This window comes from Falco biarmicus, chromosome 12 (assembly GCF_023638135.1).
Source record: "Falco biarmicus isolate bFalBia1 chromosome 12, bFalBia1.pri, whole genome shotgun sequence".
NCBI classification, from domain to species: domain Eukaryota; kingdom Metazoa; phylum Chordata; class Aves; order Falconiformes; family Falconidae; genus Falco; species Falco biarmicus.
The window spans coordinates 14,783,609-14,844,823 of record NC_079299.1 but is presented as its reverse complement, the minus strand read 5'-3'; the positions used below and the strand labels follow the sequence as shown (position 1 = coordinate 14,844,823).

Below are 61,215 nucleotides of genomic sequence, written 5' to 3'. Positions count from 1 at the left end.
GGGGGTTTTTTCCTTACCATATTGAGGAGGAAATAATTTAGTGTGTCTGTGGAAGACACCATAGCAGAATTTCAGGAAAAAAAATGGGTGGGAGGTGCATGGTTGTTTGACAACTAGAATATTAATAGCTTTGAGGAGGTCTGAAAATAGACTACAGTACTGTTTGCTTTGTCTTGTGGTTTGAGATTGACTTCAGTTTTTTTGGTGTGTGTTTTTTTGTTTGGATTTTTTTAAAAATTATTTTAATATCACTGAGTACAATTGATTTCTAACATACTGAGATGCTTGGGAGGGGTGGGAATCAAGCAACTTAATGCAATCTATGCAAATAATGCCTATTTTTTTAAAAAAACATTATCCTATATGAAACTTCGTTCATCAAGACTACTCAGTTTTTCTGTGATAAAGCCTGTTGAGCAACATATTACACAACATTTAGGAATTTAATGCTCCTATTACTGTCAAAGCACAGATATCAAGCTATATCAGTCAGCTTGAAAAGCGTATGAATGACTGACACAACCTACCTTCCTGCTGCTTCTCTTCTTCCTTTAGACACACACAAATTCTTTTTCAAACCAACAAGCTTATCCAGAATATATTTATAAGGATGAACTCTGCCAGGCTATGGTTAATCACATACAGTGCTAGGGATATCTTTTGAAGGTATCCTCAGCACTGTGACAGAAGTATTTGTCACTCAAACTATTTATAATTTTAGGAGTTTGGAGGGCAGACAGATGTTTATTTTTTTTAATATGAAATGGCAGATCTTCCTTTGTACAAAAGAAATTGGCTATGTCTGTATGGAGATGCCAGGCAGATTTGGAGCACCCTGTTTTCGGGAAATGCCATGTTTCCACCCCAGACACACTGCTACTCACTCGATTAGCCTTTCTGTCTCAAAGATGAATTTGTAGCTCCATAGCAGTCAGCTCGTTGTCTGCTGGGCCGTGAGTTTATGTGGACAGTTGGGAGAGGTCAGTGCAGGGTAACTCAAGAAATGTGAAGCTGTTGGCTACGTAGCACCTGCATTAGAAGATTTTTAAGGGCTTCCAAATGGAATAAACCTGTGAGCTCTAGTTTTAACCACAGGTTGGGGTTTTTTGCTTGTCTGTTTGTTTGTTGTCTTTGGGTTTTTTTTCAGATGGAATGCAAAACTATACTAAGGCCAGTCAGCCTTTGAGAAATGAAGACTGATAAGCATCACAGTTTTCTTATTTTACTAACACCTCAAGCAATTAGTTTTGAAGGACTTTTTGACAAAGTTTACATGCAGGTCATCTTTCCTTCCTATTCCTTGTTACGTATGCTGAATTATTCTTAACTGTGTTTCTGGGAATTGCAGGCAATGTATAGACACAACGCCTTCAGCAGGCATGCGAGGAATGTTATGAGGGTAGCAAGCTTCCCGTTTCTCTGGTCACTCCGGAGATTTATGTGCCGGTATAATGAGAATGAATGATGAGCTGTTGTTCATTGACAGAGACCTTATGGGTCTGTCTATGCACAGGAGGGTTTAGAAGCTGATAACCTTTGTGCTTCAGGTTTTGTTTTGAATAGACAGAAGAGGACACAATAGTTATTGGTAGATGTAAAACTGGACAGTTAAACTGAAGGGTATTAGCCAAGCTCTGGCAGCAAAGCTGAAAATCTGAGATATTTGTACAGTTGGAAACAGAGTTGGGGTATTTTCATATTTCAGCACCCAGTATTGACTTTTATAGAGTCAGGAGGTACTCCTGCCTAGAATTTCAGTCTCTCCTATTTTTTAGGTCTCTCTGAGACCATGTGATGTATCACGGCTTTGGTCTGAGCACTGGCCAAGTATAAATGGAGTGGCATGTTTTGAACTCTGAAACTGAAAAGTCTCTAGGTCACTCTAAAGTTGCCTAGAGACAAGGCATGTTAAAGTGGGGGTTTTTTTTGCCATTCAAGAGCAAGATAAAGTGTCCATAGACAGAACCACTATTACTACTATATAAGTTATTCACTTCAACACCTTTCTCATATCATATCAAGTTAATGACCATTTTGTGTGTCTGGTATACATCCAGAACCCCTGTTGTAAAGTCAAGGTTGCATGAGATGTCCCAGTTTGCATTAGTAAATGCTATAGCACATTATATTATTTTGACAAGTATCATAAAACTACATAAACAGAAACCATACTTTTAAAGATATTTTTTTTTTAAGGATATGAAGTACAGATTAAATAATGAACTTGATTTTCAGATATGCTACACACACATACACCCAGCCTCCATATCCTAAATAGTAAATTCTTGGAACATAAAAGCCTGAGATTTTTGGCTTTTATACACCTAAAATATAGCCATCTTTAGCAGAAAACTAAGTATCTTGTCTACTGAAAACACATTAATTCCAGAAGAAACCTCTGTCTTCTCTGGTATTTATCATTTCATAATATTCATTTTCTTAAAACTTTTGGTTGTCTCAAACATTCCAGCAGCTCTGCATTATAAGCTCTTGAGGCTGATTTAAAATTTCATTATGCATTTTTGCAGTGTGATAAGAACTCAAGCCAGGACTTAAGGGCTTATGTCCTATTCAGACACTACCCATGTGCAAAAACATTTTTCTCAAACATACAGGAAAGAACAGGGTGCTCTTATACACACGCCCAGAAGATAATTGGAAATCACTGTGCTTTGTTTTTCAAAAGTAAGAACCATAAAAAAACCCCTTCCTGGAATGACACGAAGCATGCACATTTTCTCATTGAAAGGCATTAGCTTAGCATTTTTATGCATACCTATGTTGTTGGAATGGCATTTGGAAGCGCTCCTTAACAATGTTCACATCTCCACCCTTGTATCTGTGCTGGCTGTAGCGGAGACAGTTATTTATCCCTGCGTCGTTGTATAGCAGCTGGGGGAAGCTGGACGCATACAGTGCACCTGGCTTAGCACTGGCAGCCAGGCCAGATAGTGGCAGCGCTGGGCAGAGTCTTACGTACGCTGTGCCAAGCCGTGGCCGTGGATGCTTGGTGAAGCCGGGGTCTGATGGAGAGAGGAAGCAGAAGGACCGGCCAGGACAGCCCCGTTCTCCTGTGTGGTGCAACCAGGGGAGAAGAAAGGGGACAAAATTGCTCTCTTGAGAGCTCCATCTTTCCTAGGTGTGGGCCTGTGCCTCAAGTATTTCATTCAGCCCTGAACTTGTAATGGAAAATCTTGTGTGATTACAGCTTAATATACCATAGTCTGTATTTATGGCTGAGTTGGCTTCACTTAACAGTACCTTTAGAGATCACTGCTTGCAAAACGTGCACCACTAGCCAAAGCATGCCTTTTATCAAGATGGGTTAGGAATATCCACTGCTTCCCTACAGGCATGTTGCTACCTGTAGCTGAATTTAATAATACTACATTATTGTAGTGTGGTTTATACTGGCTTTTTTCTTCATTCTTTTGAATCTATTTATTTACTTAATTTTCCTACCATCAAGAAAAAAATCCCCGCCTATGAATACTTGCAAAAGCAGGGTCAGATGGTGAGACTGGACTGAAAGAAGATATTTAGCTCCTAGGATGATGCTAAAACAGCCTGTGGGCTCAGCTATGCTACACAGCCAAGTACACTATGGCGATCCCTGAGCTAATGCCATCATCGGAAGCTCTGCTAGTGGCGTTGAGTTCTCCCTTGGCTAATTAAGAGGGGAGCCTCTCAGCATACATAAGTAGCTCCATTCCTGCAGCATCCTCAGGGGCAGGGCTAATTAGCGTGGGTGCTTTGCTATACAGACACTGCTATATTGCCTCTGGGATCTAAGCTAGCATCTGTGCATGGCATTGCAATGTACCATGTAGACAAGCCAGTTTCCCCAAAGCTACCTCAGGATCTCTAACCACCTTTTGCTGTGTAGACTTGCCTGGTGCATTAATGAGACCCCAAAAGCTTATGCAGAGAGAACGATAGCAACTTGGGATGTGGCCAGTGGGTAACATTTTGGGAGACAGATGTTTTAGGGTGAGTCCCAGATGCATTTGCATTTACTTTACCTCTATGTCTACTTGTTACTTTTGGATTAAAGACAGTATTAGTATTAAAAGTAAGTACCAGCTACAGAGAGGTAAAAAAAATGGGCCTGTAGTGATGTGTATGAAGCCTGAACCTGCTACCTTGCAGCTTGCTGGTTTTTACTTTTAGTTTCTCGGCTAAACTTATAGCTACTAAAAGATAGTTATGACCTAACGAACTGAAGCATTTTAAAAGCATATTTCCCCATTGCTGTGGTCAAATAATAATGGTAATGAAGTATCCTTTACGGTTTTACAGACCCTGCTCTCTCTGATCTTGAAGTGCTTTGCAAGCATGAGTAAGCACAGCTTCACAGGAGTCCTGTGATGAGGCAACGCAATGTTGTAGGAGTAGCAAATCTGAGATGCAAAGACCAGCCAAAAGTAACTTGCATGTATTAGAAAAACAACACGTCCTGTCTGGTTTAACTTATTCTTGCACCGCGCTCCTCAGAATTTTCTTGTGCTGATGTTTTTCTTATTGGTGCTATTTTAACTCAGTGATATCAGGTGATTGCAGATTCAGTTTAGCTGGGCTGACCTGAAAATGTTGCATTGCACTGTACAAGAGCTGCAGAAAGGTGGCTTATTATTCACAAAGGGGCTGTACACTGTAGAGGACTGATAAACAAAAGATCCACTGTTTCTGTCTTCTACTTACAGTATCAGTCGCAACAGGCTGCACTGATACCTTCCCTGATAGCTCAGCCTTGCACAGAAAAACAGTGCCATTTGTGGCTGCGAATTCCAGCCTCTGCATGGAGTCCTCAGGGGCTCAGCACCTCCCAGGAACACGGTGGGAAACTTCCTGACAAATGGGAAAAATCCATCAGAGACTGCCTAATATGCCTCTTAATCTTGCTTCACTTTATTCTCATCATTCTAACAGCCCCAAAGTTACATAGCATACAGCTATCCAGTTTTCTATCCTTCCCACAAGGGCAGCCTGTGGCTACACCTGCATTGTATCTGAACTGATCTTGGGAGTGGTCTGAAGCCTCCAGTGCTCATTATGTCTCTGCTGTGAGAGTTCAGGTTGCCTCTGAGTTCTGCCTCCTCTGACAAAGGATGGCGATGCCCATTTGTGAAAGACCTTTTCTTTACTGGGTGGACAGACCGGACACACAGCAGTGACCTGGTCAGGCGAGGGGAGGTGGCAGCTCTAGTCCCTTTGCAGCCACATACGCCTTTCAGCACTTTGAGGTGCACGGATCAGCCCTGAATGCATACCAGCAAATAAACCGTCTAGGCAATCCCTAAGTCCTTAAGCTCAGCCTCGAGGATGAACATTACCTGAAAGAGAGAGCAGAGGCAGCTTCTGCTTCTCTTACTTCCAACAGGGAGAAGTACTGTGAGTGATGCTGAGCCTTTGCAGCATTTCTCTGTCAATGAAGGCAGGAGAGGGGTCACTTGCGGCCAGTTCCACATCGACCTTCCAAAAACCACAACCTACCAAACCCTGCTGTGGTGCAAAAGGGGCCCATCTTCCCAACCTTACTGCTTTGGTCAGTTGTAGTTAGGCATAGGAGGTGAGCTTTCAAACAAGAGGTGAGTGAAACCTTCTAGTTAGAGCTCTTTACAATATCCTTTTCATAGAGGGGACTTCTGTTTTAACATGATCCCAAGCAGTTAAAAACTGGCATTGTTTACATGTATGGCTTCTGCTTCATTGAAATCCCAGAAACATTCCTGCTTGAGCTGTGTGAAAAAGAAATCTGGGATTAAAAAAAGGCCTCATGAGCAAAGAGGAACAAGAGACGACGAGATGTTTGCCTCAGCAAGACTTCCACAGAGAAGCCTCAACATGTGTGCAAGGTGAAAAAGAATAACAGGATGACTTAAGCGCTGGCTTGCGGAGGGCAAGGGAGGGTCCTTTTCATCACAGTCTGGCAGAGAAATGTATAGCTTCAGAAGAGGGAGGAAGTACAGATCCTTACTTCAGAAGTATAAATCCTTTTTTAATAAGTGACTGAAACTGTAGGAGATCCTAAAGAATGTCAGCTTTCCTGACCCTCGTATCATTAACTCTTCCCCTGCCTGATGGAATGCTGCTATTGCTTTCACTTTCCTGCTTTAGTCACTCCTGCGCATTTTGGGGAGAGTGAGTGAGCAGTGTTACCTTACACAAAGAAGTCTCCAAAAGGTCAAAAATCACTGCCAAGACCTGCACCAGAAATAGCTGGAAGCCAGGGCAGTTGCGGAGTTCCCAATGGCCACGTGATTCTGTGGGATCCATAGGGTAGAGCTACTGGTTTTAAAGGAAAAGGCACCTATATTCTTACTGAAGGTGATTTTTTTTTTTTTTCTTTTCCTGAGGCTTAGGTTCCAGTAACAGATTTATCTTGCTTGTCTTGAGCAATGCATGTAGTCGCCTAAGCCCTGTTTATAGTCAATGAGGCTAAATAAGCATATCCAGAGGACAATTCATCCCATTAGTATTAGTTAATTTGTGGAAGTGGGGGTAGTGGAAATAAGCGCCCCTGGGAATGGCCTGCCTGCTCCAGTTAACCACACAGGGAGGCCAGGCAAATTTCTGGGGCTGTTTTTTTGTCCATGGCAAAAGTTCGAGTAGTGCAGTGCTGCCTATGTTTTTGATTTGGCTGAAGCACAGAAGTACTGGACAATACATGAAAGAAGTTGTTACCTTGCTGTTCTCAGGCTGAAGCCCTGAGCATTAACCAGGCATCACAAAGTATAAGAGTCCACAACTCTGAATAAAGGATACAGATAAAAACAGTCATAATTTAAATTTGCTTGGGCTTGAACAATTGCTAGCAGGGTCTTAACACAAGACACGAAATCAGTATTCGCATGCCGGTTTTGATCTATTACTGTTGAAGTTGTGATCAGGTTTAGAAGCTATAATAATTTACAGAGAATATTTTATCCTTGAAAATGATTTTTCAGCACAGATAAATCACCTAGTGCCATAATGCAAATTTTTCCCCTCCTCTCCTTGTGTTCTATTCTAATATCTGCAATCCATCAGTTTAAACAAAACAAATGGGTTTTTATTTACCTTGTGCAACAAAAGTCAAAGCTAATTTTCATAGAAATACTTAATTTTAGTGTTGAGATAAGAGTGACCAACCCAGATTATGACAGTTTTATCAGTGCACTCTAACATATGACTTTTTGCAATGACACTCGCCCTGAATAAAAAGCAGGTATGCTACCAGAGATGAGAGATTTCCCAGCCTAATGCATCCCATATGATTCCGGTCTGGGCATACTGCATATCTGTGCAATCTGAGTGGGGCTTGCAACTGTGTCTTGCTCTCTGCTGCTGGGTCTCTGCTTCTTTTGTTGGAGCCAGTGGCCAGATGAGGTGCTCAGTACCCAGCAAGGCTGAGCCCACTGGGCTCCGGGATGGTGCAGAATTCTGCTGAGAAGAAAAAGACTCATGAGAACAACTCTGTGCTTTTCCATCGGTGGATTATGCTGCCGGTTTTAGCAAAACCGTCTTTAGCATGTGTGTGTGGAAAGGCAGACAGTCCTCTTTAAATGAATTTACATTGTGTAAAGCCAAATCCAGATCAGTGATTTCTCTCTCCCTTGTCTCTTTTCAGATTTACGGAGCGTCGCTGAGGGAAAAGTAAATACCTAAAGAAATCTGGGGTTTATGTGAAAGAGCAAATTTAAGTAGGAAGCAAGTTAACAGAAAGTTTCTTGCTGAAACTTGAAACTATACTGAAACATTAGGTCTAATGTCCCAGAGCTGTTTTCCTGCTGTTCTCTTCATGACCATATTTATGAATTTGCATGCGCCTAACGTGTATAACTCTGGCTTGGGTTGCATATTTTCGTTCAGGCTGCAAATCCTTGCTGTGCCCTCTCCCTGCTTCTCCCGCTTCCCTTGGCAGCAGAAAAATTAGGACATGTTTGTAAAGGTGCTGTTTTCTTCCATGGCCCATCTTGCTGGCTGAATGACTCATAAACCAAACATTGATAATATCAGCTGGCAGTTACTTAAACCTGAGGTTTCAGGTTAAGGAATAACAATGAATGCAAATCTAGCTGCTGGGAGACTGTTTGTAATGCACGTGCCTGTGCTAGATCTTGAAAATTTTTAAAGATTATTACCTCAAAGCCCTATAGCACAAAATTATAAGACACTATAGAGAGAGTCTATTCTAGGGTGTCTGCCTGTTTTGACGATGTGGAGGTGTACCTGCTTCTCAAGTACTCCCCAAAAGACTGCAACAGAGAGGACGCCTATCAAACGATATCGCTTATCATTTTCGTTGCAAACACCACTTGTTAGTAATAGAGGATTACTGGTCACTTGTGACTGCCTCATGCAGGATGAAGGTATTGTATGGTAGTTTAGAAAGACATTAGTGTTGTGGTAAGTACCAGTAATTAGTTAAGCTGTGCCTAGGAATGTTCCCATGTGGAGCATGGTCATCTCTGCCCATGACCCTGGAGACTGGGCATCTTGGAGACCATCCCAATAGGCAGGTAGCACACAGCCACCCATTCTGCGGGCTGAGAGATGTTGCTAACATGGGTGTGGGCTGTTTGCAGGACAGCTCTCAGAAATGGCCACAGGCAGATTTCATGGTCTTATTCTTTCAATGCAAAAATATCAACTATGAAGCTGTCAGAAATGTTTCTGTTTAGAAAATATCCTGCTTATTCTGTTAAGGGAAACAATGCCCACTTGCCTCTCAAACAGATTTTTGTCACTGTGGATGGGCAGGTGGCTTGAAATGTTTTTTGGCACCTCATTCTGTTCCACAGCTTCTCTCCTGTACTGCTGAAAGAAGTGCCCTTGCTGCTGCTGATTTACCAGTGGTCTTACTGGTAATAACTGATACAGACACCTGGGTGAGAAAACTCTCGCTAAGCCCAAGACTGAAGCAGGAAAACACCAGTGAATATACAAAGTAAGCCAGCAGCAGCCAGGAACAGCCTCAATTCTTATTCTTTCCTATAGCGGTAACAGAAAATGGAAGAGCTTCTGGGATACATCCTCACTCTTCCTCTTCTTACCTTTAGGTCAAGTGTTTCTGTTTCCAGCAGTTGTCTACCCCTCACCCCTTCCTTGCCCCAGAATTTTAAATATGCATATTTTTTCTAGGGAAACATGAGAGATTATAGCCTAGATTTTATTAATATAGGTAACAAGACTCTTATTTTAAATATTGAAATACCTTTCTTTGATATTTACTTTCTGCCTTGTGGGTTTTTTTCCTCCTAGAAAATCAATTCATAATACATTAATAATGCTACTTTGGACAAGCAAAAAGGAAAGACTTCATATGAAGTGAGATTCTGCTAGACAGTCTGGTAGGTGTTAACGATAGATGGACAACTGCATTCCTGTCACTCTTATAATGATTTTTGACTATTTTTTTTAAAAAAAAGAAGATTGAGTTGGTTTTTTTTTTTTTTTTTTTTTTTAATTTTGGAAATTCTAGTCAGAAGTGTTGGATGACATTGAGAAGAATGGCTGGGTCTTCTGTCTATAAGCCTTCTGGATTTGTGATTTGTTGGCCTATATCACTTGACAGAATTCATTTCCTTGTGTTAGTTATATTGCACTGAATTGTGTATTCATTCAGGAAGAGAGACTTTGATGACATCAATATGTATTAACTTTAGTATTTACTGGGGATATTAAATTAAACTACTTAAAATCCTAGAAACATTTGTGAACAAGGCATATAAACACTTTAAAACATCCCAGAACAATTTACAAATAGTTTAATTAGTGTTTAGAGTAGCTTACCTTTAGCACATTTAATAGCAAATTCAATGTTTGGAACCAAGATAATTAAGTGCCAAACTGGACACAGGAATTAATTTCAATCACCTAATCTCCCATTGTGGGTTCACAGTTCACCAGAAGACTCATGAAAGATTCATAATTCCCAGGAGTAAGAAATTATTAGAAAAAGCTGCAGATGGATATTGGAAATTGTAGGGCAAAATTTAAACTTCAGCAGGTCTTGTTTATACAAGTCCAGTTCAGCTGATTCAATTACAAACTGTTCATTCCTGTTGTGCGAGCATAAACTGAGATATGAAAGTGGAGTTATTTTTCTGAAACCCCATCCCACTGTACTTCACAGCTGTGTCTTTTTATCTTCCAGTGTGGTTTTAGACAACCATAAATAGCAACCATGCAGACCTCTATCTCTGGTTGCTAGTTGTGACCTAGCAAAGTCTGTAAAGTGGTGAAGAATCCTGTGTGCAGCTGAATCTCCTGAGTTCCTCCATCTTATCTACTTTATATTATATATTCACAGCATTTTGAGGTGTTTTTCCAGAACTGATCCTGCTAATGTCACCTTGCAGGAAAAAAAGCCACAACACTTGAAAGCAGACAAAGTCTTTCATGAAAGTTCACTGCACTTTCTTTGAAAACAAAATACTTTGGCTGTTTCTAAAACTTGTGAGGAAAACTTCTTCCCAAGGACTTCATAAATTTTGCAGTCCTCGGTCTTCATAATGATAGATAGAAGGGGGAAACACTTTAAAGACCTGGAGGTCATCAAATTTACTTATCCAAATAAAGATCAGTTGGTTGAGGTCATGTAACCATGCTAAAAGTGATAAGAATAAGGTGTTCAACCCAGGTGCTTTGAACAAGTTAAGTTATGCCTTCTTCCCCCTGCAGCATCAAATAGTTAACTGCAACTGTTGCTTCCTCTTCCAAAGTGTTTTGTTCTGGCTTTTTGCAGGGTGCAATACATAAGGCATTCTCTCTCAGTGGTGGGGAGGGAATTTTTGTGTAACCCATGTGTACTTCATAGGGGTTAAGGTTGTGTGCAAAGTTAGTTTCAGTCTGTTCTGTGAGACAGCGGCAGCAGCATAAAGCATAAGAAGTGTGATCATACTGGATTTTAGTGATGCTGAATAAACATGTCCAGATAAGAAAAGGATTTCCCCAAACTGGGACACTTTTTTCTCCAAGATTCGTAAAAGCGTAGTAATAGTTTTCTATTAATGAACAGCTTAGCATTCAAATACAGGAAAAGAGGAGGAGCAGTCAACATGCAGTGAGAGAGTTTGGTGGTTATGTCTGGCTTGAGAGATACTACGTGTTCTTGTAATTTCTAAACCAAAGGAAACTGCAGACATTCAGATAAACAACTGATGGCATCTAAAGTTTCATTAATTTTGTTGATTAATCTCTGTTTCTGTGCCTCTGTTGCAACTACCTTTGCATGATCTTCTAACATGTCTACTGTCTCCTTTTCAAGGGTTCCTTCTAAAAGAAATGCCCTTGAGAAGTGAGTCAGTAAAATGTTTACCAAAACATCCCTAAGTACCCACCATCTCATGGTGCATAAATACTATTGCTCAATGTATATGCAGTGTTACTGATGATAACTCGTTTTATTTCATTATCTCAAACATTTTTCTTCAGTTTTTGCAATTCCTTGGGAATTGGATTCTAAAACCTTCCTAGCAAGTTCCTAATGTGTTTTCTATGCAGTCAGTAATTAATGGTGGTGATATCTGAAGCAAAGCTTTCAAATTCTTTAGTGTTTTCTAATCATATCTAGTACTAAATTTTTCAGTTGTTTTTTTCCTGCAAGTAAGACACTGTCATTTCTTGCATTTACATGTCACGAGCCACACAGAGCTTGGGTTTGTTCACTAGCAAATAATATTGCCACAAGGACTGTTCCTTTTCGTTATTCCAGTTCTTGGATGGGAAGTCTTTCTGTGTGGCTTTGAGCCTCTTAAGTCAGTTTTGTTTTCTTTGTTGAAGGCCACTCCTGGAAGGCTTTCTGTTTGTTCTCCTGCCCTGGCTAGCAGGGCTGCTAAGACAGGGGTGTAGCTGTTCACATGTTTAATGGGCAAAAAAAGGTTCATTTTGAATAAAGCTAAATACCCTCAAAGACTGCTACTTCTCTGTGGAGCCAAAGTGTTAAGTGAGCAGTAGACTTTCCCCAGAAATGGTCAGGACTTCCAAGTTTATGGTAGGGCTATTGTGGTAATGTGGGACCAGATTCGCAGCATCCTCTGGACAGGCTCTTGCTGTCCCCAGTGGGACCAGCTCCTTTTTCTGCTCAGAGTGGATGTGAGGAGAAGGAAAGGGCATGGGATCAAGGAGAAAACAGGAGTGGAACAGCACATGACAAAACTGAACTTGGCCCAGTAACAGAAATCTGAATTAGAAGACTCTCCTAAACACTCTGCCAGTGTGGTTTACGTGGGTGAGAGCTCAGGTGCAGGCGCAGTGTCTGTTCTCTGCAAGGGGCTAGCCTACATTTGCCCATAATAGTTAAAATAGAAAGGGAAGCACGGCTTGCCCAAATAAGTGCTAGAAGGACTGTGAGAGTGAGGAGTCAGCTGGGCAAGGATGACCTGGATGAAAACAAGCTGGTTATTGACCTGGACATTTATACTGGGACACCAGTAAAGCAGAATGTTACATAGAACAATGAATACATCCAAAACCACAAGAAAAAGTGCGGTTTTAGTAAGAGAATACAACTGCATTATGTTTAGCAGATGTCAGACTATTTATTCTGCTACCTGCAAGATTTGCCACCAACATAAAATCTGAGAAGACATGAAAGGATGGTGCCAGTAAGTGCTCTTTTGAGGAAAGTAAGGCTAATACCGATTTATTTATCTCTTTTTAATGTAGCATCCAAAATGTATTGGGTCTCTTGCAAGATCTGAGACAAAAGAATAAATGCACTGCTTGAGCCTGAGAGATTAAAATGCTGTTGCTTCTGACCTTTTATCGCTCCTCAGTGTGCGTTTTACACCACTGAACACCAGGTTTTGACCAAATTCTGTTCATGTCAGTATGCCTTGAGTAAGGTTTCTCTAAGAATGTGCCTTGTCATATTCTCTTATAACTTTTAATGTTAGCTTTTAAGGTCAGCTTCAGTAACATTGCTTGACAAATGACAGGAATCAAGACCTTGTCCACCAATTTTTAAATATTCAGGTACCAACACTGAATTTTGACCATTGTTTCTGTCCTCTCATATCACGTACAGTAATGTCAAGTGACTGCATACCCTGTCTGCAAGTGCTCTAGTTTGCTCCTGATGGTTCTTCTAGACTGTGAAATGATTTATTAAGATATGTTCCATATCAGAGAGATTACAGATCAGAAGTAGTCTGATTAAAATATTTGGCAGACCATGTTTGCTTAAAGATATGTTAAGAGACTAAAAGAATGATCTAGAAAAAAAGAAGTCACTTTAATGAGTAAAATATTTTTCTTCTGAAGTGTTTCTAAGAACTTTTTTCTAAATTATCCATTTCACTTCTTCAAAGATTTAAAGAATTACATAAACTCCTGGATATTTTCCCTTGCAGCAAATCCCACAGTACTGCCAAATGAATTCCAAACAAATCCTTCCTGCTTTTCTATATCTCATTGTGTATCAAAGTGATAGCTGCTACCATGACATGATCCAGATCATTGCTTCAACCAGATAATTTGCTCCCTGGCCAGCTTGCTTCTGAGTTGTGCTGGCATGAAATAAAAACTGTAGCAAAGACGTATAATCTAGATGCAAATTACTCGTCTTTGAAAAATGATTAAAGTTACTAAAAACTTATTCTGTATAATTTTTCAGGTGTCACAAAGTCACAAACATGAAGACCACCTAAATTTATAAAGGGCTCTGAGTTATCTCAAGGTATTTACATGAGTGCAGCTAAACTTGGGTTGCCTACATTCAGTGCAATAAGCCTTGGAGTATGTGGTCACAATTTAAAAGACTTCTGCAGTTCTTCAAGGAGCCATGGCTTTGTCTATGTGTTATCAGGTGACTGATTAGGTAATATTTGTACACCTCTACAGAAAAATAACAGGTTTGTATGGAGAAGTATGTAAATATTAGGTATTACGGTTATTAATTATGTTTTCTCAACTGACATCTGTTAAATTGTTAAATTAATTGTTGAAAGTATTTAGCAGGCATTTCTGATCTATACTTGTAGTGTCCCCTCTTCCACAGTGTCTGAGGACCTCACGCTTCTTTAAAAGGTCTTGTGAAGCAGGAACCCCGTACCTGTTTAATGGGAAGGACTGATGATGGTGTGCTGAGACTTAACTCTTCACCCCACGTGAGCAAGCGTGCGTGCTGACCCTGGTGCAGCACCGTGAGGGGCAGGATGGCTGCCTGGAGCCGTCCTGAGGTCCCTGCACTCTGCCCCACCATGTAGCATGGCTGGGTGGTGGAGGAACTGCCTGTGGTCACATAGGGGGTCACTGGGTTTTCTAATGCTTGTGGGGAAGCTTTGGTCCATCCATCTTCCCTCCTAAGGCACTGCATGGAGTGAACCAAGAGTTAATCCGGGCATCCACCATGCCTGGGGTAGAGTCTGCCATGTCATGCCAGGAGTACAAAATGGGGTTTTGTTTGGGCTTGCAGCAAGGCTGGGACAGTGCAGGGCTTTGCGGGTTGCCTGCCCCCATCGGCTGAGAGGGGCAGGGGTGTCTGCTGGCTGGCATGCCTCCTTCCCAGCTGCTGGTGGCTTTCCAGGGAGTGACACTCTTGCCAGTGCCGTGCTGGGGCCCTGACCTTGTCCTGGGCTGGCTTCCTCAGGAAGGCAGAGCCGAGCTGCCTGCAGTCATGACACCTGCCTCCCGAAATGAGGCATTTCCCCTTCATCTCAACAGACCTTAGTTTAATTTGGGTGGCAAGGAGTTACAGATTATACCCTTTACTTAGTAATGCTTCTGTGACAGCTGTTTTGTCCAGCTATCATCATGATGTAAATGTTTTCACCCAAAGATCCTTGGATACCTACTGATATGGTACACTGTCTCATGTGTATGCTAATTCGCTATTTATATGACCAAGAAACTTGCTGAATTCATAATATATATTTTTTCCACTCTACTTTTGTTTCAGGGTAATGTTTAATCCACTACTCAAAACAGCTTTTCCATTCTCTTCACTATAATAAATTACTAAACTGAAAGAAATGGAACTAAGCTCCTTTTAGCTTAAATTTGCCGAGCTTTTGTTTTGAGGTTGAACAGCAAATCTTAGAAAGCTTGTTTTTCATTTGTCCTGAAACCTTGCCCCTCCTGCCTCCCCCTTTTCATGCCAATGAAAGGTAACCAGAGACAGCTGGGGGTTCTCTTTCTACCTCCTTTGAATGGGAGCGTCTTCTGAATGCCTCTTTCATGTACCTGCAAAGACCCCGCTCTTCTAACAGCTACGGCAGATTCTCAGAGGTTGACTAGGTTTTCATTGCCTGCATTTCTGGTCTGAAGCAGACTGAGAGAAATGAGTGTTAAGTAAACTCCGTGGCAGCCCTGCCAGCGTCAGCATTCCAGCCTGCAGCGTTGCTCTGGACCGGGACACCGCTGGCACAGGCTTTTGCACATCCAGCTGTCGGGGGTTGTTTTACTTGTTAGCAGTTGAAAAGAAGAGAGATGCGAGGCAAAGCAAAGAGTGGCAAGTCTAGTTTTTATGAGGCTGTTTATTCTTTCTATAACAAGTGTGTGGTGCCTTATTGATGTTGAATGGGAATTTAATACAGTGATAAAGTAAAACTGTAAACTTACCAAGTCTGTTTTCAGCTGCCTTTGTTCTGGATGTCTAAGCATCTGCAGAAAACATGTTCAACACAACTCAGATGCTTCTGTGAACTTATATGTGATCTTATTCAGTACCTTCAACATAGAACTGATCACCTTGCTGCAGCTGATTGAAGTAAATAGAAAATGAAGGTGTCTGTCTTTCCGTACCAGGCCTTTTGTGTGTGAAGTCGGTGCTCGCAGGCTTTTAAGTGAAAACAGGTTTCTTTCCAGTTTTCTATCATGAGCATTTTACAAATCTGCTGTTGTTTAAAGATCAAGATTTAGGAAACACTGATGTTTGATAATAGATGGATTTGGATCTGGTGTTTTTTTGTCAGGGCAAACTCCAAATGCCCAGCTAACAGTGGAAGTTACACGTGCAGGGATTGTGCATTCATAATGTGCGAATAACAACGACAGAGTATTGTCTGTTGCTGCAGGGAAAAGAACCTGAACTGCATGAATTAGGGCTTTGTTTTCCACAAACACCTAGGCATTGTGTAGACAGGAAAGTTTCCCCCTTCTACCGCAATAACCCTATTCCTTACCACACGTAGGCACTCTTATACCAGTTCAAGACCTTCCCAAGTAAAGACAGTTTTATTCAGGAATGAGAATGTGTGCTCAAGAAGTTATCTTGCAGTAAACATAGTGTAGGTTATGTAGATCCTTCCACCTTGCTCTCTTCTAGTTGCCTGCTCCATCAGTTAGAGAGGTTACTTCTCTCCCAGCTGCTCATTCAGTGCTGGGTGATGCCATTCCCTTAGCACTGCCATGTAACTGACTTGGATGATACTCCCCTTCCCGTTTCACTTCCATTGAGGGCATCTTGAGACATGTCAGCATCATCTAATTAAGGTACCTAACATGGATGTACTAATGATGGCCACAGCAGTGCAGTGGTGATGTTAGTGTTGACTTCTCAGCCTAATGTGTGTGATCTTATGAAGAAAATGGCAAGTAAAAAGGCTTGTGGCTGAATCACCAGTGCAGAAGGAACTGTATAAGTGGGAGTTGGGAAGAGTTATGAACACAGTGCATATATTGTTCTGCAGCAGCCCTGTGCCACCCGTGACCTGTGGCAGACATGATGGCAGACACCGCAGTGGAAGTGGGGCCAGGAATCTCCATTGTGCCCTGCTGCACCATGGCTTCTGGGACCCAGAGTCCAGCTGCATGCCAGTAGGATTCCGGATGCTCAGAAACATAAGCTAGAGTAGCTCACTCTAGCACTTTTCAGCATGACTTCCCACAGCATCTGAAGTCATATTTGCAACAACGTGTATGTAGAGCTGCTAGTCTTCAACTTGGTCCCAGCACAAAATTCACATGCTGACTTCAGAGTGACTGCTGATGAAGAATGCATCGACTTGTTGCAAATGGGATGCAAAACATCTTTAGAAGGACAACTGCTCTGTATGCTCAGAACCAGGCCCAACACACCTTAGATTTAAGAAGGTGGCTGTCCTAAGTTCTTGAAAATGAAGAATCCTTTCCCCTCTCTTTCCCCTTTTTTATTGTTGCAAGTATGTGTCACCATGTCATTAGGATTTCTTTTTTTACTTCTAATTGATGGTGGTGGTATTTGAATAGTAATTATTTTCAGTTCTGTATGTAGCTGTTTGTCAGTTTATTGAAACGAACTGCCATCCGGGCACCCTGATCAAAGCAAAAAGCATGAAATCCTACGTGTTGCACTTTTGAGAGCATCAACAATGAAGCTAACCTTTCACCCTTGACTTTCTTTTAACCCTAATTTTGAAAGACAGTGGCAAACAATCCAGCTAACTTTTAAAGTGAAAGAATATTTAAACTAGTTCGATTGTAATGCAGTGTCCTTTTCAAGTGAATGGAAGATCTCAGAGTAATGCATACAAATACAGAGGCTGGGTAAGTTCATTACTTTGGAGTTTCTTGTGTGGCAATAGCAGCGAAATGGTTAAAAGGTTGGCTTTAAAGTGGTCACAATTAGGCTTCAAAGTTAACACCCCACCCCACTGAGATGAATGGGAGTAGTTGACATTTCTTAGCGCTATTGTTTCAGTCTGGCTTGCTATAGCTTCTAAAATAAGACAACAGTACATCTGTTTACATTCTGCTTCCGCAAACCCAGATGGGCTAGAAACTTCATTGTTTTTTAAGTGGAAGCTTAGATTCTGGAGAATACAGCAATATCCACAGGGTATCTGTAGGAAGAAGAGCTGAAAGCCGCCTTAATCACAGACATCTCCCTCTTCCCTGTAAGCTTCTATTGTCCCAGGACAAATCCGTAAACCACTGGGGGGAAAAATAACGTATATTTGAAGTGGTTTTTACTTACTGTATGACATGCACACAATAACTTCTCAACAAGTCCCTAGCGTGCAAATTTTCATAAATGGATGTGGGGTTTGAACTTTTTCTCTTCTAGTAAGTAGTGTGCGATGTAACAGAAGGCAAGAGTCCTGCTTTTACTGACGGTGGTAGCTTCTCTTAACCTCTCCTAACAGAAAAACCTCCCATCTCTAGAGAAGCCAGAGTTTCACCCAGGAGTGTTTGAGATCAGGTGTTCCTTTCTGTGTTCACACAAGTAGAATCCTTTAACTAACCTCTGAGAGTGATAAAAGAGGAGTAAGTTTCTCGAGAGGTATGTCTTGCATATTTTCTGATACTTTAATAGGGCAGCTACGTTAACCGCAGTAAGATTGGAGCTGGAATGGATTAATAAAGGTGCAAGTAGGGCCAGAATTTGTAGCAGATGGTCTCTATTACCCCATGCCTCAGTTCATGTAGGGAGTACACAGTGTCTTCTCTGACTTTTGTTGAGGGGTCTGCACAGTGGCAAACTGCCCTCGGTAGCAGCCAGAACCCTATGAGAGCTTCTCTGATAAAGGCGGCCCATTAGATATGCTTAGGCTGTAGATTGAAACCAGCTGTGAATCTGTCGGAAAGATTTTCCTCATTGTGCTTTCATCAGGGTGGAAAGTTTGTGGCTTATTCTGCATATATATGTATTTTGGGCTTCATTGCTCTGACTTTGCAAATCCTAGGGTCTGCCAGTGATAAGAGCTCTCATGCATACAGGCTCCTTTTTTACTCTGGCACCCAGAGACCCTGCCTGCCTTTTGCCCGTGGACAGCACAGCTTGTGCTTCGGAAGCGACATTGTGGGCTCTCCCAAATGGTGTCTCCCAGATTTCCACCCCTGGTGAATCGTGTGGTGAAGGCAAGCATGCCATCTGTAGTTTGGGCTCGTGAAGCTTGTTTCCTGCCCAGCTTCAAGCAGCATATTCATCTGAGTATAAAATAAGGCAGCCCTGAGCCTAGACAGGTCTCCAGGCTGTCTGAGACAACCGTGGGCATTTCACAAGCGTAAGCCGTCTCCTCTCTTGTCCTTCTCTCCAGTTTCTGTGTTAAGTGGGGGAGTGCAGCAATCTGGTCTGTATGAAGAAAATACCTGAGAGAACCCAAGAGGAATATTTATTTTGAAAGTTTCTCTCATGAGTTTTATCTTTCTATTGGAAAAAAATCGCTTTAAAAATAAAAGAATATTAATTCATGCTGGAGAAAAGCAATTCCAATGTGATAGGACTCCTACAGCGTGCGGCAAGAACCACTCAATGCAGCTATAGGAGGAAGGGCATGTTACTTGATCAAAGGGTTAGAGAACAGCATCAAATATGCAGTTGTTATATTTGTTTCCACTTTCCATTTTCCTGGTCTGTTTCTGACTGGATTTCTACAGTATTATGTAGACATGAGTTATGTCTTATGCAACTTGTGGAAGAAAATATGTATCCTATTAGACTTTTCAAATATAGTCAAAATGACTTCTGCAGGACTACGTAGGTCAGCGGCAGAGCTTGGAAAAGAAGTTACGAGATGTGTTGGCCAGCTCTGTATATTTTAACTAGCAAAATGACTCAGTTCCCTGTATTATAATAACACGTGATAACTACATGTTCAGAAGCCTAATCTTTGTATGTTCCCCTAACATGGAGTTTCTTGAATAGACCTGAAGAAAATGTTACTATAGCTTCTCTACCACTTGTGCCCTAACCTGATTTTGGCCTCATATTCAAAGGTGATTTTGATTACAGAATTATCTTTTAGGGAATATGAAATACCAGGGATTCAAAGGGATAGATCTGCACAGGACAGGAATCTGTCATCACGATGACATTATAATGCAACTTCTGAAAAATTAACATGTTACAAGAAAAAACAAATCTTTAAATTTTTTTTAACTTGTGCTGTTTTATTTTTCTTTTAGAAAAGAAAATGTACCCTTCCATTTTTAGACTATTTAGTTTTGAGTAAATTCTGCATTTCCTTTTTGTGGTGTATTTTTTTAGCCAATTTATAGTTTGCATGCCTACTGCTCCCAGTCTCTTTACTTGTCTGAGCTTGCTTGCCAACTGGTATTTGCCACTAAGCAGCAGAATCCTAGCTCTGTTTGAGCAGCTTCCTTCGTTATGGCAGTCATTACCCCCTAGAAGAGGATAAGGGATGCAGATGATCACTTCTGTAGCTCTCATAAGAAATGCAATAGGAAAAAAGCCCAGCAAATTGAAACAAAAGTTTTCAGTTCATGAATACTAAAAATTTGAATTTCTACCCAAAATAACCCCAAAGTTTTATTTCTTATTGGAAAATATTTTTTTTAATTGAAAAGCAATTAATATTCACTTATTCACACCAGGTTAGGAAAAAAATATTGAACACCAAAGTATTTTATAGGATTAAACTCCCATCTTTTTTTTCAGCTCTAATTATGATAATGATGTACAAGGATTTTTTCTTTTTCTTTCTTTCTTTCTCTCCTTCCTTTTTCCAAGCTAGACAATGAAAATAATTTAATCTAACAGCTTTTACATGGTCTGTGGACCAGAGTTGGCTTGTAAAACTTCTTCTTTCAGTGCTTTTATTGTTCAGGAACTGATGCTTCCTGTTACTTCTGGCCATGCATTTTGATTTTGTGAAAGAGTATGCTTAGACAAAAGAATACTAATCAAGTATACACACCTTTTTTAAAGCTTCACATTCTCATTAAACCAAAAATTATGCCAGAACTGCAAAGGTAACAATTCCTCTGAAAGATGGAGTCAACTGGAAAAAGACGGGAACACCAGCAGTCAAGAAAAGGAATCTGGCATTTCGTCACTTCAGGTATTCACTAAGGAAGAGGAAGCAGCACAGGTAAAACAACACAGAGCGTTGCTCTGACTGCGTGTATGTTAAACTCGATGTCATAGGAGCTGTGGTTTTAGTTGCTCTTCAAGGAATGGAAGGTCAATGGGCTTCTGGTTCATGGCAGGGACTAAAAAACCAAGTAGTGATCAATTATGATTTAAATAAGTAATTGCGAGCTACATGATCTTAGCTGCTGCATCGTACTGAGGCTTTTTTTTCCATATTGCCTCTTGTGGTTTTATTGTTCTGATGCTTAATTTTTGTGTAGTTTGAAGGTTGTTGTGTACATGATTAGATTCACTCCCTACTGGGATACAGGCCAAGATTTTCAAAATGATGGCTTATTTTGTGTGCCTCCATTTTTTAGGGGTCCGAACCAGAGAAATTTTAGAGTAGGGCTCCTTGAAAGGAGTGCAGAGCATGCATCTTCTAAAACTCACTTGTCTGTGTGGTGTGTCAATATAGCATAGAAAAATGAAAGAGAGAAGGATGCCATCAAAATTCTTGTTCTCTCCTCATCGTTTCAGTGTCTGATCTTTGATACGCTGAATTGAGGCAAGCAGATTCGGGCATTGCTGGGCTGGAACGCAGAACGCATACCCTGCTGTGGTCCAGGTTAAAGGAAGCAAAGCTGAGCAGTGTGACAGCACCCTGACTGCACTTTTCTTCTGTAACGTCCTAACTGCTCTAGGGCTTGTTCTAAGATCTAGATGTTGTCTTCTGCTAAGATGGTGGTGAGATCAGTGTTGACTGTCATATGTGGAATAGATGTAATAGCTACAGAATATGTATTATAATGCATGTGTGACCTATGTATTCCATCTTTCTGTCCATTGTGTGGGTGAATCTAGTTAATGTAGGGGTAGCAAGTTTAAAAGGACAGCATGAGAGCATGGGTGCTGTCAGGATAGCTGGCTTAGAGTTAACTTTTCCCTCAAATTCTTTCTTGCTAATACAGAGCAGTACTGTTTGGGCTGCAGAAGAAACTTCACTTAAAGGAAATACTGGTATTGAATTAGAAAAAAACCCACAAAACCTCCTGGAAGCATTTCTATAGGTTTTAGCTTTTTGAATGCCTATTTTTGGGACTAGATGTCAGCTGACATAGCTCCTTTAAAAATGCACTTTGGATTCAAGGAAAGAAAATAAGGAAGTGTAAGCTGTGAAGTCTTAATTGTTAGAAGTGCAACAATAGCTTAAAAACAGGCTGCAAAGCCTGCTCTCACAGCTGGAGGAAGGGATACTTCATTAGTAGTTGCAAGGAATGGGTGGCTAGGGCCTGAAAGAGGCGATAAAAAGAAGCCTTGTAACACGAGACCATTGCCAACCCCCCTTACTGAACCATTGCTGCAAGAGCCTGCATCACAGAAGCATCAATACACGATGAACTCGATGGAACAGCCCCTGACTGATATCCCTCACTGACAGTTAAGGTGCACCTGTGCTGTGCTCCAGCTCTGCTGTGGTGGGTAGTTTGGCGGGCTGGAGGTGAGCACACGTGGCTCACTAGCAGCCTGTTTTGATGCTTGCAGTTTCTGGCTGGTAAGCCGCAGATGCTGGTTGTGGTGATTGGAGAGGGCACTTGCTGAATAATCATCACACTTTAGCATTTTGTAATCTGGTAAATCCCCCAAACATCCTTGCAACTGATAGCCAAACTGCTCTGCTAGTATGACCTCGGGCGAATAAACCTAAACACTAGTTTCCTGGGGGAGGTGGCAGAGGAGATCCCTCTCCACAGAGATTTAATGTAACTGCAATTCCCCTAAATAAAATGCCCGATTTAAGCACAACTGTGTGTTTTCTGTGCCCAGCGGCTGCCTGCATGGGAGGTAAGATGACTGCAAAATCCCCCTCGTTGCTCCAGCCCCAGCTGCAGGGCCTCTGTGATCCCAGACCTCCTGGGTGCCCAGCAGTGCAGTGTCCCAGTCAGACTGTGACTGGCTGTTTATGACAGATCCAGACTACCGCAGTTTTCCAGTTATTGCTTAATGTCAGTCCTTAGGTAACTGCCAATAACCCCCAGAAGTTGGGAAAGCCTTGGGAGCAGAAGGGCTGCAGTGCTAGGGAAGTTTTGATTTCATTTGAAAGCACAAATCCATAAAATCGCTTTAGTGCAGACTCCCCGTCTCATGCCGTGCTGACGCTGTGTGAGATCCGACATTGTTCTCCATTCTTTAATCACGAGAGCTCGGGGTGGGGTGGGGTGGGGGAGGGAGGGGAAATATAAGCAACAATCTGAGCCTGATTTTTACCATCGTACGAATTTAATCCAAGTTGCCTGTGCCAATCATAATCCCTCCTTTCAGGTTTGTCCTTTCCATGTGGGTCAATGGCAACTCAATGCCTGATGGATCAAATCCAGAAACTTGCTGAGACTGTCAGTATCCCTGGCAGTGTCACATGGTGCAGATGACAGTTATTTTGACTGTGTTACATGGTAAATGTATTCTTAGGGCCAGTCTTTGCTGTGGGCATGGCATCAGTGTGGCTTCCCCCCTTCTCTACTGCTCCCCTGGGTTGCTGGTATGTTGCACTGGCAGGAAGCATTATTTATCTTCACCTTAGTTTTAACCACGTTATTGGGTTGGTTTGTTTCTTGCTTTGTTTTCCTAATCCTTCTAGGAAAGGAAAGAATAAAATGTTTTCCTTTTTACCAGTGAGCTTAGCCAGCTTCACTGGAATTGATGGGAATCTCTGCTCCAGCTGCTCTGCAGCGAATGTGTTTTCTGAAATATTTTGTTTTCTTTCAGAATGCTGCACAAAGCAGGTATAACCTTTAATAGCTACTGTTTTTTTTGCAAGGGGAATTGACAAGGTAGGCATCTTCTTGTGGCTTTTCCTACACAACGTTTTTTCACCAAGCTTATTGCCCTCTCTGGGTAGCACCAGTAATAGGAGCAGTGGAGATGCCACGTTGCTCAGATTTGATTTAGGTGGTACAAGCAATTAGCTAGTTAGAAGACCATCCTTGGTTTTTCTGTGGTTTTAAGTGAAGTAAAAATGCAAATGTAGATGTTGCTTGTGGCACTGCTGAGAAGAGTTGGTGCTGCAAAGAAGGGAGAGGAATTACATTTCCATGAGGTGATTAGGATTTTGTCTGTGCAAACAAAATGTTTAAGGAGCTACCCTTTTATATATTATATAGGAACTTGTTGAGCCTAATCATAAAAAGAGGGTGGCTGCAACCACATTCATTAATAACTTCCAGGTTGAGAATCCATTACGGTACACTTTGTAGAACATGATCAGCTGGAAAGGCAAGGATAAATGCTCTTTGTTGCAATCACTGAAAAATGGTATATCCCTGGTTTTCTTATCAAAGCCATGCTGGCATGTGGCAGGAGAGGGAACACCACTCCTCATCCTGTCCAAAGGGGCATATATTTATTTCTGTTGGCACAGCCTGAAGTCTGGCTGGACTGTCTCCCTCTGCTCAGATGTGCCTCCGGTGTGAAAGGGTGCCCTCCCTTGCATACATCCTAACCATGAATGCTAAACTGTGGTTTGATTCCACGTTTCAGCTGCTCCATACTGAAATATGTCCATCAGAATTTCCAGCTTGGTCCCAGGGAGGCCTTCCTTACGGTTTTCTAAACGATGAACAGCTGATGTTAGAAATGCTGCTAGCCATGCATCTGATCCACAGAAAATATCATGTTAAAGGAAATAATTCTGCCTTCTTTGTTCTTTTTACTCGGTTTGAGTTTAAAGTGTGTTGAGCATCCTAGCTATACCAGAAAATGTTAATTGCTGCTCTACATTATTACTGTTAATTTCCAGGAGAGACATATCCTTTCAGGACCTACTCCATAGATGAGAAAAAAAAAAAAAAAAAAAAATAAAAGCCTGCACATGAGACTGAAACTGTAGCCCATTTTTTGGGAGGCCTCTTGCTGCCGTAGGAGAGGCATGGTGGTGATGTGCTTCTTGAAACAGCAAGACTTTTACTTCCAGTGACTGAGGCATGTTCCCAGTGTACAGGGGCCCACACCCTGATTTTTTTGAGGTCAGCAACTCTGAAAACAAGTTTGTGTCCCTGCCTTTCCTTTACTGGCCTTCTTACTTCTTTTAGGCGCCAGTTGCCTTTGTGTGTCTTTTTTATGGTTATAGTTACTAAAAATGTAGCTGGTTTGGGGTCCCCATCTAAATAGTTTGACTGAGAACCTATGGTACTTGCTGTTCTCCTCCTTCTTCAAGGCTAGACCACAGTGAATGAAAACTTGCAAGCAGTTTGTTTAATACACTATTACTTTTTTTGACATTTTTTTTCTCTTCTCCTTCTCAGCATTGCAACCCGTGCAGCTTCCTTGTACTTCTTTTCTTTAAACATTTTTCAGACTAAAAAATAATGTTGCTCCTTACTTGCACTTTGACCCCTTTGAAATGAAATCAGTTGAGTTTGCCTGTACTCAGGTGTTAGGATCTTAAGAGCTGCTTCTGCTTTTTTTCTGTGTCAGAAGCACTATAGCTGATTAAAATAGATTTGATCTTTTGTCTGATCCTCTAGATCAGCAGGTTAATTTGTGATGTTTGATCTACAGCGGTATCCGAAGTTGTAAGGTATCATTGCAGTCTGCTACTTCCTTAGGAAAAAATGTAATTACACTGGGTTTAGACAGGGTTTGTAAATTACAATGACTCATATAAAATATATCTGAAGTTAGTCAGTGCAGCTAGGCTATAGATTCCCTTCAGTTCTACAAAAATGGAGAAGATAGGAAGATACAAAGTATGAATGATTCTATCACTGTCTCCAAAGCCAGGACTAAACATGATGACAAAACCACAAATAGATATCTATATCTATATGAAACCATATGCACACACACACACACAAAATATATGTATATATGCAATTTTTTACATTTTTTCCATCAGCTCTGGCCTCAGTTCATTAAGTTACTGATATGCATGCCTTATACTACATATCTACACACCTGATGGACATGAATTTGTGGTCCAAATGACAAGATTTACCCCATATAAATGCCTACAGTGTGGCAATTTAAGTTCATTCCTCTGCTGTCCTAGTGAGTGGTAGCTGCTTTAGGAAGCCCTCTAAGCTTTCCATAACCAGACGTGCCACTAGTAATCTTTCCAAAATGGGATGTCAATGGAGCTGCAGCTGGTTAAAGGGCTACACAGGGCAAAAAGTGCTATTAGTGGCTAATAAAGGCTAATTCTTTTGCAAGCAAAATTAGCTCGCTTCACTAGCTTGTTATGACTTGAAGTGTCTGGCCATTGAACTATGCATCTGGCTCATTTGTTGCTCTCAAAGAGATCACGTCCTGACTGACAGCTGTACCGGACTGGAAAAAAGTCCCCCAAATGAGTGAGAACAAGAGTACTACAGTTTGTGTGACTTTAGGACAGTAGCAATCCATGCAAACAGAGATGAACCCAACAAAGAATGCGTGTGATATATGTCGTGGCTCAGGGCACTAATTTTCCTTAAATAACTGGTTTCTAATACAGAACTTTGTTGCCCACAGATGCTGCCTCCCACTCATATTATACAGGACTACCTAAAAGACACAGATGTCCAGTAGCTGGTTACAGCAACCCTAAATAATCACTAGAAGCCTAGTTTCCAGCGCATCCCAGATCTTCTTGCGATGCTCTAAAGTGATTTAAGCTGTACTAGAGTAGCCTAAGTTCTGTGGATGTATATTTATTTTTACTCACTGATGTTTTGGGGTAAATGCCACATCACAGTGTTTTTATTATCAAGTTCCTGTTCCTGCACAACGCAGCTGTACCTATTCTAAACTCCTTCATCAAAGGGAACTATTTCCTTTTTTTTCTTAATCTCAGATCAGTTTACCAAGAGAAGTTGTCCCTGACTTCCTTAAGCTTGCCCTGTATAAAAGCTTTTTTAAAAGTCTTTCCTACATCCCTTCTTTCCTTAGCACATGCTTAGAACTGTGTGTGTGTACACATAAACACGGGCAGACACATGTGCCCATGCGTATTTTAATCATTTTCTACTTCAGTCCTGCAGCCTCGTGCGTGGTCAGACTGGCAAAGGACTAATGGAAAAGGTTACTGCCAGAGACCAGCAAGGCACACGCTTCCTTGTGTACTTTGGGTGCTTCCAAATGGTAGTAATGCCTTCTTTATTTATAAGATCATTCAAATTTCTGAACTCTGTGGTAATACCACGCAGACAAATGTGCAGTAAGGTCAAGACTGATTACCTTTTCACTCTGGTATTGTTTTTGCAGGTGATTTGAGACTCTGTGTTAATACAGGTCATCAAGAGTGAGAGGTTAGTGATGTTGCCTTTTGTGCAATTAAACCCTTGAATGTTGTTCCTGGATTGAAAGTTTATAGAAACCACATGGAAATATTGGTTTATGTTGTTAAGTAAATGCTGGGTCCCAAACTTTTTTTCATTATCAAACAGTATTGGGGTTAAAGTGGGACCTTGGTCTAATGAATGAGTGAGTTTGGCTTCTGTAGCATGCCTGTGACATTGCTTTCTTTGCACAGAGACTCCTGTGAAGTGCTGCCACCAGCATTTTGGTGGAAAGTAGAACAGGAAAGGAAAATTTCCCAAGAGAAGACCCATAGGTCCAGCTCATCACTTCAGAAATTACAAAGGAGAGAACTACTAACTGATATAGAAATATGATGCTTGAAATTGGGCTTTTGTGTCTGCATTGTTTAGTTCCTTGTGAAAGTTTTTCAGATTAGCCATGGTTGGGTACAGCCTGGCTGCCCAGCCCTGTGAGAATCTGAGAGTGTAATGTAGTGTAAATGCTCTTTGCTTAGTGAGGATCTCAGGAAATCATACAAGATAAAAATCCTAGTATTTTCTTTGCACACTAAAAGGATTTTTTCTCATACAGAACAAAGGTAAAGGCTTTTTGATCCAGTGGTAGACATAAAGAAAGACTCTAAGAATTGTGTAGAGGGAAGTCTGATTTATGGTGTTTAGTAAATTATAACTTTGCATATTGAAAAGATAATGAGAAATTACAGAAAAGAGATCTTGTAACAACCAGAGATGTAGAGAGAATCGGAGCTAACACTGGGCCCAGAACAAAGCTAGGCAGCCAGGAAAGCATTTGTGGAGATAAATTGCTTGCCAGGGTATGCAGCGGTTGGTGCTGAAGAGCCCCACTCTGTTTACACACTGCTACAGTTAAAACAGCAGAATAATGTCAACACTGCTGGCCATGGTCAGGCTGCAGGTGGCAGCCACTTCTCTGAATCTCAAGTGTAGAAGTATTAGTACCATGTAGTACCAGCAAAGACTGGTAGAAAACTTCTAAAGATATCCTGACCTGACCAAAAAGTCCAAATAGTCTGTTTCCTGCTGGATCAGAGAGTTTCTTTGTAAGGAAGGAAAATAGTACTGAAATAATGTAGGATGTGACATCTTCCTGCTCCCATTAGGTTTTACCATCATCCTTCCTCTCGGTTTGTGCCCCCTAGTAGAATAAATTGCAGTTTTGAGTCCCATACAGGGAGTGATAGGCTGGGATCCTTTTCATCTTTTTCTCATTATGGGCTACGCTGTGGCCAGTGTTGTTACATTTCCCTCTTCTTTGCCTGCTGAAGAAATTCAGCACTATATGAATATTCTAGATTCTGTACCACCATGGTTTCTGTTCTTCTTGGTACGCTCTTATCAAAGGCGAAAGTGCTGCTCCAACCTTTTTTTGCTTCCACAATCTCCCTGGTTTCTCCTGCTGTAACTACATCTGAAGTTTTTCCCCCTACTTTTCTGTCTTTAGTCTGTAAGCTGGTTTTGCGCAAAAATAACACCATGCTACAGCAACAGCCAGCAGTGGTGCCGTTGCCCCAGTGCTAAGCTGGTAATGCAGACAGTGCTGAAGCATTTCTAGTTTTGTGCTTTGAACTCCTTGTCAGAGCTGGTTTCCTGATTTGTCTCGTTAGCACTAATTTGTTTTGTACTCTGAGTGCAATTGCTCTGTTGGTAAGAGTTACAGCAACGAGACCTCGGCTTTTCTCTAGCGTAGGCAACACAGCAGTGGTGACCGCCTCTCCCTGGTTTTTCCTTGGCAAACTTCCCAGAAAGATGTGTACTTACTTGTAATTTGCGCTCTGTGGTCAGCAGCAATACCTCAGCTTTTAGTATCTCAACAGCATCTCTGTGTTTAACTCTATGTGTCTAAGGCTTCACCTGCTCTCTAACTCTGTATTACAAGTCAGTTGAATACATCAGCAGGAATGATTGCGTTTATTGTATTTACAGATAATAGCCCTTTCATTTGCTGCTTTATCTGCTTGTTGTGACTTCAAAAGAAAACAAACAAACAAAAATCCCCCACCACTTTCTCTTGGAAAAACAATATCACTTTCTGGGGAAGGCTTCCTCTGCACATCTAGTATATCATATTAAACCTGTTACTGAGTTTAAGGCAGAGAAGCAATTCTCTGTCAAAATGCTTCAAAAGAAACCACGAAATGAGCATGCCATAAATCCAGGAGCAGCACAAGAGTGGGAATACAAAACCTGCAACATGTAATACGAGTCTTTTAGTCTAACCTCCCTTGTTTCCACCCTGGTGCTAAATATACTGCTGACGTCCTTGCAAGAAAACAAATGCTTGGAGCTTGGACATCAGTGTTTTCGGAAGGGCAATGGGTACTGTTAGTTTAGGGTTAGTTTCATTTCTGCAGATTTCCTAGATGATACATGGCAAAGAGAGGCCAAATTCTTGTAATTGTGTTTGTGACTGTGGTGGTGAAGTTTAGCAAATATCAGCTCATCTTAAATAAATGTTTAATTTAAAATGTAGCATTTCAGTTTAAAAATATATTTTAAATATAAATAGAGCAGACAACTTTCAATCCTGGTACCTACCATGCTCTCCAGGAACTCCTATTCTGGATTAAGAAAAGTAAAATTTGCATTTGAAGTGCATTAATAACTGTTGAAAGATAAGAAAGTTATTTCAAAATGTTTAACTTGCCTGCAGCATTTGCATCAGATAAGTCAGCAGTACTTTGTTAGCCACTGTTGTATTGTATTTTATGCAGGAAATGGATGGCCATCCCTGTGTGTCCTCGAATGAGCCTTTCCCTACTCTTGGTCAGGTGGGAGTTTGCTATTTCTTACCTTTAACCTCAGGGAATGTAAGGAAAAGTGATATTGTTGAAAAAACCCCAACAGATTCAGGTTAACTTGAAATTAAATTAAAAACTCAACTCAAATATTTATTTTTTTTTGTGTGTAAAAATGGTATGCCAATTTTGAAACATAATTATCCAGCTTTTCCAGATTTTATGTCTTTCGTCCATCAACACCTTTCCTGTCCAGTTTTGCAATCATGCTTGGTCATTCCCAAACTGAATTTTCGGGGTTGTGTGATTTGCCACTTTGTACTCTTAGCACTGTTGATGGAGAACAGAAAGCTCTTCCAGTGTTGTAAATGACACCTCTTCAAGATTTTGCAGCTTTTTCAGAGATACCCTGCATTGCTGACAGCAAGTCTTGTTTGGAACTTTTAGATGTAACTGCTTTCTTTTGTAATAGGTGACTAGGAATGGTTTCTTTTAAAAACATTGATATAGCTTTGCAGAAAGCTTTTCAAGATCTTTTTCAGAATCTCTGTTGCTATTCAATGAACAGTTCAAGTCTCTTTTCATAGCTTTTATCTCAGAATTTTCTACTTACTCCATTATTAAATGAAGTGTTGAATGGGTTTTAAAATATTAAATGTTGGATACAAGTTGCTTACGAAATCAGAGGCAGGTTTTGTTAACGTGATTTATTTCAGTGTGTTTTGTATAAACAGTTTCACTAAATAACTATGAGTGTCTCGCAGATGAGTAATAATACTTTTTATAGCTTTTTTTTTTTTTTTTTTAAATAAGACTTAATGTGCTGCATCCACACAATGCATGTGGATTCCCAACATCTGAATCTGGTGCAAATCACAGGGTTAAGGCCTGGCATGTGCCATTTGTCAGGCACGACAGGTCATGGATTGTGTGTGGGAGCACCCACATCAGGTTGTACCTCACTGTGCCCCTTCCTCTCCAGGGGCACAGCCTCAAGCAGCAGCAGAAGGACCATGGCATCAACTTTCCAGTGCAGCATCATTCTCTCTGGCCTCTGTGGGGGACAGTTGCCCCTGTTCAGGGATCTCCCAGAGGTTATTGCTGCTAAGGGGGTTACAGAGCTGTGGACTAGCTGTGCCTGGTGGGGTGTGGGATCCCAGCTTCAGAGTGAGGAGGTAATGCTGCCCCAGAGATGCATGAGAGCAGCATCGCTGTGGTGCATATTAGGGGGAGGCAATTAGAAGTGTAAATCTTTCATGTGTGAGACCAGGTAGGCTCTATAAAGTTTGGGAAGTGCTGCTTTTTGCTGATTTTTCCATTCTAGGCCCTACAGCGAGCTTACCGCTGGCTGACTCCCGAGAGTCACCTCGTGATTCTGAGTTGGAGATTTTCCATCTACAAAATCAGGGTTAAGGATCAAAGTATTCTGAGATAGTGGGATGAAAAGAACCATGGTTATTATGATCGTACTGCTTGCTGTTAATATCAGAAAGGGAGATACTATGGTCTTACATTCGGAAAGAATCAAATACTGTGAAACTAGTGGAATTGTAACAATAGCATGAGGAATGCTGGTAAAATACCAGCATGACATGGCTTGAGTTAGAAATATTATATTCTTTGCCACATGTTAGGAACCGCTAACCCCGGTGGCTACTGTAACTGATTAAGAATTGTATGGGAATCTGTTTTCAATATCTATGATTTAAAAATATCTTGGAATGTAACACTGGAAAAGAAAATATATTTCCTGAAATCTGCCTCAATGCCGTTTTGTCACTGTCTAATTTCTGGTTTTCTTCTGGGTTTTTTTTGTGTGTGGGTTTTTTTTTTTTTCAGTTATTATTTTATACATGATTTCTTCATTTTCTCAAAGAACTGACATTTATCAAAGGTCACATACTGAAAATCAGCTGTGTAGTTATGCATGCTTTATTCTTTTCAGAGAGAATGTTAAGCATTTCAGGGAGAAAAATCTATTTATATTCCTGATTTCTGTAATATAAAATAGTAAGGAAACTTGAAATGTTTTCCGTGTGCTTCTGTCATGTCTATTGATTATTTAATTTCCCCCCTTAAATATTTGAGCAGTACAGCTGAAAGGATCTGATGAAACACATTAGGTTTTTTACAGTTCCAGTGGTCTCTACTTAAAGTGCGTTAAACCCTTAAACTCAGCCTAATTAAGCTGGAACGGATGCTTTAAAATAAGAATTATCTTCCATTATGTAATAAGGAAAGGAAAACGGTAGAGCTACAAGTATCGTCATGGCCATGTTTCTTCATAAACAACTGAAACAGCGTTAACTCACTAAAATAATTTCTGCTCTGTGGACTTGAAAGCTCAAAGAAAAGACTTTCCCATGCCACAGAGAAGAACAGGATATCAGCAGTTTTGAGTCCAATTTCTAGCACTGACACAGATTTCTTCTGTGGCTTAGAAGAAATTATTTCTTCCTTGTATGTTTTAGCTTACTCTCAGCTATATAAAACCTCTGAGGTGTGTGTGCTTGCAAAATGCTTTAAAGCAGTGAGGTGAAATTTAAAAAATTCTTTAAAAAAAGTTTCTTTGAGGCCTCAGCCTGCTTCTGCAGTTGTCAGTGGAAGTTTTACCATAGACTTAAATGGTCAGAGATAGATTTAGACTTTGTTCTCCTGAGCTGTACTAGGAAGTATTCAGACAATTTATTTAGTTGGCCCGATTCTTCTCCTTTAATCCACCTAAAATCACACCTTCCATCATCCTCAAAGCCGTATAAAAAAAGCAGCTCATGCCTGAAATGTCACCACATTTCACTGGTTTAGTCTGCAGGTGGCAAGGGCCAGTGCCCCTGAACCTCAAAAAGCACTGATGGCATTCCCTTTGTTTAATAAGGGATTCTGACTTTAAAACCCTCCCTTCCCTTAAATGTGATATGGAAGCAGGAGCAAGTGCTGTTCAGATACCAGGCCATAGGCTATCAGTGACTCGGTAGGACCAGAGGACTGGCTATCCCAGCTCAAGAGCACTGTAAGCCTCCCAGTAAGGTGCTCTGGTCAGTAAATGTGGAACAGCGTGGTGCACTAGCACCCATGTCTGCTGCTGGATAGGACCTGACAGGTTCAGCACCTGCATATCTGTCTATGGACCATATCTCCTCCTACTAATTGATCCTGGATCTCCCATACATCTGTTGGCTTCCTAAGGTGTGTAGGAGGTACCTTGTTGTTTTGGAAGGATCAGGTGGGTAGCTTGTACAGCCAGAGGGTTGGCCACATCTATGCAGATAGTCTCCAGTCGTTTCCTCAAGGTCACTGTGCTCAACTTTTGTTTCTGATGAACTCCAGTGAGCTCGCTCCAGCCTGTGCTTCAGTTTTCTGCTATGGGCTGAAGCAGATAGGACCTGAATGATAACAGGTATCAGCAGCAACCCAAGAGCATGAGGTCTCATGCTGCCTTGCTAGCTGTCCTAATGGCCTTGCAAACATTTTGTGTAGGAAAGATTTCAAAGTGGCGTTCCTCTAGCCTACACACCAATGGGGAATGGTTCTACCAGAGAGCAGGCTTGTCTGTCTACTTCTATCAAAGACTGCAGTTGCAGGCTTCAGATAGCAAACTAGGTATATGGCATCCTATGGCAAGCCAGTGGAAGATGCAAATCTAAATGCAAAAACAGGTATTGCAGCAACGCAGAACTTTTCTCAATGTCAGATTGAATCTAGTGGCTCTTCAACCTGAAAGCAATGCTGACAAATGGTTTGTATAGTTGTAATGCTTACCAGCAAATGATTCAGCAGGCAGATGGAGGCACAACAGATTCATATAGTCTCAAGAAAACTTTCAAGTGCAGTGTTCTGATTTGGGGAATTTTGTCCTCAGTGTCAGGAAAACAGTATTCCTAGGTGGACTTGGTTGCTTAAAAGCTGTGTGATTTTAATAAGGTTTTGGACATCAGAACTTCAAAAGCTGAAATGATGTAAGGTGCTGGAATAACTATGTATATAGAGTTTTGTCTTTGTGGCTTTAGAGAATCACTCAAGACTTCTTTTACTTAAAAAAGGAACCACATTTCCCATGTCCTAAAAGCAACAGCCTTATAGTAAAAAGAAGGATTTGGTAATCCTCAGCTTGATGGTAGGGATCAGTGAGATGCAGAAGTAAGTGTTCCTTGTACACACTGATCCAGATGCACATGCAGGGGTTAATGGGTTCGCAGCTCTAAGGAGATGGTATAATGGCGAAAAGGTACCTGGCAAACAAGGTCAGCTCTGAGGCTATTGTGAGCTTTCTACTCAGAGATCATAACACTCCTACTCTAAACCAACTTATTTCATTGTCACTACAAGTGATGAATGGCCAGATAAAGCAGTTCTTTTATAATTGGAATTGGCTGAGTTACTTTTCATGGTTGGAACTGAACTAGAGAAATGGTCAAAAATATTTGAATGGTCTTGGCACATTTGGTACTGTGTAACTACTGACAAAATGTAAATGATTACATGGTAACTAGAAAGATGCATGCCAGGTTAGTAGTGTGAGAATACCGTGGTAAATTAGATTAATGACTGCATGGAGCACACACTGGTACAGCTCCCGTTAGTCATATGAGCATGTTTGATGAGAATGAGATGTGTTCGGAAGCTTGAGCAAACAGTCTGAACCAAGTGCTCATCCTGTTAATAGAAAAGACTCCCAGAGTCATACCATTGTGATCTGTCTTTCTGTTTGTGTTCACACACCCTGTTATCTGATCCATGAAGCTGCAATGACCAGTCAGGGCACTTGCAGTCAGTTGTCCAAAGGCACTTAGGGCAAATAGGTGTTTAGTGAAATGCCATAAGTTATCAGATACTTAGTATTTTTGATTTAATTCTGATTTTGTGAAAATCCAACCTAGAGCTAGGTCCACCAAAGAACTTCTTTGCTCTGATGCACCTAATGAAATTTGTCTACAAATGTACTAAGGCCTGGTCACCATAGGAGGGAATGCACAAAACTCTGCACATACAGAGGAAAAACCTGCTAGCCGGTAGGAACTGTTTGGAAGAAAGATAGGACTTAGTTTACTTCACCTTTCTCTTAATTCAGGGTGCAGTTCAACCTCCTTCCGCCCAGGGTCCTCAGCCATGGACTGTTGTTGGGTGATGCAGCCTGGCATTGCATGCCTAACATAATCTTTTGTAGTTTCCCAATGTACAAGCAGCTCCCCAAAACTCTTTAGCCAGTTTTAGGCCCTTCTTCAGCTCCTAAAAGTGTTTCCTTTTCAGCAGTTTTTCAAAGTGCTAATTTGCAGCCCTCTGCTCCTTTTCTCTTACTGTCTTTACTCTCTCTAAAATAAGTCTCCTTCCCTGACCCTACTTAACTGTCTTGTAGTGGTTACAGAGACACCAGCCTCATAACTCAGTGGGATTAACACTGATACTGATCTACTATTTTATTTCTTTGCTGATTAGAATTAGTCTTTCTGATTGTTGTCTCAGTGTCATTCTTTCTGCAGCACTAACATGTTTTTATTTCTACAAACTTTTATATTTTCTAGCCTGCTGAAATGTCCATATAGTCAGCTAGTGTAACCATTTATACAACATAATCCATGGAAATATACATAATGAGAAGGGAAAACTTTAGTCTTGTTTATGGTCATTTATGGTCATGTGCTGAAGTACTGTAACTGGTTTTAGACATTTTGTTTAAAAAAAGTTGGCTAAATCTTGAGCTATGTAAGAAGAGTGATGGTAGGCTTGCAAAGTAAGACCCATGGTATGATGCTGAGAGAATTAATCATGTTAATTCCAGAAAGTTTAAAGTTACCTGTTATTGCCCACAATAGAAAGGAAATGAAAAAGAGATTATATTTGATTATTCTTATTATTTAACAAGAAAGAAAGAAAGAAAGAAAGAAAGTAGCCCTAAGCATTGTGAGGGGAAAATCAGAATTATATATCAGGGAAAAGTTTATAAACAGAAGGACTCATAGCCAAGGATACCGGCTGCCAAATGAAGCTTTGGAATCAGCAACACCGAAGATATTCAGGGCTCAGATAGACGTCCATCTATCAAAAAAGGATAAAGAAATCAGCCCAGCCACAATGTAGATACAATCCAACAGAGTTCCCTGCCAAATTTCTACCCCAAATAGTGTATGATTTAGTTGGAATGGAAAAGAAAAGCAGTTTGGCTTGCTAGATCTTTCACTGATACAATCTTAAAAGCACAAATTCTTCTGTCTTTAAAAAAAATATGTTGCTAGTAACTATTTTTAAAGTTTTATTTCTTGTAACTGGAGTGTGTAGGCTTTGCTGTAGTTTCAGATACATTGATCCTAGCTTAGGATGTTATTATATTTTCTTGAAATTAAAAAAAATATCTATTTAGAATAAAACCACAGCTCTTAAAATGAAAAATGTTTTCATGACATCTTTACAATAGCAATTTTCTGGATGTTGTCACATCACTTATATCAAGCCCGAGGAAAAACCATCAGGAAGATAGTTGTTTTTCCATGCTTAATTAGAGGTATGAAGGATGGTAAGGATGGAGGGTTAGGATGGTTATAATGGTAAGGTTAGCTTTTTACCTCTCTGTCACAGCTTCAAATACAGGCCAAGAGGGATATTACTCATTCATTACTTCCAAGTTACTGCTCAGATGGGTGGTAATGCCCCTGGTTGTAGTAGGTAGGTAGGTAACACTCATACAGGTACAGCGTTCAAGACTGAATTGAGCTGGCAGGCTAAGACTACTAGTCATCAAGAACTGGGGTTTTTAATGGTATCTAGGCCTTTGATACTCACATAGTTGCCTATTGCAATTTTAAGAAGGAGCACTCACCTTGAGGTGAAGTAAGTAAAGTTAAGGTACCTAAGTTCTTTACAGAAAGCCAAGTATACGTTTATCTGTAGCACTGAACACCTTTAAAATTACAGCCTACCACCTAGCAACAAATTTTCAATGAAGCTCTGATTCACCGCTTTTCAGTGCAGCCTCAATAAGCCTCTGATTTCCCCATTGTTTATACCAGCACATACTGTAAAAGAGAAGATGGATGACAGTTCATCAGCTTTCAAATTCACTGTTGCAAGTGTAGTTTCTTTTCATGGCAATGTCTTCCAAAGCATCGGTTATATCAGAGATAGCAGGCTAGAGCAGAGATGAAGTAGATAATAGTTTTAAAAAGGCTGTTTCAGAAATAGAATTAGCCATAAATAACAAATGAATCTTCAAACTAATTGAATACTGATTTTCTGCAGAAAAGTAACACATAGAATTTAATATTTGCAAGCACAGTACCATCCATACCTTGCACTCCCTAATTTATACTGTAAAAATTAGTGCTAGTTTCTAAGAAATGCTGTAGAGTAGATCAAGGCTAATTATTTGCAAAAGTAAGTCTGCCACGTTGTCACTCTGCAATATGAAAATGTGTCACATGATGGAAGGGAAGTGTGAATATCTGCTATCTGATGTATACAATTGAAAAGGGAAAACACAGAGTGAAATCATCAAGCCACATTAGCCAAAGTGAACAGATAAGAAAGGGTATAACACTGGAATTGTAAACAATTAAACAGAGATTACATCTCTGTGTGGAACTGTGCATGCTTTTTAGATGTGAAAACTAAAATATTGATAGTAGAAGATAAAAAAAATCTAGCACTGTTTATCACAGAAAATGTTCAAAATGCTGTATGGATGGGGCAATAATTGTTCTGTGTATAAAAAAAATGTCATTTTGTGTGTCACTTGAAACTGGTCTCCAAACGACACAACATAAGCAGGGAAATTAACTGCCAGTGGACTCTGATTGGACTCATGTATGTATGTACATCCTGTGCCCTCCTGCCCAGCTTCTTGCCACAACTCTGACAGCGTCACCAGCTGTGTTCCACAGCTCTCGCTGCTGCCCCACCAGCCTGGCCTGGCATCCAGCACACCCTTCTCCATCACCACAGGAAACAGGTCATGCATGTGCTGTTCATCTCCTCCGTCTTCCGTTCTGAACGTTTCTGTGAAACCACATGTGCTCAAGTTTGTAAATAAGGACAGCAGATAAAATGCAAGAAAGCCTCGCCATCGGAAGATCTTGCTTGTTGAATGTGGCAGTCTCTATTTTCCTCGTTCCTTCCCCCTCCACCATCAAGAGAAACCACAGTGACAGGAAGAATGCACCATTTCCTCTCAAAGAGACTCGTTACTCTCTCAGTAGCTCACGTTTACCCAGATTTTGCTCTTTCAGTGTTGATGCACTTTCAGCTGCACAAAATATGAGCCTTACCTGTACATTTTAAATTGCTTAAATAGGACATTTTAGTAGAGGAAACAGTCAAATCAGGTTACCACATAATGGGAGCTTTTATAGTTGACCATTCAGGCAGTGCTGCTGACTGCTGAGCTAGCTCTTAGTAAGAATGTGCAAGTTGTGCTATTTTTACTTGCTACTTGTCTAGCACTGGACTTGTTTGGAATAATTAATTTATTCTTGCATATACAGGTATATATCTAGCAACGAGAATTTAGAGGAATTTTCTGAGGCTAATAGAATTCTCACAAGACTTCCATTGAGGAGGGAGAGAGAAAACCTTGCTGAAAGCAGCTTTAAATGAACTTTAGAAAAAAGGTCCAAATACATTTACATTCTCCTCAAAATACTCATGTTTTTGCCTGTCATTACCCTTGTCATGCCACTTCATAACTTCTTGTTACCTTTTTACATTTTACCCACTCATCTAGTTCAGTGGGTTTTATTCCCTGGTTTTCAGCCACTGCCCTCTCCCAGTTTTCACTCTTTCCAGCTTGCACACAGACACCATCTGGCTTTACCCCCAGGGTTTCCTAGACAAGGGCAATCTAGTTAGCCTTGTGAAATCCAAACGCCAGGCAAAACAAAAACTGTATAAAACCTCCGCAAGACAGGATTTCTCAGTTCTGTGTGAGAGGCATCTACTTTGCCCATAGCTACTGTCAGAACAGAAATCACATCTTGGGCACTAAGTTATCTTCTCATCCAACCTACTCTTTTCCCCAAACTTTTCCTTTCAATTTACTGGAGTTGCTACAAGTCTGTTCCAGTCAAGAGAAAGTTTGACCAGTGTATGTGTGTAATTACAGAGCTTCAGAGCAGAACATCATGTAAGAAACTGTCTATAAAAATGCTTGGAATAAAGTAGATTGAGAACAGATTTACTAAAGAAATTAGGAAGTCATTCCAGTGCTCTTTTCTGTTCTAAATAACATAGTGCAAATAGATCTCTGAGGCAAGATTCTGGACAAAGACATTCCTTTGAAAAGAGACCACAAGATTCCTGGTTGTCTTAATGGAGAAAACAGAAAGAATTGGTCTCGGTCTGGGACTCTGAAAATGCTGATCCTTTTGAACAATGTGGACAAGTACAGGATACTGTCCAATATATTCATCCTTGAGCAGAAATAACCCAAATTTCTGTTTGCTCTGACTGTCTCACAGGATCTGGAAAAAAAACCCAAACCAACCACCAAACAAAGAACCCCTCCCTTTCTTTTTTATGTTTGCTAGTTTCCAAAGTTTTGAAGGGAATTTATTGGGCAAGACATTTTGAGCTGTATATCTGATTTTCCCTGAGAAATTATGATCTAGTCGCACAGTTCAGCAGTTTGGAGCCAGATAGTCTTTTATTTCAGGCTTTGGGAATTTAAAATCACTAAGGAACTGCATATCTACACAGGTGCAACATACCACCCTAGTGCTGGCCACAGAGTGAGGACTGAGGTGAGTTCTCCACAAAAACACAACTATCCGAATTTCTAAATTATAAAGACTTGCTTTTTATTTTTCTTTGTTTGCTGTATTTGTTGTGTCTCCCGACTTAACAGTTACTCCTGTGTGTCTTCACAAGAAGAATGCCTACTATGGTCCTGGTCTAAGAGCTCAGTGAAATGAAGAAGATGAGCAAGTTTTCTACTGTTGTACACCATGGAAAGGTAAAAATATAATCAGCTGCTTTCTCTGCTTGGCAGTCACAAGATTGGAAAGGAGGGTGTATGTAACAATAGTTGGGGACCAGTGATACAAATAATAACTTTCAACCTTATTAAATGCCCTGTGAAAAGCAGCATCTATTGCTGTCTGCTCTCAATGTGACTGAGGTTGCGTGACTTTTAGAGGATAAAAGACAGTCAGGTAAGAAGTAGGTGGCCTATTAGATGCACTGTCTTTGCTTTGCAGCGTTCCATAGTGAAAACCACAATTTCACTTTGGTTTAATGAGCATGCCCTGATGACATTGATAGGTTTGCATTTAGACACGATCAGAAGAGTAGTATACTGGCTAATGTTAGGAGGGAGTAGTGTCTGATATTAGAATTTTTCAGTCTAGAACTGGGTTTTTATTGATTTTTGAGCTTCTAAAATGGTGGCCTTTTCAGTCAATGCTGTTCGGAGAAAAGTCTCGCTAGCTGAAATTTTTATGTGAGTTAAAAAATTCAGTTATTTATGAAAACTCTTAAAAGGATGACTTTTAAAGGATGAGAGATGTAAATCAGCAGTCTGTGCTTTTAATCACAGTGGATGCACAGGTTCCTTTTGAGTCCTATCGGAGAAGTTTGGTGCTGGAGACCACAACATGTTTGAATTAATGTTGATGTTCATTTTGAACTTTTCCAAGGTATCCAAGATGTGGCTAATAATAGTAGCAGGTGTTGTCTGTTTCTCTCAGCATGTGGCAAGAAAGTAGCGTGGTCACACAGCTATGCATTATTTACATGGTGTCAACATGTCAGCAGGTAGGATGGCAGAGAGCCAGATTAAATCACTTCTGATTGTAAATACAGGACACTGAACAATAATGCTGTGTCACACTTGATGACACTGGAATCTGGCAAATCAGCAATAGCTCAATGTATCAGGCTTATTTGAATGGCTTCCGTGCCACCCTGAATAATGAAGGAATCAAAATCAAGAGTCAAGAAAACTGTGTAAGTTGGCTTCCTCCTGCCCCGCCGAAGAAGAAGATTTTATCCAGTAAAGAGACACTCTTTGATTGCTTAATACGAAGATGCATGGGTCTCTTGCCCTCGTGCAGGAGTAGTGTCTGCTCCTGAGAATGGGCAACCACCCTACAGTGCATCTGTTTGCCATTTATCTTTGTTGTCTCTGTAAGTGGTAAATCTGTTTGGTACGATGACTTTCTTTCATTCATTTTTTGCAGAAGCTAGCACAATCTCAATTGGTAAGTGTATTTGTAAGAGGCGGTCACATTATTTAGAATAGGTGTTTTAAGGGTTTGAGGTGCCTCAAGAAAATCTAGGAGTGCTGTTCTCAGCCATTGCTGCTTCTGCACCGGTTCTGATTTCTGTATCGCTCTTAGAGCTGGTTCACCTTTCCAGCTGGTAGAAAACTAGCTCAGCAAAATAAAACCATGAATAGTTTTCTGTTGGTTTAGTAATCCAGTTGGGTTCACTGAGGAGCCACATGAAAATCAAAGTGGAAGGGAAGGAATGGGCCTGCATGCCAGGGAAGGAAGGATGCAGGGAGAAGTGGAGGGAGCAGGACTGTTAGATGAATTCAGACATACTGTGAAACCTCACCCTAGAATGGTTAATGCACAGGGAAGGAGCTGTCAGAAGGTTAAAAGAAGCATCCAAAATACTGGGATTCATTTTACCTTGTCACCATAATACCCTTTTTATGAAACTAGAGCTATGTATGCTCATAAAAAACTTTTGCTTTTTTTATTTTAAAGGATAATGCAACCATTGGAGTCTGTGCGCAGTTCTTTCAAGTTAAATGCTTAGTTCAACATTCCACTTCCATTTCCTGGTAGAAAATGTTTTATATGAAAGCAACTTTAACCTTTCAGAAGGGTTCATTTACTGTTACGTTTCGTATCAGCTTTCCAAAAAATGCAGTCTGCGTTTGGCGTATTATAGGTTCTGGTTTTAATATTGGTTCAGAAAAAAAAGTCATATGCCATAAGTCAGAAATAAAATATTGTGCCAGAATTCTCTCTGTACATGAGTACACTCTGTGAGCAAGTGGTTTAAAGTAAGTTTGATCACTTAAAGCCAAGACTTGGGCTCAATCTATCTATGAACCAGCTGGTAACAAATAACACATTCAACTCTCAGTCACAGGAAACTGTTAGGTTGCCTTTTTATAGACAACTACAGCCCTACAGCTCCTGAAGCGCAAGGGAATATCATATGGACTTGGAAAGTGTTGAACACCTACCATATGCACATAAAGAAGTGTAATAAAGATGAAAGGCCTGAACCGAGCTTTAATTCCTATTATTCTGCTTTTGATTTATCAGCTGCTTCTGCATTGCTCCAATTTTCTTTGGCTTAAAATTAGGTAGAAGATGCTTGAATTGCTTAGTTTGATCAAATCAGTCAAATTCAGGTTTCTCTCTCCATCAGCATAACAGATGATAAACGTAAAACTTTAAAGTACTTTGTTGCTTTCTTTTCAGCATTATTGTGTGTTCGTTTCTGAAGTGCCAACTGCTGTAACAATCCACTGCAGTGGGCAGCTCCCAGCCATGTGTCACTGTTCTGGAGGTGCTGCAGTCATGGTAAGATGGGCACTAAACCGGTAAAGCTGTATCAAAGTCACTCTGAACTAGAGCTAGGGCTGTCTTGGTTGGGTGCAGGGCCATAAAAACATGGCAGATCTGCTTTTGTGACCTTAACAGCTTCTCTGCATAGCACTGCAGTGTGCTGTAGGGTGCTTTCAGCTGTCAGGTTTGCTCAGGAGTCTCTGCACTGTGGTCCATTGCCATGTATGGATGTATTCTGGGAATTATCCTCCACAGGACTTCTGCCATCAATAAGAACCTGTTACAGGAAAAAAAGGGCCTTCAGACAGGCCTGGCCATGAGTGAGACAATAAAGGCTAATCCTCTGTGCTGCTGAGCTTCAGCTTCTAATAAAGGACTCAGAACTTGTAAGGGTAAAGCTTCAAAGTAAGTACAGATTTACAGAGGGAGGCAGATAAGAGGGCTGTAGCCCACCCATTAAGACCACCTGGTCTTAATATATGGTAGCAGAGAGCACTTCTGTGACGTACTCTTTCCATATCCTAACTCTGTTCCAGGGAGTGAGATTTCCAAGAATTCTGCTGGCGATGTACTTGTCAAGTTGGGTGCACTACAGAGGCTAAGTCTGTCAGTCATATATAATAGTTTTATCACCCTTGAACTGCAGCAGCTGAAGCTGACGGTGATGGTGAAGCAGAACCTTAGTAAAATAACATTTATGATATTTAATACCACTAATCTTTTCTGATGATGAATGCATGTCCAATGCTTTGAAGATGGAAAGGTCTGCAAAAATGCAAACTGTTATTTTATCTGGAAATGTGCTTTGTGGCATCCCAAAGAGTATTCACATTTCTTACTCCTTTTTTGTGCATGTGCAGGACTTCTCATGAATTTTCAGCAATGAGTCCGTATGGGAATAATTTCATTGTGAGAAGAAGTCTTCCATTCTATCATGAAAAAAGACTGCATGGAAATCACGGAAAGCTACAGAAGAAAGTATCAGCCATTGTTTGAAAGCACTGTGGCCTATGGAGATGGAAACCAGAATGTGGATTTGCCTCCAAATTTTATAAGCTTCTAGAAACCCAAATGATGAGAAACAAATGTGAAAAGTTCACAAAAGTAGTGGTTGCTTAAAAAAAGAAAAATTCTTGAAGCCCTGTTGCTTTTATGATGAACAGACCTGGTGGGAAGGATATTAATTATCTCAAATAGCATTGTTTAAACAGGTAGAGCTATACCCAGTATTTTTTGGTTGCCACCTAGATTAATATTACACTCCTCAGTTGCTAACAATGAAGTTATCAGACACTGGAACAAATTATTAGGAGGAAGAGCGAGCTTACCATTTCTTGAAGTCTGTAAACTGAGAGTGGATGGTATGCTTTAGCAAACAATGGAGACACAGCTGGGTGAAATTATATGGTTGTACTAAAGAGAAGGGAACATGAGATATTCTCTGTGGTCCTTGCTAGCCTTAAGAGCTATAGGTCTATGAGTTCACAAATACCATTAAAAAGAACTCCCTAGAAGTAGTGATGTCCATAGCACCAATCCGAATCCATCTCCTGAGCTGGGGTAGATTATTCCAAAATATTTTTTTAAAAAATATAGTCTCTACTACTGTTTCTACATGCTTCTGTCACTACAAGTCATCTTACTAGCATAATTTTACAATATTGGAAATCCCTTTTTGAGGACTAAGGAGATCCTTCCTCTCCCACAAAGAACTCAATGTACTTCAGCTCATGAAAGAGTGTATAAACAAGTAAGCATGCATGCTTCTGCTTTCCTACCTGATGTACTTCCATCATTAAAAACTGAAATAAGTAAGCTAGATTCACTCAGTGAAATAAAAGGCAATCCATGAAGGAAATTCTAAGATACCTTATTTTCATTATTGTAGACAATTTCTAAGCTAAACTTTAATTTTCTTCTCCTTGTAGGGTGACCTGGAACACTGTTTAAAATAAGATTTTTTTTTTTCTTATAGCAATCCTCCAGTTGAGAACAGCTAAAGCATTTTTTTCCTCCAGAATTGTGTTTTGGAGCATTGGGCACTACAGGAACTTAAATCTAGCAGGACAGCTGGAAGTCTGGGAAAGCTGTACCTGACTGAACAGCTAGACATGAAAAAACCCAGTTCTTCAATGTTGAGAAGTATTTTTCTTGCTACAAAGAAAGAAGGAATTAAGTCACTATATGGTCAAAAGAAAGGCCTTGCCATTTTGTGATGGCTCTTAAAAATCATCTGTGTAAATCTGTCGAACTGTTTCTCTGATGAAAAAACTGTAGCCTACACTATGAAGGGTTTTGAGTATATGTCTAGCATATACTGTTATCAGCAATCACTGCAATGGTCACAAAAGGTATTCCTCCAGTATGGTTAAACTGTCTCATTAATCATAAGACGTAATTACTCCTGTACCAGTATGTCTTCCATCCACAGAGGTGGGTTTGGCAGCATGGCTAGGACAGTGTAGTTGGGATATGCTAGTTAATGCTAGAAGATCTGAAAACAATCATGGCATAGATTTTCAACTATTTCAGGAAAAACATGATTTTGTGTCCAGAATGGATATGCATAATTCCAGAGGCAGATTTTTAGGTTTTAGATTGTAGTCAATGGCTAGTTACCCTTGTTTCTGTGAGTGCCAAAAACTCTCTTTGTGGCTTACTTCTTCTATATATGTATGTTGTGCCAAAATAAATAGCTCAACTGTCTGTCAGCTGGAGGGTGGTCTGCAAGACATGTTTTAGCCAAACACGGTGTGTCACTCGGGTACAATGAAGGGAGCACAACAGAAGAGAGCCCAGAGGAAATTTGACAGCTTGTCATATACAGGCATCCAGATTGCTTTATCGAGTGGTCTTTTCTGGTCTTAAGTTTCATAAATGTGTAATTTGCACTGATTGAAATAAGTTCAACTTTCTCTTGCTACTGTGTTTTGTGCTTTTGAGAAAAGATGATTGGAAAAGCTAGATGCTGAAATAAAGGAGCAGCCTCTGACTGCTTTTAGGCTTTTTAGATATATTATCCTTTAAAAAAACCCAAACCCAGTTTGTCATAACAGTTTCAGCATCAACAGGGACTAACATATCTGCCGTGCAAAGGCCATAGTAAAATATAGGTATGTATGTTTTATACTTTGATTTCATGAATCTACAAGAAAAAAATCTGGGTTGATTTGATTGAAGGAACTCCTTAGTTTTAGTCCCTTAAAGAATATCTTTGTAGGTCTCTTCTAAAAAGTATAACAATAAAGTAAAAAAGGTGGGGAGGGGAATAAGAAGTCACTAAACATTTGAAAGTGTTGAAGATCTAGACTATGTTTTCATTCATCAAGGTGGTTCTCAAAAGTAATTTTTGAGCCACGCTGCAAGGAAACTGGTAAGAGCTTGAACTGGTAATGTTCTCTTTGTGGTGTGGATATACAGGAAACAATTCTCTTGTCGCACTAGGATTCTGCTGATTTTGAAATTTTAGGCCTGGCATGAGGCTCAGTAAATATATGAGTGACTTAGCAAGCAAGCACATTTTATTTTAATGCTGACCTTTTTTTTCTTCTTTTAACCTTTTAATATAAACTAAATTAAGTTTCAACAAGGGAAGATGTTTTTAACTGCAAAACCAAGACTTTTTGTTTAAAAATGTTGAAATGGCACATTTCTAGAATTTCAAAACCTTTTTTTCCAATTTTTTTGAGGACAGGAATCTCTTCTGGGAATAACACCAGTTTTGATGAATTGTCAGTTGTGACCATCTCTTCTCTTCTCTATGAAAGCCCTGTTCTCACTCCCCACTCTAAACCCAGGCTTCCAATACTTTCCAGAAGTCTAAAGTATGATTTCCTTAGTTACCTCACTGATGCATTAGAATGAGATGTCGATTTTGGGCAGCTATCTTTATCCGCTGGTGCAAGAAGACAACAGTGAGAGTGTTGTGGTGGTCTGAATTGGGATTGTTCTCCCTCTGCACGTACTTGAGATTGTAAGTGCTCTGTGTTTTGTGTTTCTACATTTCACATACGTAGTTCCATGCCAATTATTAGTTCACAATTTGTAAACAAGTAGATATGAGTTGCATGTATGCTAGAAATGAATTTCGTTACCACACTGAGTGCTCTTTTCCATTACGTCTGTCAAGAAGGATTATTTTCCTGTAGCTAATGACCAGAGTTGTGCTGGTGGGGCAAAATCTGATGCCTTTGGTGAAGCACTATTAATGAACCCTGCTTTAAGAAGTCTGGATGGTTCTTATGCCTGGAAATGAACACTGGATTCCCCCCCCCGCCCCAACTTTTGATGGCAGTATTTGCATTACCCAAGAAATAAATTCCTTTCATGATTTGACTGAACGGACCATCTATTCTGCTAGGAGGAAGCTAAGGGAGCAGTTGCCCTGCAGCCGGGCAGCGGAGTCCCCAGTGCTGGATTGAAAGCACCAAGGGCTGGGTAAGGTCTGCACAAATACTGCCAAATCAGCCCAGAAAATGTCCTCATGTTTCTTTCTTGTGTGAGAAGAGAAATCCAAGTAGAGGTGTTCAGAGCTCTGAAAAGGAGTTGGTTCACAGGTATGTTATCAGCTAAGCAAGAAGGGGTTTCTTCCTGGCTGAAGCCAAACAGACCTTGCGCTCGGCGGGCTCTCCCCTCCCCTCCTCCAACCAGGCACTGCTGTGTAATGTCTACTGGTTTAGTGCATCTGTGTTACTTTATTTGTGAACAAAGTATTGACTTTTTTAATAGCTTTATAGCTCATAATCCTTCTGTTTGGTAATATTCTAAATGTGTCTTATCTATAAAATTGCATAATTTACTTGCCTATACTTCCATAGGCATCATTAATGAGCACAGGTTTAGAGCACCAGGGCCCTGGGGGCACCAGCAGGCCCCAGTGTTGCTGCCCGGCCCCTGCCCCCATTGGCCTAGGACCCCATGTCATCCCCCGGGGCTGTCAGCCCCTGCCCAGCTTCACCCGCAGGCCCACGGCCCAGCCTGGCCTTGGCCTGTGCCAGTCCCCAGGGAGCTGCCCCAGTGCCACCAGTGGCCCGCTGCTGGCTGGGGCGGCCGGACAGGCCCTGGCCACCCATCCCTGCCCTGGCAGACCCCTGGGGAGCCCTCCATCACTACATGTCCCCTGCTCCAGGGACCCACGGCCCCGTATGGCGCCCGGACACAGTTTGTGGTAAGCCCTCTACGCAGTGCATAGAGATACGGCCGTTGTGTCCAGGTACAGCAGATGCAGCCTTTCATAGCAACATATTTTGTGAGGCAGCATCGGCCCCCAGAAGGAAAGGACTCCTCATGGTAGAGGTGCTGTCCTTCCTTCTCAGGAATGATCCATGCTTCTGATGAAAGCAGGCATTGGAAACTGCCTTTTATTTTACCTTTGTTTTAGTGTATTCTCTCAGCGTACATGACTCCAGTGTGCTGTATGACAATAATGCAGCTGGACCAAAAATGAAGTCTTCAGTTGTCAGCTTTCTGAAATTAAGTACAGGTTTACAGCTTTTCAGGCTTGAAAATAGCTCTGCTTTTTTATTTTCAGGCTTAGCTGAGAAAGAGCTGAGATTTCCTAATGCAGATATTATCTCTGCATAATAGCTTATATCACAAGTTTTCCATCAAAACTGGTGAAGGCCTTGTGTGGGAATGTCTGGCTTCAGTGGGGTGCCAGCACTTTCTTCAGTCACAGTGGGTTCCAGCACAACCCATACTGAAGCTCAGATGCAGTTAAGGATACACTTTAAGAAATACTTCCATTTTCAGATCTTTCTTTACTCTTTCTTTTCTTTCTTTCTTTTTTTTTTTTTTTTTTTTTTAAGCAAAGTTTTGAGTTGTAACGAAGTCTGAGGTCCATCTGGTGACCGATTAACACTGTCTCTGGAATCAAGATGTCTTCATTGCTAGACAGATGAAGGGAAATACATTTTCTCAATTGCAGTGTGTTTGTATATTCTGCATGTTACCAGGAGCACTCTTCTGAGCTGGAGGAATTAAGTGGTCTCTGCAAAGCATCAGCACCTCCCTGTAGTCCCAGAGAGGGATGGTGCTTCACGATGCATCTTTTTCCAAGTAACAGTTTTGAAAGATGCATCCTATTATCCTTCCAGCCTAAGAAACCAGAGGTCTTTTCTACTTTCTGTGCCAAGACCTTCTTTCACCCACATTGCAAACTGGCAATGCACAAAGAGCAGCTAGTGGAATATCCCATTAGCCAAACGTGTTGCCAAAGTTAAATGCCCTACTTGTGTACTAGTCTTCATGTAACGGAGCTTTCTGAGTTTCATCCTTTGCTGTCTGTGGCAATCAGTAGCACTTTTTGCTATCCAGTTCATTTTGTATTGTTTCAAATCCTAAATTTGAAGCATAACGCCAGCGTTATTTTTAGACTGACAGAGCACCAGTGCATCGTAGAAGATCAATGGAAAAATTTTGGCAGTGAAGTAGGGAGCAACAGGGGCTTGTGGTGCTGCCCCTTGCACTTGGAGTCCAGGCAGCAGTGGAGGCTTGTGACAGAGGGCAGGCCTGTGCTCTGCTTTCTGTCGGGCACAGTTTGCTCTTGAAGGCAGAGGAGATTTGGTTTTCCTGCACCTCTTGAGTACCGTGAAAGTGACTAACTGCTCTTTCATTTTGAAACTGAAAAGGAAACACATCAGCTTGTGGTTCTACTGCCAAAATAATTTGTTTCAATGGCTATTCTTGTTTCTGAACCCTGATGATCACTTGATTTTGCTGTGAGCAAAATGGGACCATCTGCAGACTCAGGAAAATTTCAGCAGATTCTATCTGACATCAGTTTTAGTATCTTTTTTCATCACTATGGGATAAGTAATTCTCTATAAAAAGAAAACTAATTCTTCTTGTGTATAGTTATATGATAATTAGAAAAAGGCAATTATTTGGGGGTTAATGGTAATGGCATTTAACTCCATTATCTACTTGGCCTGCTTGCAGCTGACTCATGGCAGTGTCTTGAACCTACAGCTGCATAAAATGAATGATAGGCATCATAATACATAGAAACTTTGTTGAAAATCATACTGCTTCTGAAAATCAAATAACCTCTCAGGAGCCTAGTCTTAGTACTAAATTTTTACTCTGATCATACGTATGTCTTGAATTCTCAGTGTGTCCTGGTTCAGTAGCAGGTTTGGTTGTTGCAACCTCACTCTGTCATTGCCTTAATTAAATAGCACATTAAATATTGTATAAATTCTTATGCATGGATGTTGTCAATACGTAATATGCATCCTCAAAATTGAGAATACAAATAAATGACTTTATAAAGCAGGGAGACATATAAAATTTTGTAACATTGATTTAAGTACCAGCCAGAAGAAGGGGCAGTGCTGATAAATTCTGTGAATAGTTAGGTTTAATTCTTTGTTAGGATAAAACAGAAGCACTGGATTCTGAATAACTTTATATTGGCTGCATTCACTAAGAAATGATGATATTGACTATTTCAGGCAGTTGAACAAGCTTTTATTTATATATATATATACACACACACATATATATATACATATACACAATTAGCTGAATACAAGCCTTTTCTGTTGTTACGGAATCATATACTTAATACTTGAAGAAAGACCTACTCTTTATGCTGGGATATTTTTTTCTCTCTCACCTTTGGCAGCACGTCTTCTGTACTTCCACGCTCACCTGAGAATAATATTTGCAACTGTTTGTTATCCAGACAAAGATACCTGCTATCATAGGTTGGTCCTAACCTGACTTCATCATACCTCAGCTCCTGCCTTCAGCTTAAATTCTTGCATGGGCAGTTTAGGAGTTTGAAGGAACCTGTTGTTTTTAATACAGCTGTGAAGGGCAGCATTTTATACCGACTCATAAGAGAAGATATATTCTGGACTTACAGAGAACTTACTTTTATACATATTTTGGAAAATTGAAGGGAAATAAGTAGCCTTCTACCCCTTCCCCCTGAAGCAAAGAATCTGACAGCTGTGAATGGAACAGGCTGAAGCCATTTTGGAGATGGATGTTTAAGTTTCACAGCTTGGATGGGATTGTTTAATAAGTATTCTCTCTTTTTCTTTCATTACATGAGGTTTTGCTTTTCTTGGATCACACAGATTCTTGTAAAAATGTAACAAGCTACTATTCTGAATATGCCAAATAAGAAACAGATGGATCTCTTTAAAGAATAGTCTATCAGTAATATTAATGGGATCTCATATTTAGGGACCAGGCACCTCCCTTTCCTCATGCCAGCCGCCTTGGCCGGAACAAAGAGGCTCTTCTAGCAATGACTTGCACATGGGAAAGGAGAAAAAAGAGGTTTTGGTAGCTACAAAATAAAGCATGGCTTTTTTTTTTTTTTTTCACTTTTCACAATGTATTTTTAATGTCCTCTACCCTTGGCTATTATGCACAAGGTTTTCTGTGGTGGACTGATTTAAACACAAGGCTTGACCCTGTTGTCAGTGTCTCTTTCACACCACAGTTCAACTGGTGTAACTCCACTGCCTCACTGGAGTTCCTCTGACTTAAGTGTGATCCTCCCTGCTTAATACCATGTAGAGCTATATTCATGTGACTGAGCAAGAGCCTTCTGAATGAAGACGATTAGAGTTGGTATAGTATTCATAGGATGTATGTAATACTCCTTAGACACCAAGTTATGCGTTTTAGATTAAACCTTTAGTTCAGGTTTTGCATTATATTTTTTGCTTTAGCTGAAGTGGCCCTCTACTCTCCTGTTCTCTTGCCTCATGACACCTTTCTCAGTAATGTCGGTATGAATGACTCAGTAGTAACTCTACTTCATGAACAACAGTTTTATGTAACACATATCATCTATGTTTCTGTGCTGTATACTATCAAAACCTGACTTACCTGCTGCGCTGAAAGTAAGCCAGAATAGCATCTTCAGAAATGGCTGAAGTGTGCCCTTTTGAGCTTATTAGACCCTCGTGAGTATACTTGGTCTGTCAAGCCTTGAGTTGCCTGTGAGACAGCTAAGTGGGTGAAGGAAAGCATAAGAAAGATCCTGTGATTCTTGTAGCCATCCTGAATGCTCCCAAGGGTGTTATAGGCAAAACAGGTGAGTTGCACAAAAGATACACTTCAGAAAAATCAAATAATAAAGCCGAGATGTTCCTTTACTGCTGTTATTTTTTTACTTGGGATATTTCCAAAGCTGGGTGGATGGGATGTACAGTACTTGTTTGTTCATGAAATGATAACTTAACCTAGATAAAGCACATGCATACCGTTATTTTAGTAAAAGAAACAAGGCTCACATTTAAAAGGGAAATATAATACAGTAAACATCCTTTTGTACCGGTGTAGTTATTTTTCTAAACTGGTGCTAGGCTGAGGTATTTGACTTCCAAAATAGGATTTTTGCAAGAGTCTGCAAGTTCTGTAATACCTTTTCCAATATCTGTTGAGTGAGCCAAAGGTCTGTGGTCAAGTGGTCATCTCAGTTACATCTCTTTACTGATCATCTAATGCATTAGGCTTTAAATCCCACAGGCCTTTTGCCTCCTGAGCAAAGCTGTTGAGCATTTAATTTTCAACTTCATTCTAATTCCATGCAAAACACCAGAAAATGCATCCAGTCTTCAACTAGTGATGTCCATGAGTCTTGGATGTCCGCAATATTTTTGTTTAAAATATTCAAAATGATCAGGAAGATATTTTTTTTTATTAGATTTGATTTTAAAACAACCTGAAAACACAGGGAAAAAACTTACATTTTCAAAATCTAATCCTATTTCCCTCAGAGCACTGGTTTTTTTTCAGCAGTTATTGAAGTCTTGTTAGGATGTCCTGTTCAGACTTTCTCACCCTTTTGTGCATCTCTAATGCATTTTAGAGTGATTTAAAAGTAAGTATTTGATACGTCCAGTCTTGCTTTGTAAACATTATTGCCACTCCTCTCAAACTGTAATAAGATTACTTGTAGACAAGGTAGACATCAGAATGGAGGTAGGTGTGGATGCTGCTATGCACAGTAATGAGGGTAATTATGCCAAATTACTGGCCTGGGATGCTCCCACTAAGTGATAGCTCTCATCAGTGTATCTGCTTTATTATAGAATTTCAGTGTTAAAATGAATATGTTCCCTTGCTACCTTGTGACCTGTCAGAGGATTCCAGATGAAAACCACCTTCTTAGACAGGAGACATTAGATTAGGGAGTGAGAACTGGTGTGAAAGTAAGTCATATTTCCTTCATAAAGTGTTCTGTCTTCAGGATTAGTCCTATGTGAGGCTACAGGAACCTGATGACACCATCTGTGCTTATGCCTGCTACAATAGCAACCATTGCAACCTACTCCAGGCCTTCTGCACTTCCATCTCCAACATCCCTGGGATCCCCCAGGTGCCTTAGAGGGTGTTCATTAGGGACATCAAGATGGGCTCCCCACAGGAGAAAGAATGTTTCAGCTGTGATAATGGTGGGCTGAATACACCTCAGAGTGAAGGTATGGTGTCAGTATGATGGAGAGAGTAGAAGTATTTGATATATCTTGAAGGGAAGAAAAGGGTGCATGTGGAAAATTGCCTGAGTCTTTTGTATTTGGTATCTCTTTCCACAGCACCAAGTGTTCTGGTAGCACAAGCTAACTTGCTTTTAGAAATCTTCCTAGAAACATTCAAAATAGTTTGTCTTTATAGTAGATGAAGATTACTTAAAAAAACCTGAGCTTCTCCTGGTGGGATGTTTGAAGTTTCAGGGTATATGTAGTTTATTTTTGTCTTAAATTAGAGCAGGGAGTCAAAAGTGTTTGCAGAAAAAAAATTGAAATGTTTCTCTTTGATACTATCAGATCAAATATAAGAAAACAAAAATCCTCTCCTTTCAGTGAAGAAATGCTGGATATTTGATAATGACAATATTAATGACCTTTGAAAATGCGTTATAAATCCAGGGCAATGTCAACATTGGTATTAGAGGTGGATAAGTTTGTATAAATAGCATTTAAAGCAGCTTATTCATGAAACAATCTTTTGGATGTTTAGAAATGTCTTACATTATTATGCTTAAAACTTACAGATACTAAGAGCTGACGTGTTGCACATTTAGCTGGAACTGAAAAGTTATTCTTGCAACCTATCATATTTGCTTGGAAGGATGAAAGGCTGGCAAAAAGCAACATTGCTGCTAACTTTGTTTCCAGTGAGGAGGCACCAATACTGTTCAGGTGAACATCCAAAGCATTAGGCCTTCTTTATCAGAATGGTGTTACGTATGAACATGTTCCACTGTCAATTGTAGCTGAAAGAATCCTATTCAGTGTCTCTGAACAATGCTGGTACATTTTTTTGCAAAGAACAATGCTGGCCATGCTTATCCTTGGGACAGTCGTTAGTAGTTTGATTAGCATTGTTCTGACATGTGGTTCTCCAGCCAAAACCTAACAACCTTCCCCTCAGTCCCCCTCTGTGAAAACTATGCTAAAACTCTGTAAGGAACAATGAAGTTTTACAATCATTTAGTGAGCACACTTTTGTTCTTCAGTTGTGTCTGTACAATAAGGGGAAAGCTGCAAAGTGGTGAGCAACCTCATCCCCCGCTAAGTTCAAGAAAAAGCACCAGAGTTTAGTTAGTATTTAGTATCTTTTTCTAAGAACTTTCCGTTCAGAATTATCAAGATGACCTGATCAAAATGCTTTCCTTCAGCAATGTTTATTTTAAACAAAAGACACTGTGCCATACTGATTTGCAAAAGCCCAGGTGATTCCATGGCTCTGAGAAATCTGCTGTATATGAGGACTTATGTACAGTTTGATGGGTATTTTTGGTATTAAAAGCAAGACATAGGTTCAGTTTCCAAACTGAAGAAACTTGGTACCGCAGCAAGAGCTCAGTACTGAGACATGTCTGAATCTGAGCTTCAGTAGTGCCTGGTGGAACAAGTGTTCTTTTCCTTTATGATTTTGGGGTTGATTAGTGAGAGTGATTGCCTTTGCAGCCCAGTTTTCTGTTTCCAAGGTCAGCACAAGGGGAGACCCAGGAAGAGACAAGACTAGTGCCTTCTGTAGGTTATGCAGCACATTAAGATTGAGGTTTTCCTGCTTTCAGTCTGTGTTACAGAGATACTAACCATCGTCAACAGGACCAGACCTGAGAATTATAGGATACTTCTTACCATTTCTGTAACACTTATGTGTCTCTCCAGGCCTGCAGAAAATGAAACTTTCTGCCAATGGTGAATAAAAACATAGGTATGGATCTATTATACTCTGAATTTTTAATCGTGTCAGGTGAAGATGAATGGGGAAGATACAAAGAAGATTTAGCTAGTGAAGTTTGCTTCTGTGTTTCAAGGCTGGAATAATTACTGAGAATGCTGAAATATGTGCATGGCAGTCTACTCTGTACCTGCTAAGGTGGTAAGCACTGTGCTCATGGCATTGACCATGCAGCTGCCACTCAGCAACAGAAGCTAGCAATTCCTGTCCATGGACAAGACTTGACATCATGAGGTCAAGGGCTGGAGCCTATTGAGAAGTATGGAAAGCTGTAAAAGATAGCTGCCCAGGCTATCTGCAAAACAGTGATGTGTGAAGGCTGGGGTGGCCTATCTGGCTTTCCCCATCTGTTCCAGGGGAACTGAAAGTATGCATGTCTCCACTCTCTCTATTGCAGACCTGGAGAGATTTTTTATTAACAGGAAAGTGGTTTTCTCTGTCAGTCTGTGAGCCATCACAAAACAGTTCTGCTCTTTCTTTGTACTTCAGTGGTGGCAGATAGGGTAGAATGCATGATGTCCGAACTTCAGTAACTTGTTTGCAGCTATGGAAACTTGCATAGAGGAGACATCCCTTCTAGCTGGTCTTGTAGAGATCACAGGAATGAGTGAACTATGTCTTTCTCCTTTATGACCTTGCCTACTTTTTTTCTCCATATCACTGGTGCAGCTACAACCTCCAGGATCATGGTGGATTGTGCATTTTGCTGGCAAAAATCAAAATTTCAACTGATCATTGTGGTAATTGCTACGGCACTGTATTTCATCCTCAGGATTTTTGTCGTATGTTGCCACCATCCTGGTATCAGCTGAAGACAAAATGGTAGACATCAAAGACCACCTCTGTGATCCTACAAAGCTGCTATTTCTGTGTTCTCTGACACAGCCTTGGGACACCTCCTGCCACCATCCCTGGCATGATTTCTTGCCTTTAAACTTGTAGTCTGGTTAAACACTGTGCCACTGTGGATGACTTAGAGTGACATCTTTCAGCAGGTGAAGAATACACTTGTCCTAGTATACCTTAGAGATTCAAGTCCTGATCCTTTTCTGACATGCCATCTTCACAAGTATTTTTAAGGCTTGGGAAGATACGCAGGTAAGAAAAATAACTTTTTCTCTTAATTTGGAAAGCTTCAGCATAAGGTTAAGGACTTGGACTGTTATCCCCCACTCACAGCAATGCCAAACATCTAAGGTAGAAGGCTGCAAAGATATGCTAGGATTTTGGTTAGGCCATGTTGATGGTGTTGGACATAACCTTAGAAACAAATTCAAAGATAACCAAGAAGGATCAGAAAGTAGCTATGATTAGCTAAAGCTGTCAGTGACTAGAGGCTGGGAAATGTGGAAGTGAGAGGCAGTGGGCATTTACCTTTACATTTTTCGATTATATTTAGGCAGCACTGCTATAATGATATACATGACATCTTGTGTAAAGCTGAAAAGCTCTCTTCTTCATGAAGTTAAAAGAGGCTTGCTTCTGCTGAAATCCTGCAGAGATGGAAACTGATGGCTGCCTTCCCTGCTGCTGAGAAAACCTTGCAAGCTCCCATAACTGATCTTGCAGTACTCACTTCAGTGCCAGTGTCTTACTCATGTGTCCCGTGTTGGCAGTCACAGACTATTATGTGAGCTGGAAAGCTAATGCAGCACGCATGAGGTGTCTGGTTTTTTGGTTAGAACCTGGGTTTGGCTTGTTGCAATGTTAAATTAAGAGTATTAGTAATCTTTTGAATCTGTTAAAATGAAAACTTAACCAGCTAAGGTCTGGGAAGGAAAGACCATGCACCATTGAGGTTTCACTGTGGTGCCGCATGGAGCAGGTGAAACAGGGAGGCTGTGAAGTGTTGTTGGCTGGTTGCAGGGTAAGAGGGAAGTCACAACTATTTCTGGATCATCATTAGGCTTGAGTAGCTTCCATGATTAAAAGACAACATTAAATAAGAGTGATATCCACACTCATAATCCTGTAAACATGTCTCCCCTCCTGTTTCTGCCTGGACAGATTGCTCTGACTTTTCTAGATTGTAATGAAAGTTCTTGTCTGCCTTTGTACTTGAATTGCACTTGATCTCTCTAGAGATACATAAGTCCTGCACATCAGGACCTGTGTCCCTCCGTACCCTGGGCATCTGTGTTATTCCTGTCTGAAAACTGTATCTGTCCCTGGGTATCTGTCATGCAGACCTGCTTCCTGCATTGCTCATAAATTGAGAGATTTATATGAACTTGTTTCTGGTTTACACATGATCAAGCTCCAAATCCTTTAAAGGCATGGCATTGTTTTGGCTTGCTGTCTTGCATGTAATCTTCAGTGCCTGTGGTTTTGTCGGATAATGACCCAGGATCCTGATGGTCCACATGGCATATACTGCATGTAATTGGCCCATATAGCCATGCTGCTCTCATCCAAATCCTTGATCCAAAGGAACAGGAGGTTCCCCTGGGACAATTCTCACAGAGAGAGATCAAACTTTGTACACTACAGCTGTAGCCTTATAGTGGTCATGAAGATGAAGGCATTAATGTCGCCATAAGTAGTTTAAAGACTAGAAGAGTACTGTAGCTCTCTGTTTTGCAGGAAAGTTACACTCTGTAGGTACTTGAGGGAGCAGTATCCAGTGAAAAACAACATTTCTTTCTCTGCAAGGAATAGTAAGAAAGAGGCCTCGAACTTACAAAGGAAGTATGACATCCAGAAACATAATTTCCAAATCTTTCATGATTGCAGAAGGGGAAGGAGGGCCTCCAGCTGGGTGCAAAGGCAATTCAGGGCACAGCGAAGTACACAGATGATCACAAGTTTTTCCAGAAGAAATGGGTGTTCTGACATCATCTGAGATTTAGACTAAGTTAGGTCTGAGCTGTCAGAGCCAGTCTTTGGTCTGTTCTATGGATCAGTGACCATTTTTAGGTGTTTTTGCTCAGGTTTCTATTATTTTATGAATCAGACAGTATGATATTATCTTTGTATTAACATTTCCCTCACACAGATCTTTTCAGCAGCCCATGATCTTGTCAATCTGGGCAGAGGTAACTGTTGTGATGACAAAAAGGCACAGTTTTATTAGGCTCTGTTAAAATGGGAAGGGATTTTTTTTCAGCCAATTAGTACTGAGGAAAAAAAGCAAATACCATGTCTTCCTCAAACACAGCACACTATGTACTTCTTATTAAGGACAGTGTGTGTGCTGAGTGTCACATTTCAAACTTCAGCTGTTTTTGCTGTTGCCCTATTCAAAAGCAAGTATGGTTAGAATTTCATTACAATGGGAAAAGTGTGTGTGTATATTTGTTTCCCACTGTTCCATAGCACAAAAGCTGCTGGGAATTTGCTCCTATTTTAGCAAGATGTACTGGTGTTGTGTTTTGTTTTGTTTTTACCCTAAAGCACAAAAAGTCAGCTTCAAAAGTGGATAAATGTGTGAAACCAAGAGGCTAAAGAAGAAATAATTTTCCAACTTTGACTGGTATTGGTGCTATTACTGTGATGGCTGGCTGAGTTCTCCAGCTAAGTATCTCAACATACATTAGATTAAAGATCTAATTAGTGTCTTTCTGGAGGTTCAACTAAGATCAGGCTGTTACATGATGTAGTATGTTACTTCTGTAAGTAGTTTTGTGGCTTCTGTATTTCACTGCGGAAATCTTGTGGCTGGCTATGAGGCTTTTAGGGCTCTCTTACATTATTCCAACCACATTATGTAGGGCAGAAGGGTTGGTGTACATGTCTAATTTGACAAGACAGATGAAGTGAAGGAATCAGTCTTTATTGTTGAGATAGGGAAATGAGGTGAAGGAGACATATGCCAAAGATCAGATAGATTAAGGCTAAGAACTGAGGCCATGTCTTACAATTCCCTCAATAAGAGAAAGTATTCTGTTTGGTTATGGCGAACCAATGTAGGTAGTGTGCATGCTGAAGTGATGTCTGTTAAGGTCTTTTGGAATTCCCCTCTCTCCTCCCCTGCCTATTCACAGCAAAATGTATTTTCACTAGCAGTGATTCTGCAGTGCTTTTGTACTATATGTACAGGAAGCTGAATGAGTGTCTGGGGACCTTTTAACTAGATCTATAAAAGGTCTGAGTCAATAAAATCCTGTCAGATCTATCCTTCAGTACTGTGATTACAGAAGAGGAAAAAGAAAGGCATTGCTCAATGTGACTGCAATATTCCAGAGTGTAATCTTCTCCCATGTGGTCATGTTTCCTCAGATAAGAAAAATTGCCGCTCTGGTGTCAGTGGGGATGGGGTCACTGAATGGGAACAGGAGCATTTTCATTTTTTTCACAATGGACAGTTGTTTTGTGTGTTTTCCTGACTGGATAAACTATGTCCATGGTTACTGAGCAAAGTTTATTTCTGTAGGAAATAGGTAACCATGTTTGTGCAGTGGGGGTATCAGAACACAGAGGATTTGAAAGGAAGGGTCCAGAGGTCATCAGCAGAGGGGATATGATGAGGAAATGCAATGAGATATATCGTGTGGATTCTGGCATATACTTCATGGGATGCTTCCTTTCAAGTGCTGGTGAGCAAGAGAAGCTAATAGAAGCTCTTTGATAACACAGCAGCAGGGTGAATTCATTTCAGGGCCAGCTCTTTACCTTGTATAAAATAGTGCAACTGATTTATGCCCACAGAGGATTTAGCTTGAAGCTTTAATTGCTTTCTTGGCTAAGTTGTGTTTTCCTTATGTGTGCTCTGACTATCAAAAAAGTGTTCAATGTTATATTTCACCAAAACCTGTTGCTCCTGCCACCCTATTTGTTCATTATGTTCTCTTGAAGTATTGCTGCAGAGTAACTTTATTTCATAGCTCAAATAAAAAATGTGTCCAGAACTACAAATGGCTTTGTGAATGCCAAAAGCATTCCTAAATTGTCCTTTCTTGTTAAGTGACCAGTGGAATGCTGACAGGCTATAAATGTAGAGTTAATCTTACCAGACAATTTATGTCATTGCTACACTGTGTCCTGTGTTTCCACATTCACCTTCAGGTTTCTGCATTGCTTCAGGTATAACTTGTGCTATGACCTTGTTACTGCCTGGAGCACCAATTAAACTGACTGCAGCTCATGTAGGTATGGGCATAAAGCTGAGTGCTTAAGACCCTGCCCAGAAACTGAGATGGAAACTCAGGCAGTTGGTTTCTGCTGAGTGCTATACAGTTATTCCACCTAAGTTTAGGATCTAAGGCCCTTCCAATTTAACATCTACTTGAACCGGATTTACTCTTGAATACTGTATAGCTTTTACAAGGAGAAAGTGATGGTACTTTCCCAAAGAGCTGACAGTATAAAAGAACAACAGCAAACAAATAGTGAACAGCAAAAGGGGTATTTTTAAATTGCTTTTGCACGTAAGAATCAAATGCATGGAGAGGCTGAATGATTCACATAGGATTATGCTAAAAAATGTGAAATGTGGTGTTAAACTGAAATCTCAGGCTAGCACCTTGATGGCAGGATGTGAACTACTTTTTTTTTACTGTTGCTTTGTGCTTTGTATGAGCATAAGTGTATCCATAGTTTGGTTATACTTGAATCACAATAAAATATTCATGGTAGGAAAAAAATGGCTGTGGCAATTTCAGGTGTAATTGTATCCTGGCTGCTTGGGGTGACTGTTTGACGTGGTGGAGCAAGTCAAAAAGCATTCACCAACACCATTTCCAGCGTAATATATGCTAGGATCTTGTACAATGGCTGGAACAAAGTGTACTTATAAGAAAACTCATAATTACATTCCTTGTATCCTCCAATAGATCTCAAAGATTTTAGATCTTTGAAGTGTCTCTAGAGGTGGGTAGAAAGGTATGGAATTGTGCATTAGACTACAGTCATAGTAAAAGATAATTTTTGCATGGGTAATGTACCTGTCTGAACTGTAGCAGACTTTCCATGTTACCTTTCCTCACATCAAGTGCATATTCTTGGTATTGAGAAGCTGTAATGCAATCTGGTACTCAACAGTGTGTCTTGTACAATCAGCTTGCTACTCATAGCCATAATAATGCCTCATAGTTGCAGCATGTTTTTATACAGCACAAGAAAGTCAGTCATCCTCACAGCATGCCTGAGGTGCTGCTGGAGGCTGCAATGAAAGAAAGTGAAATTAGTAATTAGAGTAATTTTTTGGTTCATAGTCCATCTGAGAGAAGCAGACACTGAAGCTTCCATGTCTTCCATGTCCAAAGACTGATTGGTCAGTCTTTTCTTTGATTGACACTTTTAGGGGTGATGTCGGTTGAAGCTCTGTGTCACCTGAGTGCAGGGGGATTTATGATGATTTGTATTTCATATCATGGATTTGCTGCAAATAAATAATGGGTGTTCATCCTGGGGCAGAGGCAGCTTCAAGGGTGGACCACCAGTACCTGCAGGAAGATTATCGAGAGGGTGGTGCCAGGCTATGCACAGCAGCATGTGGTGGGAAGATGAGGCCCAACAGCCATTTATTGAAGCAAGAGAGGCAAACTGTACACAGGGAGAAACCTTTTCTCCATGTAGGCAGTTAGGCAACGGAGCAAGTGCCCAGAGGTCTCTGTCCTTGGCAGTTTTCAAGATCTGGTTGACACAGCCCTAAGTGATGTGGTCTGATGTTATGGCTGAGCCTACTTTGAGCAAGAGATTGACTAGAGACATCCTGTTTCTAGTATCCTCTGATTCCAGGACAACTTACACTACAGCATTTTTAACATATAATT

The 61,215-nt window shown here is 40.6% G+C and overlaps 1 long non-coding RNA gene across 1 annotated transcript; it reads left to right on the top strand.

The window, feature by feature from the left end:
* Positions 1-20,524: 20,524 nt before the first annotated feature.
* Positions 20,525-46,501, top strand: LOC130157779 (uncharacterized). Its single transcript, XR_008825035.1, has 6 exons — positions 20,525-20,738; positions 29,748-29,804; positions 39,453-39,496; positions 39,601-39,708; positions 42,197-42,298; positions 43,144-46,501. It is a non-coding gene; the product is annotated as an uncharacterized LOC130157779 (long non-coding RNA).
* The last annotated feature ends 14,714 nt before the right edge of the window (positions 46,502-61,215 follow it).